The 68,999-nt window shown below is 57.4% G+C and overlaps 6 non-coding genes across 6 annotated transcripts; 5 read left to right on the top strand and 1 right to left on the bottom strand.

Moving 5' to 3' along the window:
* The first annotated feature begins 5,340 nt into the window (after positions 1–5,340).
* TRNAS-GCU (transfer RNA serine (anticodon GCU)) lies at positions 5,341–5,422 on the top strand. The gene has a single exon. It is a non-coding gene; the product is annotated as a tRNA-Ser (tRNA).
* An 11,290-nt stretch (positions 5,423–16,712) lies between these two features.
* TRNAS-GCU (transfer RNA serine (anticodon GCU)) lies at positions 16,713–16,794 on the top strand. Its single transcript has one exon. It is a non-coding gene; the product is annotated as a tRNA-Ser (tRNA).
* Positions 16,795–28,078: 11,284 nt separating this feature from the next.
* On the top strand, positions 28,079–28,160 carry TRNAS-GCU (transfer RNA serine (anticodon GCU)). Its single transcript has one exon. It is a non-coding gene; the product is annotated as a tRNA-Ser (tRNA).
* A 12,360-nt stretch (positions 28,161–40,520) lies between these two features.
* TRNAS-GCU (transfer RNA serine (anticodon GCU)) lies at positions 40,521–40,602 on the bottom strand. Its single transcript has one exon. It is a non-coding gene; the product is annotated as a tRNA-Ser (tRNA).
* Positions 40,603–50,777: 10,175 nt separating this feature from the next.
* On the top strand, positions 50,778–50,859 carry TRNAS-GCU (transfer RNA serine (anticodon GCU)). Its single transcript has one exon. It is a non-coding gene; the product is annotated as a tRNA-Ser (tRNA).
* An 11,257-nt stretch (positions 50,860–62,116) lies between these two features.
* On the top strand, positions 62,117–62,198 carry TRNAS-GCU (transfer RNA serine (anticodon GCU)). Its single transcript has one exon. It is a non-coding gene; the product is annotated as a tRNA-Ser (tRNA).
* Positions 62,199–68,999: the final 6,801 nt, after the last annotated feature.

Below are 68,999 nucleotides of genomic sequence, written 5' to 3'. Positions count from 1 at the left end.
GCCTTTGAGCTCCCCCCCAGACCTTTCCAGACCGGCACAGTCTCCTCTATGTCTCGCAGGGTAGCAGGGAGCACCTTCTGGTGCCACTCAGTGGCTGCAGCCTCAGCCCAGTGGTCTGTCACACCGGTCCGTCAAAAAAGCAGGCTCTCCAGGCCCTGGACGCATAGGGGCAGCGACTTTCCTCGATTTGGTCTGTGCTCCAGAAATGTCCGGGAGTGGGAATGTCAGGGCACATCCGTGCTGTCCTCCTTTGGCTGCTCTTTCACCAAGGAGCATGACCTGGATTTCAAGGAGTCACCAAGTGGTTGGGCAAGACGCTAACAGCCATGACAACACTGTACAAAAAGCTGCACTGCTGCAGGAATGCGGACATGAGGTTGCGCCTAGGGTCCCCTGCATGTTGGAATCCATTTCCCCCAGAGCCCCTGATGCCAGTGCATGGATGATTCGCACCGAGGTGGAGCTGCGGTCTCTCATAGTGCCTCAGCACTTTCTGGTGACTCACGGGTGACTCCGAGGTGGTCTGCTGGTGCTACCTTGCAATTAAAGGGCTCTGAATGTGCCAACTCGTCCCTGAGCCAGGGAAAACAAGCCAGACCCTCTGGGTCAGTGACCTGAACAAGCCACCCAGCAATGATGCAAAGGCGAGTGTTGTTTGGGAAGACTGCGCCGAAGCAAACAGGTCCACTTGGTGACGGCTCACTTTCAGGCATGAGTCAGCAGGCTCCTTCACCGCTCTCCAGGGCCACGTTGAGCCGTTGCTTCTCCTCAGGAGAGTAATGAGTAAAGTCCTGGCAGGCAAGGCAAGGGCTGTGCAGTCCCCAAAGAAAACACGCTGGCCTTTCCGGACCGAAGACAACAGCTGAACTGCTGGGCTCCCTTTGCGTGGCTGGAAAGTATGTGCCTCACCGAGGCCCGAGGGGAGCAGAGATCTGCCACCAAGTAGCCTGATCCACTCCAGCAATGGCCTCAGTGTCCCCATCCCTGCTCACAACGGGGTTTCTCTCCAGACCGCAGGAGGGCCTTGTTCGACCATCCCCTTCCAATCACCCCGGGGATCTGCGTCTCCTCCGTTCTCTGTCCCTCAGCGGAACAGCCATCCTGCAGAGGCTTGGCTGGGCTCTGAGCAACTCCATAGCCTGCAGGCACTGGTGTTGCTCAGGGTCGGCCTCAGCCCGTCAAAGAGAGACCCTTCTGAGTGGCCTTCAGGCGTGCTCCACAGGCAAAGTCCTACGTAAGCGGCGGCCATGTTCCCCAGGAAGGGCAGGACGCGCACACCGCCTGCTCATGGCCTGAATCTGCTGCAAGGCTTCACCAGCAACTGGAATGAGACCTCAAACGAGCATTGGTCTGGGGAAGAAACATAGTTGCTATCAACAAAATCACTTCAGTGCTACCCAGGATGAAAAGGGAGCCAAGCATTTCAGGCAAAGGAGGCATGTCTTTCATCTACCGGCAGAGCTTTGAGAAGCCAAAATTGCTGTTTCTCAACATGCTTCATGTTTGTGTCATTTTTCAGCTCCCCCGGGGCTCTGGGCCGCAGTATAAAAGCGTGCCCAACTCCCAGCTCCTCTATCCTCTCCTCGTGCCTTCCTCTGCTCTGTGAAGTTGGTAAGTCTCAGTTCATTTTGCCTCTTGTCTCCTCGGTTGGCAGGACAGTTTTTGTGGAGGGGGCTGCATGCATTTTGCCTCCCTTGTCCTCGGTGAATGGTCTAGGATGTGAAACAGGGCATTGGTTGGTTTCTTTGCCAGCCGTGGCTCTTTCCAAGGCTCGGGGCGTACGGCCAGCACCCTCTAACCAACGACCGGGCGCTTCCTCCACCATCCGCAGTTCAGCAATGCTCCTTTTGCATTAGTGGCATGACGAGGAGCTTGCCTCAGGAGAGCTAGTCCCACCATAGACGCCGCCTTCTGTAGTGGCTGCTGTCTTCAGAAGCCCTGTTGCGTTTTACTCAGCCATGGCCCCTCGTGAGAGAAGTGGGTGAGAGGAGCCTGACCTGACAAGACGAGGGCTCTTGAGGGCGGGGGGTGGGGGGGGAGAAGGAGACCCGTTTGGCTGAGCAAACAACTTGATGCTGGTGCAAGGGCTGATGATCAGGAAGTACACAGGCCGATGCCAAGAAGAGGGAGCCTCCTGGTCTGCAGGAGAAGATCTTTCCCTGACTAAGGCCACAGCATCAAGGCTATGCTCAACCCGTCTGAAAAACCTGGCATCCGTTTCCTCATACCGGGAGGGGGCTTACTGAGGACTCTCTCTGGGGTGCCTTTGCTACCAGATTTTCAACGGCAGCCTTCAAGGCTGAGCAGAAGGATTGTTGTGAAATATCCTCACAGCCTGCAGACGTACCCTTGGTAATGGAGCAACTGGAGGTAGCAGAGTGCCTCCGTGGGGCAGGCGTGCCTGGGAGTGGCAGGGCCGGCTGAGGTATAGGCTGCGAAGGAGCTTGATTTGGGCAGGGGGAGCTTCCTTGCGTTTGGGCGGACCCTCTCAGATCACCCTTCAATTACAAACAAATACCCACCGCAGGCCCACCAAAACGCCCAGAAACCCCCTCTCTGCAGACACTGGAGGTCCGTCTACTCTTGGGCCATGCCACTGCTTCCGCCTTGGAGAATGTTTACCAAGTGGGACCCTGCATTTCATGGGGGTGTTGCAAGTAACTCTGGCCGGGTTAGCCCAGGTCCCTGTGGGTGAGACATCCCAGGCGGGTGAGAGAAGAGGTCTTCAGATACGGCAGGGTGTGACCAGGCAGCGGGGAGGTTAAGGCGGCGGAGAGGAGGGTGCGTTGTGGTGTTCTGCCAAAAGCACAGCAGGGCACCGTTGCGGGCCCTCCTGCTGGACACGGCTTTCTTGACTTGTGCCCCATCCCAAATCTCTCTCTGCTGAGCCCCCAGGCACTGCCCGTTCTCAGAGGAGCCAAGCTGGGGGTCTGAAAGGGCCCGACAGCTAATGCCCTCTGCTCCCTCCCGGTCTTGCAGGGTCGCCTCCCTCCGCGAGACATGTCGTGCTACAGCCCGTGCCTGCCAGCCACCTGCGGCCCAACCCCGCTTGCCAACAGCTGCAACGAGCCGTGCGTCATCCGGTGCGCCGACTCCAGCGTTGCGATCCAGCCCTCGCCAGTCCTGGTGACGCTGCCGGGCCCAATCCTCAGCTCCTTCCCCCAGAGCACAGCCGTGGGATCCACCGCGTCGGCTGCCGTGGGGAGCTCTCTCAGCGCTGGCAGTGTGCCCATCGCTTCTGGGGGCTCCCTGGGGCTGGGGGGCTTTGGGTGGTCCGGTCTGGGCCGTGGGCTCTGGGGGCCTCTGGGGTGGGGCAATCTCTTATGCTGAAGCCCGCGGATTGCCTGCCCGTGGTTGAGCGCCAGGAGCCTCGAGGACAGACCTGGAGCCAAGCCCTGAGAGCGCGGCCACGGTCTGCAGAGGAGCCGGGCTCCCAGCGCTCCGCCTGGAGGAAGGGGCCTGCGCTGGCCTTCCCTCTCTTCCCAGGAAGCCTCTCTCTTTCCCCGTCTTGCTCTGCTTTACCTTATGCTCCCCATGAACTACCTCCTGCTTCCTTCCGTAGCAATGGGTCTAGGTGACTGACACAGGAGTGCCAGAGCCTTGAAGGGGAATTGGAAAAGAAGCATCCCTGGCGTGGAGGTTTTCCTTCAGATGGCAGCACTTCTCTGAGCTTTACTCAGCCTCCAAAATGCATCGCTTAAGCTCTCGTCTTTTCCATTTTCCTTTGATTTTCTCATTAAAGACATTGGGCATCAGCTTTGCGGGCGAGTCATGTTTCATTCTCCCCTCTTCTCCAATCCCAACCGGCTGAGTCTCCAAAAGAGTTCCTCCCTTGGTAAAACTACGGGTTTCTGCGTAGTTCCTGGGTTTGAGGGCGCCTCGTCTTTCGCCCCTGACATCCCATAGCAATGGAGACGAGGCCACTTTGGGGTGAGAGCTCTTGTGGAAGGAGCCCCATTACTCATCGGCATAGCTCAAAGGCACAAAACACAATGTGAAGGAAGCCTGAATTTTCTGTTGAATGTCTCTGTGCTGCACTGACTACAGCAGGGACTCAACAGACTGCTGGGTTAATGAGAGCCAATGATGGCCCCGGCTATTTTGTTAGGAATGTCTTTGTTAAGAACCCAGGAAGTGAATCCCAGGAATATTTCATATCCACAACGGGGAGTGCCGGCACTCTGGGGAAGGAGCTCGGCAGAGCATTGCGCTTCCCGGGCCAGGCCTCCCCCCTGCCGTGGGCTCCTGCCCCGGAGGCAATCCTGACTCTGCCAGTCCTCCTTGTTCACATGCCTCGGCAATTACAGGCCCGTGGGGTGGGCTGAGGCTGGAGAAACTGCTCGGAGTGACCAGGGTGCAAGTGGTTCTGGTCCCAGCCCCCAAAGCTGTGCACTGCTCCCCTTTGTCCAGGACAGGAATTAACCAGGCGGAGGAGAAAGAGAGGCTCCCGGGGCCCTGCCGTCGGTGTCCATCCCACAGCGTGCAATCTCCTAGCTGCCTTTCTGTTATCCAGCAGGGGCAGCAAGCCTGGCCTCTGCACCATTTCCCCCAGCTCAAGGTCTGACCTTCAAGGCACAGAGAGGTCTGGGCTCAGGCGACCAGTGCAGTGGTTTCAACTCTCTGCAGCGCTGGAGCTCTGGCAGGGAAAAAGAGGAGTCGTGTGCAGCGGGGCTGGTGCCCCTCAGCTCCCTCTTCATTCCTGACTGTTAGCTGTGCTGGGAGGGAAGCAGCCTGTGATGAGATCCTGGGTGAGTGCCAGGGGGAACAGCACAGAGACGCCACGGCCAAGCCTGAGGCACCTGCTCTGTCCTGGTGAGAAGTCCATCACTCAGGTGTGAGTGACTCCTGTCCATGTGAGCTGCTGGTATCCTTCCAGAATGTGAGGGGAACGTGGCTGGTGACAAATTCATCTCAAAGGCAGGCTCAAGTCCTTTGGAGGTGCTGAGCCACTCCGGGGTCACTCTCCTGTGTTCCTTCCTGGGACAGAGCGTGGGTCTCTGCTGTTCAGTCATTTTCTGATGTGAACGCTGAGACCTATTTCCCAAAGGTCCCTGGAGCTCATCCCAGCTGTCGGGAGAGTGGACCAGTCCCAAAAGGGAAAAACTGGAGGCTGGCTCCTTCTCTCCCATGTCAAAGAGTATAAAAAGTTGTAGGCGTCGGGAGCAGGAGCTGGAGCTGGAGCTGGAGCAGGAGCAGCAAGATCAGGAGCAGTGGCAGCGGCAGTGGCAGCAGTGGCAGGAGCAGGAGCAGGAGCAGGAGCAGGAGCAGGAGCAGCAGGAGCAGTGGCAGCAGCAGCGGCAGCGACAGCGACAGCAGTGGCAGGAGCAGCAGCAGCATGCTGACGAGGTGGCCGAGTGGTGAAGGCGATGGACTGCTAATCCATTGTGCTCTGCACGCGTGGGTTCGAATCCCATCCTCGTCGGTCAGCCCAACAATGGTCCCAAAAATGGGAGTTTCTGAGTGTGAGCAGCTCAATGCGTGCCCCCAAGTATGCCTTTGTTTTGAGATGAGAGTTGCCTGAAAAGAACTTGCAAGGTTTTGAAGTGGCTCAGGACACACCTCAACCTCTTCTGTCTCCACATAGGCAAGAGGAACAAGAAGGGAAAGAAGGAAGATCCAGGGAGCTCACAAGGACGGTCAGCCTCTCCTCAGTCCCTGGGAAGACGATAGAGCAAAACGTCCTGGAAGTCGTTTCCAAACAACGGTAGCTCAGGAATGTGGTTGGGAGTAGTAAGCATGGGTTTACGAAGGAGCAGTCATGCTTAACCAAGCTGGTAGCCTTCTACAGTGAGGTGACTAGCTTGGTGGAGAAGGGAAGAGCAGTGGATGTTGTTTACTTTGCCTTCAGTAAGGCTCAACCAGCCACGGGAACAAAAACCAAAAGACGCGTAAACCACTTTCTGTCACAGAACATTTCAAGCAAGATATTTTTTTATGGGAGACATTGCTCTTATCTGTTCACAGAATCCCAGAATCGCTGGGGTTGGAGGGGACCTCCTGAGATCCTTCAGTCCAAGCCAACTGCTCCAGCAGGGTCAACCTGAGCTGGTTGCCTAGGACATAGTCCAGTTGGGTTTTGAGTAGCTCCAACAACCTCCACAACCTCTCTGGGCAACCTGGTTCACTGTTTGACCCCCCTCACGGTAAGAAAGTGGTTTCTTGCCTTGAGATGGAATTTCGTGTGTTTTAATTCGTGCCCATTGCCTCTTGTGCTGCCAGTTGGTACTACCGAGAAGAGTCTGGCTCCCTCTTCATTCCCTTCCATCAGGTATGGGAAGAATCCCAGCTCTCACAGCCTCCCCTCATATTTCAGACACACCAAGCCCTTAACCAGTTTTGTGACAAAGCAGGGATCTGCAGGGAAGACCCGTGTGGAGGCAGGGGTAGCCAGCAGGCAGCCATGCCACCAAGGGATGTGCTGTCCCAGGTGGTCAGGAGCGCCTTGGCAGGGGTCAGAGGGACAGGGATGATCCAGCGTGGTTATGAAAGGCACAGAGGTGGCTGGAGCCTCTTCCTGCCCACACAACCTCCCCTCTCTTACACACGTTTGCACATTACAACCCATACACACGTGACCGACCACACCGATCAACCCAGGCAGCAACACTCAGCACTCAACAAAGGGCACCGAGGGCCTCGTCCAGGTCCCCTTTCTGGCTGATCACAGTGAAGGTCTGTGAGTGGGAAAACATTACACACATGTACAATGTGGATCCCTCCATCAGCCGGGCTGAGACACCCTGCTGCCCTGTATCTGGTGCCTGGCTCCAGTTGGCTGGACACCCTGGTCCTTCTGGTAGCCAGCTCCTCCAGTTCTCTCGCCCCTAGAGACTCGCACACAGACACAAACAGGCCCCACGGTGTCTCTGGCAGTTGGCCAGGACCCTCTGGTGCCTCCTGTAGCCAACTCCTTCTGTGACCCCACCCTCAGAGGCACACCCCCCTACGTGGCTCCCAAGCCGCTTTACCCACTCGCTCCATCATCTGGCTTGACGCTCGAGAGCAATCACACACTGACTGGCATACCCTCACACGCTCCACTCGCTGGCACGTTATTTCCACTCACCCTGGTCTGTCCAGGTGCCGGCACCCCAGACAAACAGTCCCAATGACCTCTGGTCCCACTCCAGTGACGGGCACCACCGAGACAGGAACCACGGCAACGTGTGGTTTGACTCCAGTTGCTGGCCCCTAGACTTCCATACACACACACACACACACACACACACAGAGAATAGAGAGCCCCTCGCTCGCCAGGGAAAATAGTTAGGAATAGAACTTAAGAAGAAGAAGAAGAAGAAGACAGGACAGGCTGCACTGATCAGAAGCAGGGCATGGCCGGGCAAGCATCCTGAACAGCAACCAATTCTTGAGTGACAGCCGTGTTATCCCATCTTCCCTCTACTTTTCTCACCTTCCTTCCTCCCAGTGCCACCCTGAACCCTCCCTTCCCCCACCTCTGGTTCCTCCCCCAAATCATCCCATACTGAGCCTCGTGCTGTCCTGTGATGCTTTTCCCCTGCACTCATCACAGTTTTCCAGTGCTTAAAGGCCGCTACAAAGAGGACGGAGACTCTCTCTTAACAAAGAGCCACGTGGAGAGGACAGGGAGCAACCGGGAGAGGTTTCACCTTGATATAAGAAAGACATTTTTTACAGTGAGAACAATCGTTCACTGCAACAACCTCCCCAGGGACGTGGTAGGGGCCTCATGACTGGAGGTTTTCAAGGTGCGATTGGACAGGGTGCTACATAATCTCATCTAGGCTCCCTTTCCCGCAAAAGGTTGGACCAGATGATCTTCTGAGGTCCCTTCCCGTCGGGGAGATTCAATGATTCTATGAATATTTGGGCTTCCTTCATTACTCTGTTTTGTGGCTTTCGAGGTGTGCCGATGAGTAATGGGGCTCCTTCCACAAGAGCTCTCACCCCAAAGTGGCCTCGTCTCCATTGCTATGGGATGTCAGGGGCGAAAGATGAGGCGCCCTCAAACCCAGGAACTACGCAGAAACCCGTAGTTTTACCAAGGGAGGAACTCTTTTGGAGACTCAGCCGGTTGGGATTGGAGAAGAGGGGAGAATGAAACATGACTCGCCCGCAAAGCTGATGCCCAATGTCTTTAATGAGAAAATCAAAGGAAAATGGAAAAGACGAGAGCTTAAGCGATGCATTTTGGAGGCTGAGTAAAGCTCAGAGAAGTGCTGCCATCTGAAGGAAAACCTCCACGCCAGGGATGCTTCTTTTCCAATTCCCCTTCAAGGCTCTGGCACTCCTGTGTCAGTCACCTAGACCCATTGCTACGGAAGGAAGCAGGAGGTAGTTCATGGGGAGCATAAGGTAAAGCAGAGCAAGACGGGGAAAGAGAGAGGCTTCCTGGGAAGAGAGGGAAGGCCAGCGCAGGCCCCTTCCTCCAGGCGGAGCGCTGGGAGCCCGGCTCCTCTGCAGACCGTGGCCGCGCTCTCAGGGCTTGGCTCCAGGTCTTTCCTCGAGGCTCCTGGCGCTCAACCACGGGCAGGCAATCCGCGGGCTTCAGCATAAGAGATTGCCCCGCCCCAGAGGCCCCCAGAGCCCACGGCCCAGACCAGACCACCCAAAGCCCCCCAGCCCCAGGGAGCCCCCAGAAGCGATGGGCACACTGCCAGCGCTGAGAGAGCTCCCCACGGCAGCCGACGCGGTGGATCCCACGGCTGTGCTCTGGGGGAAGGAGCTGAGGATTGGGCCCGGCAGCGTCACCAGGACTGGCGAGGGCTGGATCGCAACGCTGGAGTCGGCGCACCGGATGACGCACGGCTCGTTGCAGCTGTTGGCAAGCGGGGTTGGGCCGCAGGTGGCTGGCAGGCACGGGCTGTAGCACGACATGTCTCGCGGAGGGAGGCGACCCTGCAAGACCGGGAGGGAGCAGAGGGCATTAGCTGTCGGGCCCTTTCAGACCCCCAGCTTGGCTCCTCTGAGAACGGGCAGTGCCTGGGTAAGGCCAGATCTCCCTGGAAAGTTCCTTTCCGTGCCAAGGGTGACCAAGGCAGGTCGCTGCACTATGGATGGGGGACGAAGCACCAGGCGACCGGTTAGACAGCACTGGTCATCCAGCCTCAGACTTCAGCGGAGCCACTGCTACAAAAGAGCCCAACTGACTCCCTCTCGGAAGGGAACAAAGCCTTCCCTCTTCCCTCACCAACTCACCTCCCAGAAGAGGGAAGCGCAGTGTGTTTTCAAGCCTGGACCACGTCTCAGAAGGACCACGCACAGAAAGGAAGCGGTCCCCCTGACAGAAATCCTACCAGCAGGAAGAGAAGGAGTGAGTTCAGACTTACCAAGTTCACCGTGGAGAGCAAGGCAAGAGATGTGGATGGAAGGGTCTGGAGTGGCACAGGCTTTTTATATGGTGAGGCAGCGCCTCAGGAGACCTGGAACACACCTTCTTTGTGAAGCACGTTAACAAACAGCAATTTGAGGCTTGCAAAGCACAGCCAAGAGATGACGAACTTGTCTCTTTCATCTGAAAGGTCTGGCTTGCATTTCCCTATTGGGTGAGAGCACAGCGATGCATTAGATGCTGGCTCCTCAAAGCAACGGTCATTTGAGGTCCCACGCCAGTTCCCAGGAAAGGGTTTCAGTAGCTCCAGGCCCTGTGTGCGGGTTGTGCACATCCTTGCTGGGGAACGTGACTACCACTCTTAGTCAGGCCTTCGGCTGTGGAGCACTCGTGGTTAAGGCCACTCACGTGGGTCTCCTGTTGAAGGGCTGAGGCTGACCCTGAGAAACGCAAGGTCCCGCAGGGCCACGGAAGGCTTCAGCAATGAGCCAAGCCCCGTCTGGATGCCCGTCCGTCCGAGGGACGTGGAAAGGAGGGGACCTGGATCCCCAGAGGTGGTTGGAAGGTGAAGGCCAAAGACGGGCCCTCTGTGAGATGGAGGGAAGTGCCACTGTGTGAAGGGATGGGGGCACTGGGACCATTCCTAGAGGTGGCCAGGTAGCTCTGTGGCGCCCTCAAAACAAAGGAAAAAAGGGGAAAGGGAAAAAAAGAAAAAGGCCTCGTTCTATGGAAATCTGTCCGTTCTCATTCTCAGAATTCTCATTCTCAAAGTGGGTAGCCAGCCCCAAGGGTGCAAGGAGGCCCAAGTGGCTGAGGAGTAAACTCACAGGCATTTGACTGAGGGTGCTTTTCACTTTCGGTTGCCTTGCCAGCCCTGGGAAGGACATGTCCTCTTGTGGCTGCAGTTCAAAGCAGAAGGCATCTTGCGGAGCAAGGATGGGCCTGTGCTGTCCGCTTCCTGCCCTCAGGTGTTACCACACGCCTGCTGAGGCAGGTGGATGCATGTGCCCTCTCCCGCTGCCTCAGCTTTGCTCAGGCACAGCAAATGCCAGGCTCCCCATGCGGCAGAGGAATGCCTCCCCACCTTTCCCACATCCGGCAGCAGGGCAGGATGGCAGGCCAAGGAGGAGAGCAGCCCAGCGATGGTACTCACTGCCTGCTGTAGCGGAGCTGTGGCGGGCTGTGCCATGCTCCTGTCTGGTGGCAAAGGAGGCTACTTGAGGAGCAGTCTGTCCTGGCGTCTGCTCCTCTTTGCACAACCTCTCAATTGCCAGAAGGGAGAGCAGAGAGGGAGGAGCAGCAAGGCTGCACTCAACTTCTCTCCTTACCCACCGCGGCCTTTGGCATTTGCTGGTGCACAGCAGTAGTTTGAACGCTCACCTATTAGTGCACCGGCCGGGAACAGAGCAGCCATAGGGCAGGTCGTCCCATTCGGGGAGTTTCCCTCGGGGCTGGTTCCTGCTGGCAGCTTCCCCCGTGGAGACTGCTGAGGGCAACCCGTGCCCCTTCTGCGGGGCCAGGCCGCGTCTCAAAGGGCCGCATCTCGGGGCTTTGGGGGCTGGAAGAGATAGGCAGGCACTTCCCTGCCCTTCAGTTGAGGACACGCTGGGGGTCGAGTGCCTCGCAAGTTCCTCACGGAGCCTCAGAGCCTTTCAGGAGGGAGCATCACTGGCTGCTTTGACAGTGCACTTCCAGTTCCACCTGGAAAAGTGGCACGGGTGGCTGCCTCCCACCCTGGCGCCATACTGACTCCTGGGACCTGTTTCTGCCTGTACGGAGTGAGCACGTTTCTGCTGTGAGCTGTGGCACGGGGTCGACCGTCCCAGCAGGATGGCACAACAGCCCCGGAGCATGGCCCTGCTGGAAACGACGGCAGAAGTGAGACAGAGACATCAATCCTTTGCAGGAGAAGACAACGTTCCCCCTTCCAAGACCCTTCCCCCAGACGGCACAGCCGCCCGGGTGAGAGCGTGGCCCATCTTCCCAAGCAGCACGGGCAGTCAGAGCCTTTTTCCAGGCAGCTCTCAGGGCTGGCGACACGCGCCTGGCCTTTGAGCTCCCCCCCAGACCTTTCCAGACCGGCACAGTCTCCTCTATGTCTCGCAGGGTAGCAGGGAGCACCTTCTGGTGCCACTCAGTGGCTGCAGCCTCAGCCCAGTGGTCTGTCACACCGGTCCGTCAAAAAAGCAGGCTCCCCAGGCCCTGGACGCATAGGGGCAGCGACTTTCCTCGATTTGGTCTGTGCTCCAGAAACGTCCGGGAGTGGGAATGTCAGGGCACATCCGTGCTGTCCTCCTTTGGCTGCTCTTTCACCAAGGAGCATGACCTGGATTTCAAGGAGTCACCAAGTGGTTGGGCAAGACGCTAACAGCCATGACAACACTGTACAAAAAGCTGCACTGCTGCAGGAATGCGGACATGAGGTTGCGCCTAGGGTCCCCTGCATGTTGGAATCCATTTCCCCCAGAGCCCCTGATGCCAGTGCATGGATGATTCGCACCGAGGTGGAGCTGCGGTCTCTCATAGTGCCTCAGCACTTTCTGGTGACTCACGGGTGACTCCGAGGTGGTCTGCTGGTGCTACCTTGCAATTAAAGGGCTCTGAATGTGCCAACTCGTCCCTGAGCCAGGGAAAACAAGCCAGACCCTCTGGGTCAGTGACCTGAACAAGCCACCCAGCAATGATGCAAAGGCGAGTGTTGTTTGGGAAGACTGCGCCGAAGCAAACAGGTCCACTTGGTGACGGCTCACTTTCAGGCATGAGTCAGCAGGCTCCTTCACCGCTCTCCAGGGCCACGTTGAGCCGTTGCTTCTCCTCAGGAGAGTAATGAGTAAAGTCCTGGCAGGCAAGGCAAGGGCTGTGCAGTCCCCAAAGAAAACACGCTGGCCTTTCCGGACCGAAGACAACAGCTGAACTGCTGGGCTCCCTTTGCGTGGCTGGAAAGTATGTGCCTCACCGAGGCCCGAGGGGAGCAGAGATCTGCCACCGAGTAGCCTGATCCACTCCAGCAATGGCCTCAGTGTCCCCATCCCTGCTCACAACGGGGTTTCTCTCCAGACCGCAGGAGGGCCTTGTTCGACCATCCCCTTCCAATCACCCCGGGGATCTGCGTCTCCTCCGTTCTCTGTCCCTCAGCGGAACAGCCATCCTGCAGAGGCTTGGCTGGGCTCTGAGCAACTCCATAGCCTGCAGGCACTGGTGTTGCTCAGGGTCGGCCTCAGCCCGTCAAAGAGAGACCCTTCTGAGTGGCCTTCAGGCGTGCTCCACAGGCAAAGTCCTACGTAAGCGGCGGCCATGTTCCCCAGGAAGGGCAGGACGCGCACACCGCCTGCTCATGGCCTGAATCTGCTGCAAGGCTTCACCAGCAACTGGAATGAGACCTCAAACGAGCATTGGTCTGGGGAAGAAACATAGTTGCTATCAACAAAATCACTTCAGTGCTACCCAGGATGAAAAGGGAGCCAAGCATTTCAGGCAAAGGAGGCATGTCTTTCATCTACCGGCAGAGCTTTGAGAAGCCAAAATTGCTGTTTCTCAACATGCTTCATGTTTGTGTCATTTTTCAGCTCCCCCGGGGCTCTAGGCCGCAGTATAAAAGCGTGCCCAACTCCCAGCTCCTCTATCCTCTCCTCGTGCCTTCCTCTGCTCTGTGAAGTTGGTAAGTCTCAGTTCATTTTGCCTCTTGTCTCCTCGGTTGGCAGGACAGTTTTTGTGGAGGGGGCTGCATGCATTTTGCCTCCCTTGTCCTCGGTGAATGGTCTAGGATGTGAAACAGGGCATTGGTTGGTTTCTTTGCCAGCCGTGGCTCTTTCCAAGGCTCGGGGCGTACGGCCAGCACCCTCTAACCAACGACCGGGCGCTTCCTCCACCATCCGCAGTTCAGCAATGCTCCTTTTGCATTAGTGGCATGACGAGGAGCTTGCCTCAGGAGAGCTAGTCCCACCATAGACGCCGCCTTCTGTAGTGGCTGCTGTCTTCAGAAGCCCTGTTGCGTTTTACTCAGCCATGGCCCCTCGTGAGAGAAGTGGGTGAGAGGAGCCTGACCTGACAAGACGAGGGCTCTTGAGGGCGGGGGGTGGGGGGGGAGAAGGAGACCCGTTTGGCTGAGCAAACAACTTGATGCTGGTGCAAGGGCTGATGATCAGGAAGTACACAGGCCGATGCCAAGAAGAGGGAGCCTCCTGGTCTGCAGGAGAAGATCTTTCCCTGACTAAGGCCACAGCATCAAGGCTATGCTCAACCCGTCTGAAAAACCTGGCATCCGTTTCCTCATACCGGGAGGGGGCTTACTGAGGACTCTCTCTGGGGTGCCTTTGCTACCAGATTTTCAACGGCAGCCTTCAAGGCTGAGCAGAAGGATTGTTGTGAAATATCCTCGCAGCCTGCAGACGTACCCTTGGTAATGGAGCAACTGGAGGTAGCAGAGTGCCTCCGTGGGGCAGGCGTGCCTGGGAGTGGCAGGGCCGGCTGAGGTATAGGCTGCGAAGGAGCTTGATTTGGGCAGGGGGAGCTTCCTTGCGTTTGGGCGGACCCTCTCAGATCACCCTTCAATTACAAACAAATACCCACCGCAGGCCCACCAAAACGCCCAGAAACCCCCTCTCTGCAGACACTGGAGGTCCGTCTACTCTTGGGCCATGCCACTGCTTCCGCCTTGGAGAATGTTTACCAAGTGGGACCCTGCATTTCATGGGGGTGTTGCAAGTAACTCTGGCCGGGTTAGCCCAGGTCCCTGTGGGTGAGACATCCCAGGCGGGTGAGAGAAGAGGTCTTCAGATACGGCAGGGTGTGACCAGGCAGCGGGGAGGTTAAGGCGGCGGAGAGGAGGGTGCGTTGTGGTGTTCTGCCAAAAGCACAGCAGGGCACCGTTGCGGGCCCTCCTGCTGGACACGGCTTTCTTGACTTGTGCCCCATCCCAAATCTCTCTCTGCTGAGCCCCCAGGCACTGCCCGTTCTCAGAGGAGCCAAGCTGGGGGTCTGAAAGGGCCCGACAGCTAATGCCCTCTGCTCCCTCCCGGTCTTGCAGGGTCGCCTCCCTCCGCGAGACATGTCGTGCTACAGCCCGTGCCTGCCAGCCACCTGCGGCCCAACCCCGCTTGCCAACAGCTGCAACGAGCCGTGCGTCATCCGGTGCGCCGACTCCAGCGTTGCGATCCAGCCCTCGCCAGTCCTGGTGACGCTGCCGGGCCCAATCCTCAGCTCCTTCCCCCAGAGCACAGCCGTGGGATCCACCGCGTCGGCTGCCGTGGGGAGCTCTCTCAGCGCTGGCAGTGTGCCCATCGCTTCTGGGGGCTCCCTGGGGCTGGGGGGCTTTGGGTGGTCCGGTCTGGGCCGTGGGCTCTGGGGGCCTCTGGGGCGGGGCAATCTCTTATGCTGAAGCCCGCGGATTGCCTGCCCGTGGTTGAGCGCCAGGAGCCTCGAGGACAGACCTGGAGCCAAGCCCTGAGAGCGCGGCCACGGTCTGCAGAGGAGCCGGGCTCCCAGCGCTCCGCCTGGAGGAAGGGGCCTGCGCTGGCCTTCCCTCTCTTCCCAGGAAGCCTCTCTCTTTCCCCGTCTTGCTCTGCTTTACCTTATGCTCCCCATGAACTACCTCCTGCTTCCTTCCGTAGCAATGGGTCTAGGTGACTGACACAGGAGTGCCAGAGCCTTGAAGGGGAATTGGAAAAGAAGCATCCCTGGCGTGGAGGTTTTCCTTCAGATGGCAGCACTTCTCTGAGCTTTACTCAGCCTCCAAAATGCATCGCTTAAGCTCTCGTCTTTTCCATTTTCCTTTGATTTTCTCATTAAAGACATTGGGCATCAGCTTTGCGGGCGAGTCATGTTTCATTCTCCCCTCTTCTCCAATCCCAACCGGCTGAGTCTCCAAAAGAGTTCCTCCCTTGGTAAAACTACGGGTTTCTGCGTAGTTCCTGGGTTTGAGGGCGCCTCGTCTTTCGCCCCTGACATCCCATAGCAATGGAGACGAGGCCACTTTGGGGTGAGAGCTCTTGTGGAAGGAGCCCCATTACTCATCGGCATAGCTCAAAGGCACAAAACACAATGTGAAGGAAGCCTGAATTTTCTGTTGAATGTCTCTGTGCTGCACTGACTACAGCAGGGACTCAACAGACTGCTGGGTTAATGAGAGCCAATGATGGCCCCGGCTATTTTGTTAGGAATGTCTTTGTTAAGAACCCAGGAAGTGAATCCCAGGAATATTTCATATCCACAACGGGGAGTGCCGGCACTCTGGGGAAGGAGCTCGGCAGAGCATTGCGCTTCCCGGGCCAGGCCTCCCCCCTGCCGTGGGCTCCTGCCCCGGAGGCAATCCTGACTCTGCCAGTCCTCCTTGTTCACATGCCTTGGCAATTACAGGCCCGTGGGGTGGGCTGAGGCTGGAGAAACTGCTCGGAGTGACCAGGGTGCAGGTGGTTCTGGTCCCAGCCCCCAAAGCTGTGCACTGCTCCCCTTTGTCCAGGACAGGAATTAACCAGGCGGAGGAGAAAGAGAGGCTCCCGGGGCCCTGCCGTCGGTGTCCATCCCACAGCGTGCAATCTCCTAGCTGCCTTTCTGTTATCCAGCAGGGGCAGCAAGCCTGGCCTCTGCACCATTTCCCCCAGCTCAAGGTCTGACCTTCAAGGCACAGAGAGGTCTGGGCTCAGGCGACCAGTGCAGTGGTTTCAACTCTCTGCAGCGCTGGAGCTCTGGCAGGGAAAAAGAGGAGTCGTGTGCAGCGGGGCTGGTGCCCCTCAGCTCCCTCTTCATTCCTGACTGTTAGCTGTGCTGGGAGGGAAGCAGCCTGTGATGAGATCCTGGGTGAGTGCCAGGGGGAACAGCACAGAGACGCCACGGCCAAGCCTGAGGCACCTGCTCTGTCCTGGTGAGAAGTCCATCACTCAGGTGTGAGTGACTCCTGTCCATGTGAGCTGCTGGTATCCTTCCAGAATGTGAGGGGAACGTGGCTGGTGACAAATTCATCTCAAAGGCAGGCTCAAGTCCTTTGGAGGTGCTGAGCCACTCCGGGGTCACTCTCCTGTGTTCCTTCCTGGGACAGAGCGTGGGTCTCTGCTGTTCAGTCATTTTCTGATGTGAACGCTGAGACCTATTTCCCAAAGGTCCCCGGAGCTCATCCCAGCTGTCGGGAGAGTGGACCAGTCCCAAAAGGGAAAAACTGGAGGCTGGCTCCTTCTCTCCCATGTCAAAGAGTATAAAAAGTTGTAGGCGTCGGGAGCAGGAGCTGGAGCTGGAGCTGGAGCAGGAGCAGCAAGATCAGGAGCAGTGGCAGCGGCAGTGGCAGCAGTGGCAGGAGCAGGAGCAGGAGCAGGAGCAGGAGCAGGAGCAGGAGCAGGAGCAGGAGCAACAGCAGCAGTGGCAGTGGCAGCGGCAGTGACAGCAGTGTCAGGAGCAGCAGCAGCATGCTGACGAGGTGGCCGAGTGGTGAAGGCGATGGACTGCTAATCCATTGTGCTCTGCACGCGTGGGTTCGAATCCCATCCTCGTCGGTCAGCCCAACAATGGTCCCAAAAATGGGAGTTTCTGAGTGTGAGCAGCTCAATGCGTGCCCCCAAGTATGCCTTTGTTTTGAGATGAGAGTTGCCTGAAAAGAACTTGCAAGGTTTTGAAGTGGCTCAGGACACACCTCAACCTCTTCTGTCTCCACATAGGCAAGAGGAACAAGAAGGGAAAGAAGGAAGATCCAGGGAGCTCACAAGGACGGTCAGCCTCTCCTCAGTCCCTGGGAAGACGATAGAGCAAAACGTCCTGGAAGTCGTTTCCAAACAACGGTAGCTCAGGAATGTGGTTGGGAGTAGTAAGCATGGGTTTACGAAGGAGCAGTCATGCTTAACCAAGCTGGTAGCCTTCTACAGTGAGGTGACTAGCTTGGTGGAGAAGGGAAGAGCAGTGGATGTTGTTTACTTTGCCTTCAGTAAGGCTCAACCAGCCACGGGAACAAAAACCAAAAGACGCGTAAACCACTTTCTGTCACAGAACATTTCAAGCAAGATATTTTTTTATGGGAGACATTGCTCTTATCTGTTCACAGAATCCCAGAATCGCTGGGGTTGGAGGGGACCTCCTGAGATCCTTCAGTCCAAGCCAACTGCTCCAGCAGGGTCAACCTGAGCTGGTTGCCTAGGACATAGTCCAGTTGGGTTTTGAGTAGCTCCAACAACCTCCACAACCTCTCTGGGCAACCTGGTTCACTGTTTGACCCCCCTCACGGTAAGAAAGTGGTTTCTTGCCTTGAGATGGAATTTCGTGTGTTTTAATTCGTGCCCATTGCCTCTTGTGCTGCCAGTTGGTACTACCGAGAAGAGTCTGGCTCCCTCTTCATTCCCTTCCATCAGGTATGGGAAGAATCCCAGCTCTCACAGCCTCCCCTCATATTTCAGACACACCAAGCCCTTAACCAGTTTTGTGACAAAGCAGGGATCTGCAGGGAAGACCCGTGTGGAGGCAGGGGTAGCCAGCAGGCAGCCATGCCACCAAGGGATGTGCTGTCCCAGGTGGTCAGGAGCGCCTTGGCAGGGGTCAGAGGGACAGGGATGATCCAGCGTGGTTATGAAAGGCACAGAGGTGGCTGGAGCCTCTTCCTGCCCACACAACCTCCCCTCTCTTACACACGTTTGCACATTACAACCCATACACACGTGACCGACCACACCGATCAACCCAGGCAGCAACACTCAGCACTCAACAAAGGGCACCGAGGGCCTCGTCCAGGTCCCCTTTCTGGCTGATCACAGTGAAGGTCTGTGAGTGGGAAAACATTACACACATGTACAATGTGGATCCCTCCATCAGCCGGGCTGAGACACCCTGCTGCCCTGTATCTGGTGCCTGGCTCCAGTTGGCTGGACACCCTGGTCCTTCTGGTAGCCAGCTCCTCCAGTTCTCTCGCCCCTAGAGACTCGCACACAGACACAAACAGGCCCCACGGTGTCTCTGGCAGTTGGCCAGGACCCTCTGGTGCCTCCTGTAGCCAACTCCTTCTGTGACCCCACCCTCAGAGGCACACCCCCCTACGTGGCTCCCAAGCCGCTTTACCCACTCGCTCCATCATCTGGCTTGACGCTCGAGAGCAATCACACACTGACTGGCATACCCTCACACGCTCCACTCGCTGGCACGTTATTTCCACTCACCCTGGTCTGTCCAGGTGCCGGCACCCCAGACAAACAGTCCCAATGACCTCTGGTCCCACTCCAGTGACGGGCACCACCGAGACAGGAACCACGGCAACGTGTGGTTTGACTCCAGTTGCTGGCCCCTAGACTTCCATACACACACACACACACACACACACACAGAGAATAGAGAGCCCCTCGCTCGCCAGGGAAAATAGTTAGGAATAGAACTTAAGAAGAAGAAGAAGAAGAAGACAGGACAGGCTGCACTGATCAGAAGCAGGGCATGGCCGGGCAAGCATCCTGAACAGCAACCAATTCTTGAGTGACAGCCGTGTTATCCCATCTTCCCTCTACTTTTCTCACCTTCCTTCCTCCCAGTGCCACCCTGAACCCTCCCTTCCCCCACCTCTGGTTCCTCCCCCAAATCATCCCATACTGAGCCTCGTGCTGTCCTGTGATGCTTTTCCCCTGCACTCATCACAGTTTTCCAGTGCTTAAAGGCCGCTACAAAGAGGACGGAGACTCTCTCTTAACAAAGAGCCACGTGGAGAGGACAGGGAGCAACCGGGAGAGGTTTCACCTTGATATAAGAAAGACATTTTTTACAGTGAGAACAATCGTTCACTGCAACAACCTCCCCAGGGACGTGGTAGGGGCCTCATGACTGGAGGTTTTCAAGGTGCGATTGGACAGGGTGCTACATAATCTCATCTAGGCTCCCTTTCCCGCAAAAGGTTGGACCAGATGATCTTCTGAGGTCCCTTCCCGTCGGGGAGATTCAATGATTCTATGAATATTTGGGCTTCCTTCATTACTCTGTTTTGTGGCTTTCGAGGTGTGCCGATGAGTAATGGGGCTCCTTCCACAAGAGCTCTCACCCCAAAGTGGCCTCGTCTCCATTGCTATGGGATGTCAGGGGCGAAAGATGAGGCGCCCTCAAACCCAGGAACTACGCAGAAACCCGTAGTTTTACCAAGGGAGGAACTCTTTTGGAGACTCAGCCGGTTGGGATTGGAGAAGAGGGGAGAATGAAACATGACTCGCCCGCAAAGCTGATGCCCAATGTCTTTAATGAGAAAATCAAAGGAAAATGGAAAAGACGAGAGCTTAAGCGATGCATTTTGGAGGCTGAGTAAAGCTCAGAGAAGTGCTGCCATCTGAAGGAAAACCTCCACGCCAGGGATGCTTCTTTTCCAATTCCCCTTCAAGGCTCTGGCACTCCTGTGTCAGTCACCTAGACCCATTGCTACGGAAGGAAGCAGGAGGTAGTTCATGGGGAGCATAAGGTAAAGCAGAGCAAGACGGGGAAAGAGAGAGGCTTCCTGGGAAGAGAGGGAAGGCCAGCGCAGGCCCCTTCCTCCAGGCGGAGCGCTGGGAGCCCGGCTCCTCTGCAGACCATGGCCGCGCTCTCAGGGCTTGGCTCCAGGTCTTTCCTCAAGGCTCCTGGCGCTCAACCACGGGCAGGCAATCCGCGGGCTTCAGCATAAGAGATTGCCCCGCCCCAGAGGCCCCCAGAGCCCACGGCCCAGACCGGACCACCCAAAGCCCCCCAGCCCCAGGGAGCCCCCAGAAGCGATGGGCACACTGCCAGCGCTGAGAGAGCTCCCCACGGCAGCCGACGCGGTGGATCCCACGGCTGTGCTCTGGGGGAAGGAGCTGAGGATTGGGCCCGGCAGCGTCACCAGGACTGGCGAGGGCTGGATCGCAACGCTGGAGTCGGCGCACCGGATGACGCACGGCTCGTTGCAGCTGTTGGCAAGCGGGGTTGGGCCGCAGGTGGCTGGCAGGCACGGGCTGTAGCACGACATGTCTCGCGGAGGGAGGCAACCCTGCAAGACCGGGAGGGAGCAGAGGGCATTAGCTGTCGGGCCCTTTCAGACCCCCAGCTTGGCTCCTCTGAGAACGGGCAGTGCCTGGGTAAGGCCAGATCTCCCTGGAAAGTTCCTTTCCGTGCCAAGGGTGACCAAGGCAGGTCGCTGCACTATGGATGGGGGACGAAGCACCAGGCGACCGGTTAGACAGCACTGGTCATCCAGCCTCAGACTTCAGCGGAGCCACTGCTACAAAAGAGCCCAACTGACTCCCTCTCGGAAGGGAACAAAGCCTTCCCTCTTCCCTCACCAACTCACCTCCCAGAAGAGGGAAGCGCAGTGTGTTTTCAAGCCTGGACCACGTCTCAGAAGGACCACGCACAGAAAGGAAGCAGTCCCCCTGACAGAAATCCTACCAGCAGGAAGAGAAGGAGTGAGTTCAGACTTACCAAGTTCACCGTGGAGAGCAAGGCAAGAGATGTGGATGGAAGGGTCTGGAGTGGCACAGGCTTTTTATATGGTGAGGCAGCGCCTCAGGAGACCTGGAACACACCTTCTTTGTGAAGCACGTTAACAAACAGCAATTTGAGGCTTGCAAAGCACAGCCAAGAGATGACGAACTTGTCTCTTTCATCTGAAAGGTCTGGCTTGCATTTCCCTATTGGGTGAGAGCACAGCGATGCATTAGATGCTGGCTCCTCAAAGCAACGGTCATTTGAGGTCCCACGCCAGTTCCCAGGAAAGGGTTTCAGTAGCTCCAGGCCCTGTGTGCGGGTTGTGCACATCCTTGCTGGGGAACGTGACTACCACTCTTAGTCAGGCCTTCGGCTGTGGAGCACTCGTGGTTAAGGCCACTCACGTGGGTCTCCTGTTGAAGGGCTGAGGCTGACCCTGAGAAACGCAAGGTCCCGCAGGGCCACGGAAGGCTTCAGCAATGAGCCAAGCCCCGTCTGGATGCCCGTCCGTCCGAGGGACGTGGAAAGGAGGGGACCTGGATCCCCAGAGGTGGTTGGAAGGTGAAGGCCAAAGACGGGCCCTCTGTGAGATGGAGGGAAGTGCCACTGTGTGAAGGGATGGGGGCACTGGGACCATTCCTAGAGGTGGCCAGGTAGCTCTGTGGCGCCCTCAAAACAAAGGAAAAAAGGGGAAAGGGAAAAAAAGAAAAAGGCCTCGTTCTATGGAAATCTGTCCGTTCTCATTCTCAGAATTCTCATTCTCAAAGTGGGTAGCCAGCCCCAAGGGTGCAAGGAGGCCCAAGTGGCTGAGGAGTAAACTCACAGGCATTTGACTGAGGGTGCTTTTCACTTTCGGTTGCCTTGCCAGCCCTGGGAAGGACATGTCCTCTTGTGGCTGCAGTTCAAAGCAGAAGGCATCTTGCGGAGCAAGGATGGGCCTGTGCTGTCCGCTTCCTGCCCTCAGGTGTTACCACACGCCTGCTGAGGCAGGTGGATGCATGTGCCCTCTCCCGCTGCCTCAGCTTTGCTCAGGCACAGCAAATGCCAGGCTCCCCATGCGGCAGAGGAATGCCTCCCCACCTTTCCCACATCCGGCAGCAGGGCAGGATGGCAGGCCAAGGAGGAGAGCAGCCCAGCGATGGTACTCACTGCCTGCTGTAGCGGAGCTGTGGCGGGCTGTGCCATGCTCCTGTCTGGTGGCAAAGGAGGCTACGTGAGGAGCAGTCTGTCCTGGCGTCTGCTCCTCTTTGCACAACCTCTCAATTGCCAGAAGGGAGAGCAGAGAGGGAGGAGCAGCAAGGCTGCACTCAACTTCTCTCCTTACCCACCGCGGCCTTTGGCATTTGCTGGTGCACAGCAGTAGTTTGAACGCTCACCTATTAGTGCACCGGCCGGGAACAGAGCAGCCATAGGGCAGGTCGTCCCATTCGGGGAGTTTCCCTCGGGGCTGGTTCCTGCTGGCAGCTTCCCCCGTGGAGACTGCTGAGGGCAACCCGTGCCCCTTCTGCGGGGCCAGGCCGCGTCTCAAAGGGCCGCATCTCGGGGCTTTGGGGGCTGGAAGAGATAGGCAGGCACTTCCCTGCCCTTCAGTTGAGGACACGCTGGGGGTCGAGTGCCTCGCAAGTTCCTCACGGAGCCTCAGAGCCTTTCAGGAGGGAGCATCACTGGCTGCTTTGACAGTGCACTTCCAGTTCCACCTGGAAAAGTGGCACGGGTGGCTGCCTCCCACCCTGGCGCCATACTGACTCCTGGGACCTGTTTCTGCCTGTACGGAGTGAGCACGTTTCTGCTGTGAGCTGTGGCACGGGGTCGACCGTCCCAGCAGGATGGCACAACAGCCCCGGAGCATGGCCCTGCTGGAAACGACGGCAGAAGTGAGACAGAGACATCAATCCTTTGCAGGAGAAGACAACGTTCCCCCTTCCAAGACCCTTCCCCCAGACGGCACAGCCGCCCGGGTGAGAGCGTGGCCCATCTTCCCAAGCAGCACGGGCAGTCAGAGCCTTTTTCCAGGCAGCTCTCAGGGCTGGCGACACGCGCCTGGCCTTTGAGCTCCCCCCCAGACCTTTCCAGACCGGCACAGTCTCCTCTATGTCTCGCAGGGTAGCAGGGAGCACCTTCTGGTGCCACTCAGTGGCTGCAGCCTCAGCCCAGTGGTCTGTCACACCGGTCCGTCAAAAAAGCAGGCTCCCCAGGCCCTGGACGCATAGGGGCAGCGACTTTCCTCGATTTGGTCTGTGCTCCAGAAACGTCCGGGAGTGGGAATGTCAGGGCACATCCGTGCTGTCCTCCTTTGGCTGCTCTTTCACCAAGGAGCATGACCTGGATTTCAAGGAGTCACCAAGTGGTTGGGCAAGACACTAACAGCCATGACAACACTGTACAAAAAGCTGCACTGCTGCAGGAATGCGGACATGAGGTTGCGCCTAGGGTCCCCTGCATGTTGGAATCCATTTCCCCCAGAGCCCCTGATGCCAGTGCATGGATGATTCGCACCGAGGTGGAGCTGCGGTCTCTCATAGTGCCTCAGCACTTTCTGGTGACTCACGGGTGACTCCGAGGTGGTCTGCTGGTGCTACCTTGCAATTAAAGGGCTCTGAATGTGCCAACTCGTCCCTGAGCCAGGGAAAACAAGCCAGACCCTCTGGGTCAGTGACCTGAACAAGCCACCCAGCAATGATGCAAAGGCGAGTGTTGTTTGGGAAGACTGCGCCGAAGCAAACAGGTCCACTTGGTGACGGCTCACTTTCAGGCATGAGTCAGCAGGCTCCTTCACCGCTCTCCAGGGCCACGTTGAGCCGTTGCTTCTCCTCAGGAGAGTAATGAGTAAAGTCCTGGCAGGCAAGGCAAGGGCTGTGCAGTCCCCAAAGAAAACACGCTGGCCTTTCCGGACCGAAGACAACAGCTGAACTGCTGGGCTCCCTTTGCGTGGCTGGAAAGTATGTGCCTCACCGAGGCCCGAGGGGAGCAGAGATCTGCCACCGAGTAGCCTGATCCACTCCAGCAATGGCCTCAGTGTCCCCATCCCTGCTCACAACGGGGTTTCTCTCCAGACCGCAGGAGGGCCTTGTTCGACCATCCCCTTCCAATCACCCCGGGGATCTGCGTCTCCTCCGTTCTCTGTCCCTCAGCGGAACAGCCATCCTGCAGAGGCTTGGCTGGGCTCTGAGCAACTCCATAGCCTGCAGGCACTGGTGTTGCTCAGGGTCGGCCTCAGCCCGTCAAAGAGAGACCCTTCTGAGTGGCCTTCAGGCGTGCTCCACAGGCAAAGTCCTACGTAAGCGGCGGCCATGTTCCCCAGGAAGGGCAGGACGCGCACACCGCCTGCTCATGGCCTGAATCTGCTGCAAGGCTTCACCAGCAACTGGAATGAGACCTCAAACGAGCATTGGTCTGGGGAAGAAACATAGTTGCTATCAACAAAATCACTTCAGTGCTACCCAGGATGAAAAGGGAGCCAAGCATTTCAGGCAAAGGAGGCATGTCTTTCATCTACCGGCAGAGCTTTGAGAAGCCAAAATTGCTGTTTCTCAACATGCTTCATGTTTGTGTCATTTTTCAGCTCCCCCGGGGCTCTGGGCCGCAGTATAAAAGCGTGCCCAACTCCCAGCTCCTCTATCCTCTCCTTGTGCCTTCCTCTGCTCTGTGAAGTTGGTAAGTCTCAGTTCATTTTGCCTCTTGTCTCCTCGGTTGGCAGGACAGTTTTTGTGGAGGGGGCTGCATGCATTTTGCCTCCCTTGTCCTCGGTGAATGGTCTAGGATGTGAAACAGGGCATTGGTTGGTTTCTTTGCCAGCCGTGGCTCTTTCCAAGGCTCGGGGCGTACGGCCAGCACCCTCTAACCAACGACCGGGCGCTTCCTCCACCATCCGCAGTTCAGCAATGCTCCTTTTGCATTAGTGGCATGACGAGGAGCTTGCCTCAGGAGAGCTAGTCCCACCATAGACGCCGCCTTCTGTAGTGGCTGCTGTCTTCAGAAGCCCTGTTGCGTTTTACTCAGCCATGGCCCCTCGTGAGAGAAGTGGGTGAGAGGAGCCTGACCTGACAAGACGAGGGCTCTTGAGGGCGGGGGGTGGGGGGGGAGAAGGAGACCCGTTTGGCTGAGCAAACAACTTGATGCTGGTGCAAGGGCTGATGATCAGGAAGTACACAGGCCGATGCCAAGAAGAGGGAGCCTCCTGGTCTGCAGGAGAAGATCTTTCCCTGACTAAGGCCACAGCATCAAGGCTATGCTCAACCCGTCTGAAAAACCTGGCATCCGTTTCCTCATACCGGGAGGGGGCTTACTGAGGACTCTCTCTGGGGTGCCTTTGCTACCAGATTTTCAACGGCAGCCTTCAAGGCTGAGCAGAAGGATTGTTGTGAAATATCCTCACAGCCTGCAGACGTACCCTTGGTAATGGAGCAACTGGAGGTAGCAGAGTGCCTCCGTGGGGCAGGCGTGCCTGGGAGTGGCAGGGCCGGCTGAGGTATAGGCTGCGAAGGAGCTTGATTTGGGCAGGGGGAGCTTCCTTGCGTTTGGGCGGACCCTCTCAGATCACCCTTCAATTACAAACAAATACCCACCGCAGGCCCACCAAAACGCCCAGAAACCCCCTCTCTGCAGACACTGGAGGTCCGTCTACTCTTGGGCCATGCCACTGCTTCCGCCTTGGAGAATGTTTACCAAGTGGGACCCTGCATTTCATGGGGGTGTTGCAAGTAACTCTGGCCGGGTTAGCCCAGGTCCCTGTGGGTGAGACATCCCAGGCGGGTGAGAGAAGAGGTCTTCAGATACGGCAGGGTGTGACCAGGCAGCGGGGAGGTTAAGGCGGCGGAGAGGAGGGTGCGTTGTGGTGTTCTGCCAAAAGCACAGCAGGGCACCGTTGCGGGCCCTCCTGCTGGACACGGCTTTCTTGACTTGTGCCCCATCCCAAATCTCTCTCTGCTGAGCCCCCAGGCACTGCCCGTTCTCAGAGGAGCCAAGCTGGGGGTCTGAAAGGGCCCGACAGCTAATGCCCTCTGCTCCCTCCCGGTCTTGCAGGGTCGCCTCCCTCCGCGAGACATGTCGTGCTACAGCCCGTGCCTGCCAGCCACCTGCGGCCCAACCCCGCTTGCCAACAGCTGCAACGAGCCGTGCGTCATCCGGTGCGCCGACTCCAGCGTTGCGATCCAGCCCTCGCCAGTCCTGGTGACGCTGCCGGGCCCAATCCTCAGCTCCTTCCCCCAGAGCACAGCCGTGGGATCCACCGCGTCGGCTGCCGTGGGGAGCTCTCTCAGCGCTGGCAGTGTGCCCATCGCTTCTGGGGGCTCCCTGGGGCTGGGGGGCTTTGGGTGGTCCGGTCTGGGCCGTGGGCTCTGGGGGCCTCTGGGGCGGGGCAATCTCTTATGCTGAAGCCCGCGGATTGCCTGCCCGTGGTTGAGCGCCAGGAGCCTCGAGGACAGACCTGGAGCCAAGCCCTGAGAGCGCGGCCACGGTCTGCAGAGGAGCCGGGCTCCCAGCGCTCCGCCTGGAGGAAGGGGCCTGCGCTGGCCTTCCCTCTCTTCCCAGGAAGCCTCTCTCTTTCCCCGTCTTGCTCTGCTTTACCTTATGCTCCCCATGAACTACCTCCTGCTTCCTTCCGTAGCAATGGGTCTAGGTGACTGACACAGGAGTGCCAGAGCCTTGAAGGGGAATTGGAAAAGAAGCATCCCTGGCGTGGAGGTTTTCCTTCAGATGGCAGCACTTCTCTGAGCTTTACTCAGCCTCCAAAACGCATCGCTTAAGCTCTCGTCTTTTCCATTTTCCTTTGATTTTCTCATTAAAGACATTGGGCATCAGCTTTGCGGGCGAGTCATGTTTCATTCTCCCCTCTTCTCCAATCCCAACCGGCTGAGTCTCCAAAAGAGTTCCTCCCTTGGTAAAACTATGGGTTTCTGCGTAGTTCCTGGGTTTGAGGGCGCCTCGTCTTTCGCCCCTGACATCCCATAGCAATGGAGACGAGGCCACTTTGGGGTGAGAGCTCTTGTGGAAGGAGCCCCATTACTCATCGGCATAGCTCAAAGGCACAAAACACAATGTGAAGGAAGCCTGAATTTTCTGTTGAATGTCTCTGTGCTGCACTGACTACAGCAGGGACTCAACAGACTGCTGGGTTAATGAGAGCCAATGATGGCCCCGGCTATTTTGTTAGGAATGTCTTTGTTAAGAACCCAGGAAGTGAATCCCAGGAATATTTCATATCCACAACGGGGAGTGCCGGCACTCTGGGGAAGGAGCTCGGCAGAGCATTGCGCTTCCCGGGCCAGGCCTCCCCCCTGCCGTGGGCTCCTGCCCCGGAGGCAATCCTGACTCTGCCAGTCCTCCTTGTTCACATGCCTCGGCAATTACAGGCCCGTGGGGTGGGCTGAGGCTGGAGAAACTGCTCGGAGTGACCAGGGTGCAAGTGGTTCTGGTCCCAGCCCCCAAAGCTGTGCACTGCTCCCCTTTGTCCAGGACAGGAATTAACCAGGCAGAGGAGAAAGAGAGGCTCCTGGGGCCCTGCCGTCGGTGTCCATCCCACAGCGTGCAATCTCCTAGCTGCCTTTCTGTTATCCAGCAGGGGCAGCAAGCCTGGCCTCTGCACCATTTCCCCCAGCTCAAGGTCTGACCTTCAAGGCACAGAGAGGTCTGGGCTCAGGCGACCAGTGCAGTGGTTTCAACTCTCTGCAGCGCTGGAGCTCTGGCAGGGAAAAAGAGGAGTCGTGTGCAGCGGGGCTGGTGCCCCTCAGCTCCCTCTTCATTCCTGACTGTTAGCTGTGCTGGGAGGGAAGCAGCCTGTGATGAGATCCTGGGTGAGTGCCAGGGGGAACAGCACAGAGACGCCACGGCCAAGCCTGAGGCACCTGCTCTGTCCTGGTGAGAAGTCCATCACTCAGGTGTGAGTGACTCCTGTCCATGTGAGCTGCTGGTATCCTTCCAGAATGTGAGGGGAACGTGGCTGGTGACAAATTCATCTCAAAGGCAGGCTCAAGTCCTTTGGAGGTGCTGAGCCACTCCGGGGTCACTCTCCTGTGTTCCTTCCTGGGACAGAGCGTGGGTCTCTGCTGTTCAGTCATTTTCTGATGTGAACGCTGAGACCTATTTCCCAAAGGTCCCTGGAGCTCATCCCAGCTGTCGGGAGAGTGGACCAGTCCCAAAAGGGAAAAACTGGAGGCTGGCTCCTTCTCTCCCATGTCAAAGAGTATAAAAAGTTGTAGGCGTCGGGAGCAGGAGCTGGAGCTGGAGCTGGAGCAGGAGCAGCAAGATCAGGAGCAGTGGCAGCGGCAGTGGCAGCAGTGGCAGGAGCAGGAGCAGGAGCAGGAGCAGGAGCAGGAGCAGGAGCAGGAGCAACAGCAGCAGTGGCAGTGGCAGCGGCAGTGACAGCAGTGGCAGGAGCAGCAGCAGCATGCTGACGAGGTGGCCGAGTGGTGAAGGCGATGGACTGCTAATCCATTGTGCTCTGCACGCGTGGGTTCGAATCCCATCCTCGTCGGTCAGCCCAACAATGGTCCCAAAAATGGGAGTTTCTGAGTGTGAGCAGCTCAATGCGTGCCCCCAAGTATGCCTTTGTTTTGAGATGAGAGTTGCCTGAAAAGAACTTGCAAGGTTTTGAAGTGGCTCAGGACACACCTCAACCTCTTCTGTCTCCACATAGGCAAGAGGAACAAGAAGGGAAAGAAGGAAGATCCAGGGAGCTCACAAGGACGGTCAGCCTCTCCTCAGTCCCTGGGAAGACGATAGAGCAAAACGTCCTGGAAGTCGTTTCCAAACAACGGTAGCTCAGGAATGTGGTTGGGAGTAGTAAGCATGGGTTTACGAAGGAGCAGTCATGCTTAACCAAGCTGGTAGCCTTCTACAGTGAGGTGACTAGCTTGGTGGAGAAGGGAAGAGCAGTGGATGTTGTTTACTTTGCCTTCAGTAAGGCTCAACCAGCCACGGGAACAAAAACCAAAAGACGCGTAAACCACTTTCTGTCACAGAACATTTCAAGCAAGATATTTTTTTATGGGAGACATTGCTCTTATCTGTTCACAGAATCCCAGAATCGCTGGGGTTGGAGGGGACCTCCTGAGATCCTTCAGTCCAAGCCAACTGCTCCAGCAGGGTCAACCTGAGCTGGTTGCCTAGGACATAGTCCAGTTGGGTTTTGAGTAGCTCCAACAACCTCCACAACCTCTCTGGGCAACCTGGTTCACTGTTTGACCCCCCTCACGGTAAGAAAGTGGTTTCTTGCCTTGAGATGGAATTTCGTGTGTTTTAATTCGTGCCCATTGCCTCTTGTGCTGCCAGTTGGTACTACCGAGAAGAGTCTGGCTCCCTCTTCATTCCCTTCCATCAGGTATGGGAAGAATCCCAGCTCTCACAGCCTCCCCTCATATTTCAGACACACCAAGCCCTTAACCAGTTTTGTGACAAAGCAGGGATCTGCAGGGAAGACCCGTGTGGAGGCAGGGGTAGCCAGCAGGCAGCCATGCCACCAAGGGATGTGCTGTCCCAGGTGGTCAGGAGCGCCTTGGCAGGGGTCAGAGGGACAGGGATGATCCAGCGTGGTTATGAAAGGCACAGAGGTGGCTGGAGCCTCTTCCTGCCCACACAACCTCCCCTCTCTTACACACGTTTGCACATTACAACCCATACACACGTGACCGACCACACCGATCAACCCAGGCAGCAACACTCAGCACTCAACAAAGGGCACCGAGGGCCTCGTCCAGGTCCCCTTTCTGGCTGATCACAGTGAAGGTCTGTGAGTGGGAAAACATTACACACATGTACAATGTGGATCCCTCCATCAGCCGGGCTGAGACACCCTGCTGCCCTGTATCTGGTGCCTGGCTCCAGCTGGCTGGACACCCTGGTCCTTCTGGTAGCCAGCTCCTCCAGTTCTCTCGCCCCTAGAGACTCGCACACAGACACAAACAGGCCCCACGGTGTCTCTGGCAGTTGGCCAGGACCCTCTGGTGCCTCCTGTAGCCAACTCCTTCTGTGACCCCACCCTCAGAGGCACACCCCCCTACGTGGCTCCCAAGCCGCTTTACCCACTCGCTCCATCATCTGGCTTGACGCTCGAGAGCAATCACACACTGACTGGCATACCCTCACACGCTCCACTCGCTGGCACGTTATTTCCACTCACCCTGGTCTGTCCAGGTGCCGGCACCCCAGACAAACAGTCCCAATGACCTCTGGTCCCACTCCAGTGACGGGCACCACCAAGACAGGAACCACGGCAACGTGTGGTTTGACTCCAGTTGCTGGCCCCTAGACTTCCATACACACACACACACACACAGAGAATAGAGAGCCCCTCGCTCGCCAGGGAAAATAGTTAGGAATAGAACTTAAGAAGAAGAAGAAGAAGAAGACAGGACAGGCTGCACTGATCAGAAGCAGGGCATGGCCGGGCAAGCATCCTGAACAGCAACCAATTCTTGAGTGACAGCCGTGTTATCCCATCTTCCCTCTACTTTTCTCACCTTCCTTCCTCCCAGTGCCACCCTGAACCCTCCCTTCCCCCACCTCTGGTTCCTCCCCCAAATCATCCCATACTGAGCCTCGTGCTGTCCTGTGATGCTTTTCCCCTGCACTCATCACAGTTTTCCAGTGCTTAAAGGCCACTACAAAGAGGACGGAGACTCTCTCTTAACAAAGAGCCACGTGGAGAGGACAGGGAGCAACCGGGAGAGGTTTCACCTTGATATAAGAAAGACATTTTTTACAGTGAGAACAATCGTTCACTGCAACAACCTCCCCAGGGACGTGGTAGGGGCCTCATGACTGGAGGTTTTCAAGGTGCGATTGGACAGGGTGCTACATAATCTCATCTAGGCTCCCTTTCCCGCAAAAGGTTGGACCAGATGATCTTCTGAGGTCCCTTCCCGTTGGGGAGATTCAATGATTCTATGAATATTTGGGCTTCCTTCATTACTCTGTTTTGTGGCTTTCGAGGTGTGCCGATGAGTAATGGGGCTCCTTCCACAAGAGCTCTCACCCCAAAGTGGCCTCGTCTCCATTGCTATGGGATGTCAGGGGCGAAAGACGAGGCGCCCTCAAACCCAGGAACTACGCAGAAACCCGTAGTTTTACCAAGGGAGGAACTCTTTTGGAGACTCAGCCGGTTGGGATTGGAGAAGAGGGGAGAATGAAACATGACTCGCCCGCAAAGCTGATGCCCAATGTCTTTAATGAGAAAATCAAAGGAAAATGGAAAAGACGAGAGCTTAAGCGATGCATTTTGGAGGCTGAGTAAAGCTCAGAGAAGTGCTGCCATCTGAAGGAAAACCTCCACGCCAGGGATGCTTCTTTTCCAATTCCCCTTCAAGGCTCTGGCACTCCTGTGTCAGTCACCTAGACCCATTGCTACGGAAGGAAGCAGGAGGTAGTTCATGGGGAGCATAAGGTAAAGCAGAGCAAGACGGGGAAAGAGAGAGGCTTCCTGGGAAGAGAGGGAAGGCCAGCGCAGGCCCCTTCCTCCAGGCGGAGCGCTGGGAGCCCGGCTCCTCTGCAGACCGTGGCCGCGCTCTCAGGGCTTGGCTCCAGGTCTGTCCTCGAGGCTCCTGGCGCTCAACCACGGGCAGGCAATCCACGGGCTTCAGCATAAGAGATTGCCCCGCCCCAGAGGCCCCCAGAGCCCACGGCCCAGACCGGACCACCCAAAGCCCCCCAGCCCCAGGGAGCCCCCAGAAGCGATGGGCACACTGCCAGCGCTGAGAGAGCTCCCCACGGCAGCCGACGCGGTGGATCCCACGGCTGTGCTCTGGGGGAAGGAGCTGAGGATTGGGCCCGGCAGCGTCACCAGGACTGGCGAGGGCTGGATCGCAACGCTGGAGTCGGCGCACCGGATGACGCACGGCTCGTTGCAGCTGTTGGCAAGCGGGGTTGGGCCGCAGGTGGCTGGCAGGCACGGGCTGTAGCACGACATGTCTCGCGGAGGGAGGCGACCCTGCAAGACCGGGAGGGAGCAGAGGGCATTAGCTGTCGGGCCCTTTCAGACCCCCAGCTTGGCTCCTCTGAGAACGGGCAGTGCCTGGGGGCTCAGCAGAGAGAGATTTGGGATGGGGCACAAGTCAAGAAAGCCGTGTCCAGCAGGAGGGCCCGCAACGGTGCCCTGCTGTGCTTTTGGCAGAACACCACAACGCACCCTCCTCTCCGCCGCCTTAACCTCCCTGCTGCCTGGTCACACCCTGCCGTATCTGAAGACCTCTTCTCTCACCCGCCTGGGATGTCTCACCCACAGGGACCTGGGCTAACCCGGCCAGAGTTACTTGCAACACCCCCATGAAATGCAGGGTCCCACTTGGTAAACATTCTCCAAGGCGGAAGCAGTGGCATGGCCCAAGAGTAGACGGACCTCCAGTGTCTGCAGAGAGGGGGTTTCTGGGCGTTTTGGTGGGCCTGCGGTGGGTATTTGTTTGTAATTGAAGGGTGATCTGAGAGGGTCCGCCCAAACGCAAGGAAGCTCCCCCTGCCCAAATCAAGCTCCTTCGCAGCCTATACCTCAGCCGGCCCTGCCACTCCCAGGCACGCCTGCCCCACGGAGGCACTCTGCTACCTCCAGTTGCTCCATTACCAAGGGTACGTCTGCAGGCTGTGAGGATATTTCACAACAATCCTTCTGCTCAGCCTTGAAGGCTGCCGTTGAAAATCTGGTAGCAAAGGCACCCCAGAGAGAGTCCTCAGTAAGCCCCCTCCCGGTATGAGGAAACGGATGCCAGGTTTTTCAGACGGGTTGAGCATAGCCTTGATGCTGTGGCCTTAGTCAGGGAAAGATCTTCTCCTGCAGACCAGGAGGCTCCCTCTTCTTGGCATCGGCCTGTGTACTTCCTGATCATCAGCCCTTGCACCAGCATCAAGTTGTTTGCTCAGCCAAACGGGTCTCCTTCTCCCCCCCCACCCCCCGCCCTCAAGAGCCCTCGTCTTGTCAGGTCAGGCTCCTCTCACCCACTTCTCTCACGAGGGGCCATGGCTGAGTAAAACGCAACAGGGCTTCTGAAGACAGCAGCCACTACAGAAGGCGGCGTCTATGGTGGGACTAGCTCTCCTGAGGCAAGCTCCTCGTCATGCCACTAATGCAAAAGGAGCATTGCTGAACTGCGGATGGTGGAGGAAGCGCCCGGTCGTTGGTTAGAGGGTGCTGGCCGTACGCCCCGAGCCTTGGAAAGAGCCACGGCTGGCAAAGAAACCAACCAATGCCCTGTTTCACATCCTAGACCATTCACCGAGGACAAGGGAGGCAAAATGCATGCAGCCCCCTCCACAAAAACTGTCCTGCCAACCGAGGAGACAAGAGGCAAAATGAACTGAGACTTACCAACTTCACAGAGCAGAGGAAGGCACGAGGAGAGGATAGAGGAGCTGGGAGTTGGGCACGCTTTTATACTGCGGCCTAGAGCCCCGGGGGAGCTGAAAAATGACACAAACATGAAGCATGTTGAGAAACAGCAATTTTGGCTTCTCAAAGCTCTGCCGGTAGATGAAAGACATGCCTCCTTTGCCTGAAATGCTTGGCTCCCTTTTCATCCTGGGTAGCACTGAAGTGATTTTGTTGATAGCAACTATGTTTCTTCCCCAGACCAATGCTCGTTTGAGGTCTCATTCCAGTTGCTGGTGAAGCCTTGCAGCAGATTCAGGCCATGAGCAGGCGGTGTGCGCGTCCTGCCCTTCCTGGGGAACATGGCCGCCGCTTACGTAGGACTTTGCCTGTGGAGCACGCCTGAAGGCCACTCAGAAGGGTCTCTCTTTGACGGGCTGAGGCCGACCCTGAGCAACACCAGTGCCTGCAGGCTATGGAGTTGCTCAGAGCCCAGCCAAGCCTCTGCAGGATGGCTGTTCCGCTGAGGGACAGAGAACGGAGGAGACGCAGATCCCCGGGGTGATTGGAAGGGGATGGTCGAACAAGGCCCTCCTGCGGTCTGGAGAGAAACCCCGTTGTGAGCAGGGATGGGGACACTGAGGCCATTGCTGGAGTGGATCAGGCTACTTGGTGGCAGATCTCTGCTCCCCTCGGGCCTCGGTGAGGCACATACTTTCCAGCCACGCAAAGGGAGCCCAGCAGTTCAGCTGTTGTCTTCGGTCCGGAAAGGCCAGCGTGTTTTCTTTGGGGACTGCACAGCCCTTGCCTTGCCTGCCAGGACTTTACTCATTACTCTCCTGAGGAGAAGCAACGGCTCAACGTGGCCCTGGAGAGCGGTGAAGGAGCCTGCTGACTCATGCCTGAAAGTGAGCCGTCACCAAGTGGACCTGTTTGCTTCGGCGCAGTCTTCCCAAACAACACTCGCCTTTGCATCATTGCTGGGTGGCTTGTTCAGGTCACTGACCCAGAGGGTCTGGCTTGTTTTCCCTGGCTCAGGGACGAGTTGGCACATTCAGAGCCCTTTAATTGCAAGGTAGCACCAGCAGACCACCTCGGAGTCACCCGTGAGTCACCAGAAAGTGCTGAGGCACTATGAGAGACCGCAGCTCCACCTCGGTGCGAATCATCCATGCACTGGCATCAGGGGCTCTGGGGGAAATGGATTCCAACATGCAGGGGACCCTAGGCGCAACCTCATGTCCGCATTCCTGCAGCAGTGCAGCTTTTTGTACAGTGTTGTCATGGCTGTTAGCGTCTTGCCCAACCACTTGGTGACTCCTTGAAATCCAGGTCATGCTCCTTGGTGAAAGAGCAGCCAAAGGAGGACAGCACGGATGTGCCCTGACATTCCCACTCCCGGACGTTTCTGGAGCACAGACCAAATCGAGGAAAGTCGCTGCCCCTATGCGTCCAGGGCCTGGGGAGCCTGCTTTTTTGACGGACCGGTGTGACAGACCACTGGGCTGAGGCTGCAGCCACTGAGTGGCACCAGAAGGTGCTCCCTGCTACCCTGCGAGACATAGAGGAGACTGTGCCGGTCTGGAAAGGTCTGGGGGGGAGCTCAAAGGCCAGGCGCGTGTCGCCAGCCCTGAGAGCTGCCTGGAAAAAGGCTCTGACTGCCCGTGCTGCTTGGGAAGATGGGCCACGCTCTCACCCAGGCGGCTGTGCTGTCTGGGGGAAGGGTCTTGGAAGGGGGAACGTTGTCTTCTCCTGCAAAGGATTGATGTCTCTGTCTCACTTCTGCCGTCGTTTCCAGCAGGGCCATGCTCCGGGGCTGTTGTGCCATCCTGCTGGGACGGTCGACCCCGTGCCACAGCTCACAGCAGAAACGTGCTCACTCCGTACAGGCAGAAACAGGTCCCAGGAGTCAGTATGGCGCCAGGGTGGGAGGCAGCCACCCGTGCCACTTTTCCAGGTGGAACTGGAAGTGCACTGTCAAAGCAGCCAGTGATGCTCCCTCCTGAAAGGCTCTGAGGCTCCGTGAGGAACTTGCGAGGCACTCGACCCCCAGCGTGTCCTCAACTGAAGGGCAGGGAAGTGCCTGCCTATCTCTTCCAGCCCCCAAAGCCCCGAGATGCGGCCCTTTGAGACGCGGCCTGGCCCCGCAGAAGGGGCACGGGTTGCCCTCAGCAGTCTCCACGGGGGAAGCTGCCAGCAGGAACCAGCCCCGAGGGAAACTCCCCGAATGGGACGACCTGCCCTATGGCTGCTCTGTTCCCGGCCGGTGCACTAATAGGTGAGCGTTCAAACTACTGCTGTGCACCAGCAAATGCCAAAGGCCGCGGTGGGTAAGGAGAGAAGTTGAGTGCAGCCTTGCTGCTCCTCCCTCTCTGCTCTCCCTTCTGGCAATTGAGAGGTTGTGCAAAGAGGAGCAGACGCCAGGACAGACTGCTCCTCACGTAGCCTCCTTTGCCACCAGACAGGAGCATGGCACAGCCCGCCACAGCTCCGCTACAGCAGGCAGTGAGTACCATCGCTGGGCTGCTCTCCTCCTTGGCCTGCCATCCTGCCCTGCTGCCGGATGTGGGAAAGGTGGGGAGGCATTCCTCTGCCGCATGGGGAGCCTGGCATTTGCTGTGCCTGAGCAAAGCTGAGGCAGCGGGAGAGGGCACATGCATCCACCTGCCTCAGCAGGCGTGTGGTAACACCTGAGGGCAGGAAGCGGACAGCACAGGCCCATCCTTGCTCCGCAAGATGCCTTCTGCTTTGAACTGCAGCCACAAGAGGACATGTCCTTCCCAGGGCTGGCAAGGCAACCGAAAGTGAAAAGCACCCTCAGTCAAATGCCTGTGAGTTTACTCCTCAGCCACTTGGGCCTCCTTGCACCCTTGGGGCTGGCTACCCACTTTGAGAATGAGAATTCTGAGAATGAGAACGGACAGATTTCCATAGAACGAGGCCTTTTTCTTTTTTTCCCTTTCCCCTTTTTTCCTTTGTTTTGAGGGCGCCACAGAGCTACCTGGCCACCTCTAGGAATGGTCCCAGTGCCCCCATCCCTTCACACAGTGGCACTTCCCTCCATCTCACAGAGGGCCCGTCTTTGGCCTTCACCTTCCAACCACCTCTGGGGATCCAGGTCCCCTCCTTTCCACGTCCCTCGGACGGACGGGCATCCAGACGGGGCTTGGCTCATTGCTGAAGCCTTCCGTGGCCCTGCGGGACCTTGCGTTTCTCAGGGTCAGCCTCAGCCCTTCAACAGGAGACCCACGTGAGTGGCCTTAACCACGAGTGCTCCACAGCCGAAGGCCTGACTAAGAGTGGTAGTCACGTTCCCCAGCAAGGATGTGCACAACCCGCACACAGGGCCTGGAGCTACTGAAACCCTTTCCTGGGAACTGGCGTGGGACCTCAAATGACCGTTGCTTTGAGGAGCCAGCATCTAATGCATCGCTGTGCTCTCACCCAATAGGGAAATGCAAGCCAGACCTTTCAGATGAAAGAGACAAGTTCGTCATCTCTTGGCTGTGCTTTGCAAGCCTCAAATTGCTGTTTGTTAACGTGCTTCACAAAGAAGGTGTGTTCCAGGTCTCCTGAGGCGCTGCCTCACCATATAAAAAGCCTGTGCCACTCCAGACCCTTCCATCCACATCTCTTGCCTTGCTCTCCACGGTGAACTTGGTAAGTCTGAACTCACTCCTTCTCTTCCTGCTGGTAGGATTTCTGTCAGGGGGACCGCTTCCTTTCTGTGCGTGGTCCTTCTGAGACGTGGTCCAGGCTTGAAAACACACTGCGCTTCCCTCTTCTGGGAGGTGAGTTGGTGAGGGAAGAGGGAAGGCTTTGTTCCCTTCCGAGAGGGAGTCAGTTGGGCTCTTTTGTAGCAGTGGCTCCGCTGAAGTCTGAGGCTGGATGACCAGTGCTGTCTAACCGGTCGCCTGGTGCTTCGTCCCCCATCCATAGTGCAGCGACCTGCCTTGGTCACCCTTGGCACGGAAAGGAACTTTCCAGGGAGATCTGGCCTTACCCAGGCACTGCCCGTTCTCAGAGGAGCCAAGCTGGGGGTCTGAAAGGGCCCGACAGCTAATGCCCTCTGCTCCCTCCCGGTCTTGCAGGGTCGCCTCCCTCCGCGAGACATGTCGTGCTACAGCCCGTGCCTGCCAGCCACCTGCGGCCCAACCCCGCTTGCCAACAGCTGCAACGAGCCGTGCGTCATCCGGTGCGCCGACTCCAGCGTTGCGATCCAGCCCTCGCCAGTCCTGGTGACGCTGCCGGGCCCAATCCTCAGCTCCTTCCCCCAGAGCACAGCCGTGGGATCCACCGCGTCGGCTGCCGTGGGGAGCTCTCTCAGCGCTGGCAGTGTGCCCATCGCTTCTGGGGGCTCCCTGGGGCTGGGGGGCTTTGGGTGGTCCGGTCTGGGCCGTGGGCTCTGGGGGCCTCTGGGGCGGGGCAATCTCTTATGCTGAAGCCCGCGGATTGCCTGCCCGTGGTTGAGCGCCAGGAGCCTCGAGGACAGACCTGGAGCCAAGCCCTGAGAGCGCGGCCACGGTCTGCAGAGGAGCCGGGCTCCCAGCGCTCCGCCTGGAGGAAGGGGCCTGCGCTGGCCTTCCCTCTCTTCCCAGGAAGCCTCTCTCTTTCCCCGTCTTGCTCTGCTTTACCTTATGCTCCCCATGAACTACCTCCTGCTTCCTTCCGTAGCAATGGGTCTAGGTGACTGACACAGGAGTGCCAGAGCCTTGAAGGGGAATTGGAAACGAAGCATCCCTGGCGTGGAGGTTTTCCTTCAGATGGCAGCACTTCTCTGAGCTTTACTCAGCCTCCAAAATGCATCGCTTAAGCTCTCGTCTTTTCCATTTTCCTTTGATTTTCTCATTAAAGACATTGGGCATCAGCTTTGCGGGCGAGTCATGTTTCATTCTCCCCTCTTCTCCAATCCCAACCGGCTGAGTCTCCAAAAGAGTTCCTCCCTTGGTAAAACTACGGGTTTCTGCGTAGTTCCTGGGTTTGAGGGCGCCTCGTCTTTCGCCCCTGACATCCCATAGCAATGGAGACGAGGCCACTTTGGGGTGAGAGCTCTTGTGGAAGGAGCCCCATTACTCATCGGCACACCTCGAAAGCCACAAAACAGAGTAATGAAGGAAGCCCGAATATTCATAGAATCATTGAATCTCCCCGACGGGAAGGGACCTCAGAAGATCATCTGGTCCAACCTTTTGCGGGAAAGGGAGCCTAGATGAGATTATGTAGCACCCTGTCCAATCGCACCTTGAAAACCTCCAGTCATGAGGCCCCTACCACGTCCCTGGGGAGGTTGTTGCAGTGAACGATTGTTCTCACTGTAAAAAATGTCTTTCTTATATCAAGGTGAAACCTCTCCTGGTTGCTCCCTGTCCTCTCCACGTGGCTCTTTGTTAAGAGAGAGTCTCCGTCCTCTTTGTAGCGGCCTTTAAGCACTGGAAAACTGTGATGAGTGCAGGGGAAAAGCATCACAGGACAGCACGAGGCTCAGTATGGGATGATTTGGGGGAGGAACCAGAGGTGGGGGAAGGGAGGGTTCAGGGTGGCACTGGGAGGAAGGAAGGTGAGAAAAGTAGAGGGAAGATGGGATAACACGGCTGTCACTCAAGAATTGGTTGCTGTTCAGGATGCTTGCCCGGCCATGCCCTGCTTCTGATCAGTGCAGCCTGTCCTGTCTTCTTCTTCTTCTTCTTCTTAAGTTCTATTCCTAACTATTTTCCCTGGCGAGCGAGGGGCTCTCTATTCTCTGTGTGTGTGTGTGTGTGTGTGTGTGTATGGAAGTCTAGGGGCCAGCAACTGGAGTCAAACCACACGTTGCCGTGGTTCCTGTCTCGGTGGTGCCCGTCACTGGAGTGGGACCAGAGGTCATTGGGACTGTTTGTCTGGGGTGCCGGCACCTGGACAGACCAGGGTGAGTGGAAATAACGTGCCAGCGAGTGGAGCGTGTGAGGGTATGCCAGTCAGTGTGTGATTGCTCTCGAGCGTCAAGCCAGATGATGGAGCGAGTGGGTAAAGCGGCTTGGGAGCCACGTAGGGGGGTGTGCCTCTGAGGGTGGGGTCACAGAAGGAGTTGGCTACAGGAGGCACCAGAGGGTCCTGGCCAACTGCCAGAGACACCGTGGGGCCTGTTTGTGTCTGTGTGCGAGTCTCTAGGGGCGAGAGAACTGGAGGAGCTGGCTACCAGAAGGACCAGGGTGTCCAGCCAACTGGAGCCAGGCACCAGATACAGGGCAGCAGGGTGTCTCAGCCCGGCTGATGGAGGGATCCACATTGTACATGTGTGTAATGTTTTCCCACTCACAGACCTTCACTGTGAGAAAGGGGACCTGGACGAGGCCCTCGGTGCCCTTTGTTGAGTGCTGAGTGTTGCTGCCTGGGTTGATCGGTGTGGTCGGTCACGTGTGTATGGGTTGTAATGTGCAAACGTGTGTAAGAGAGGGGAGGTTGTGTGGGCAGGAAGAGGCTCCAGCCACCTCTGTGCCTTTCATAACCACGCTGGATCATCCCTGTCCCTCTGACCCCTGCCAAGGCGCTCCTGACCACCTGGGACAGCACATCCCTTGGTGGCATGGCTGCCTGCTGGCTACCCCTGCCTCCACACGGGTCTTCCCTGCAGATCCCTGCTTTGTCACAAAACTGGTTAAGGGCTTGGTGTGTCTGAAATATGAGGGGAGGCTGTGAGAGCTGGGATTCTTCCCATACCTGATGGAAGGGAATGAAGAGGGAGCCAGACTCTTCTCGGTAGTACCAACTGGCAGCACAAGAGGCAATGGGCACGAATTAAAACACACGAAATTCCATCTCAAGGCAAGAAACCACTTTCTTACCGTGAGGGGGGTCAAACAGTGAACCAGGTTGCCCAGAGAGGTTGTGGAGGTTGTTGGAGCTACTCAAAACCCAACTGGACTATGTCCTAGGCAACCAGCTCAGGTTGACCCTGCTGGAGCAGTTGGCTTGGACTGAAGGATCTCAGGAGGTCCCCTCCAACCCCAGCGATTCTGGGATTCTGTGAACAGATAAGAGCAATGTCTCCCATAAAAAAATATCTTGCTTGAAATGTTCTGTGACAGAAAGTGGTTTACGCGTCTTTTGGTTTTTGTTCCCGTGGCTGGTTGAGCCTTACTGAAGGCAAAGTAAACAACATCCACTGCTCTTCCCTTCTCCACCAAGCTAGTCACCTCACTGTAGAAGGCTACCAGCTTGGTTAAGCATGACTGCTCCTTCGTAAACCCATGCTTACTACTCCCAACCACATTCCTGAGCTACCGTTGTTTGGAAACGACTTCCAGGACGTTTTGCTCTATCGTCTTCCCAGGGACTGAGGAGAGGCTGACCGTCCTTGTGAGCTCCCTGGATCTTCCTTCTTTCCCTTCTTGTTCCTCTTGCCTATGTGGAGACAGAAGAGGTTGAGGTGTGTCCTGAGCCACTTCAAAACCTTGCAAGTTCTTTTCAGGCAACTCTCATCTCAAAACAAAGGCATACTTGGGGGCACGCATTGAGCTGCTCACACTCAGAAACTCCCATTTTTGGGACCATTGTTGGGCTGACCGACGAGGATGGGATTCGAACCCACGCGTGCAGAGCACAATGGATTAGCAGTCCATCGCCTTCACCACTCGGCCACCTCGTCAGCATGCTGCTGCTGCTCCTGACACTGCTGTCACTGCCGCTGCCACTGCCACTGCTGCTGTTGCTCCTGCTCCTGCTCCTGCTCCTGCTCCTGCTCCTGCTCCTGCCACTGCTGCCACTGCCGCTGCCACTGCTCCTGATCTTGCTGCTCCTGCTCCAGCTCCAGCTCCAGCTCCTGCTCCCGACGCCTACAACTTTTTATACTCTTTGACATGGGAGAGAAGGAGCCAGCCTCCAGTTTTTCCCTTTTGGGACTGGTCCACTCTCCCGACAGCTGGGATGAGCTCCGGGGACCTTTGGGAAATAGGTCTCAGCGTTCACATCAGAAAATGACCGAACAGCAGAGACCCACGCTCTGTCCCAGGAAGGAACACAGGAGAGTGACCCCGGAGTGGCTCAGCACCTCCAAAGGACTTGAGCCTGCCTTTGAGATGAATTTGTCACCAGCCACGTTCCCCTCACATTCTGGAAGGATACCAGCAGCTCACATGGACAGGAGTCACTCACACCTGAGTGATGGACTTCTCACCAGGACAGAGCAGGTGCCTCAGGCTTGGCCGTGGCGTCTCTGTGCTGTTCCCCCTGGCACTCACCCAGGATCTCATCACAGGCTGCTTCCCTCCCAGCACAGCTAACAGTCAGGAATGAAGAGGGAGCTGAGGGGCACCAGCCCCGCTGCACACGACTCCTCTTTTTCCCTGCCAGAGCTCCAGCGCTGCAGAGAGTTGAAACCACTGCACTGGTCGCCTGAGCCCAGACCTCTCTGTGCCTTGAAGGTCAGACCTTGAGCTGGGGGAAATGGTGCAGAGGCCAGGCTTGCTGCCCCTGCTGGATAACAGAAAGGCAGCTAGGAGATTGCACGCTGTGGGATGGACACCGACGGCAGGGCCCCGGGAGCCTCTCTTTCTCCTCCGCCTGGTTAATTCCTGTCCTGGACAAAGGGGAGCAGTGCACAGCTTTGGGGGCTGGGACCAGAACCACCTGCACCCTGGTCACTCCGAGCAGTTTCTCCAGCCTCAGCCCACCCCACGGGCCTGTAATTGCCGAGGCATGTGAACAAGGAGGACTGGCAGAGTCAGGATTGCCTCCGGGGCAGGAGCCCACGGCAGGGGGGAGGCCTGGCCCGGGAAGCGCAATGCTCTGCCGAGCTCCTTCCCCAGAGTGCCGGCACTCCCCGTTGTGGATATGAAATATTCCTGGGATTCACTTCCTGGGTTCTTAACAAAGACATTCCTAACAAAATAGCCGGGGCCATCATTGGCTCTCATTAACCCAGCAGTCTGTTGAGTCCCTGCTGTAGTCAGTGCAGCACAGAGACATTCAACAGAAAATTCAGGCTTCCTTCACATTGTGTTTTGTGCCTTTGAGCTATGCCGATGAGTAATGGGGCTCCTTCCACAAGAGCTCTCACCCCAAAGTGGCCTCGTCTCCATTGCTATGGGATGTCAGGGGCGAAAGACGAGGCGCCCTCAAACCCAGGAACTACGCAGAAACCCGTAGTTTTACCAAGGGAGGAACTCTTTTGGAGACTCAGCCGGTTGGGATTGGAGAAGAGGGGAGAATGAAACATGACTCGCCCGCAAAGCTGATGCCCAATGTCTTTAATGAGAAAATCAAAGGAAAATGGAAAAGACGAGAGCTTAAGCGATGCATTTTGGAGGCTGAGTAAAGCTCAGAGAAGTGCTGCCATCTGAAGGAAAACCTCCACGCCAGGGATGCTTCTTTTCCAATTCCCCTTCAAGGCTCTGGCACTCCTGTGTCAGTCACCTAGACCCATTGCTACGGAAGGAAGCAGGAGGTAGTTCATGGGGAGCATAAGGTAAAGCAGAGCAAGACGGGGAAAGAGAGAGGCTTCCTGGGAAGAGAGGGAAGGCCAGCGCAGGCCCCTTCCTCCAGGCGGAGCGCTGGGAGCCCGGCTCCTCTGCAGACCGTGGCCGCGCTCTCAGGGCTTGGCTCCAGGTCTGTCCTCGAGGCTCCTGGCGCTCAACCACGGGCAGGCAATCCGCGGGCTTCAGCATAAGAGATTGCCCCGCCCCAGAGGCCCCCAGAGCCCACGGCCCAGACCGGACCACCCAAAGCCCCCCAGCCCCAGGGAGCCCCCAGAAGCGATGGGCACACTGCCAGCGCTGAGAGAGCTCCCCACGGCAGCCGACGCGGTGGATCCCACGGCTGTGCTCTGGGGGAAGGAGCTGAGGATTGGGCCCGGCAGCGTCACCAGGACTGGCGAGGGCTGGATCGCAACGCTGGAGTCGGCGCACCGGATGACGCACGGCTCGTTGCAGCTGTTGGCAAGCGGGGTTGGGCCGCAGGTGGCTGGCAGGCACGGGCTGTAGCACGACATGTCTCGCGGAGGGAGGCGACCCTGCAAGACCGGGAGGGAGCAGAGGGCATTAGCTGTCGGGCCCTTTCAGACCCCCAGCTTGGCTCCTCTGAGAACGGGCAGTGCCTGGGGGCTCAGCAGAGAGAGATTTGGGATGGGGCACAAGTCAAGAAAGCCGTGTCCAGCAGGAGGGCCCGCAACGGTGCCCTGCTGTGCTTTTGGCAGAACACCACAACGCACCCTCCTCTCCGCCGCCTTAACCTCCCCGCTGCCTGGTCACACCCTGCCGTATCTGAAGACCTCTTCTCTCACCCGCCTGGGATGTCTCACCCACAGGGACCTGGGCTAACCCGGCCAGAGTTACTTGCAACACCCCCATGAAATGCAGGGTCCCACTTGGTAAACATTCTCCAAGGCGGAAGCAGTGGCATGGCCCAAGAGTAGACGGACCTCCAGTGTCTGCAGAGAGGGGGTTTCTGGGCGTTTTGGTGGGCCTGCGGTGGGTATTTGTTTGTAATTGAAGGGTGATCTGAGAGGGTCCGCCCAAACGCAAGGAAGCTCCCCCTGCCCAAATCAAGCTCCTTCGCAGCCTATACCTCAGCCGGCCCTGCCACTCCCAGGCACGCCTGCCCCACGGAGGCACTCTGCTACCTCCAGTTGCTCCATTACCAAGGGTACGTCTGCAGGCTGCGAGGATATTTCACAACAATCCTTCTGCTCAGCCTTGAAGGCTGCCGTTGAAAATCTGGTAGCAAAGGCACCCCAGAGAGAGTCCTCAGTAAGCCCCCTCCCGGTATGAGGAAACGGATGCCAGGTTTTTCAGACGGGTTGAGCATAGCCTTGATGCTGTGGCCTTAGTCAGGGAAAGATCTTCTCCTGCAGACCAGGAGGCTCCCTCTTCTTGGCATCGGCCTGTGTACTTCCTGATCATCAGCCCTTGCACCAGCATCAAGTTGTTTGCTCAGCCAAACGGGTCTCCTTCTCCCCCCCCACCCCCCGCCCTCAAGAGCCCTCGTCTTGTCAGGTCAGGCTCCTCTCACCCACTTCTCTCACGAGGGGCCATGGCTGAGTAAAACGCAACAGGGCTTCTGAAGACAGCAGCCACTACAGAAGGCGGCGTCTATGGTGGGACTAGCTCTCCTGAGGCAAGCTCCTCGTCATGCCACTAATGCAAAAGGAGCATTGCTGAACTGCGGATGGTGGAGGAAGCACCCGGTCGTTGGTTAGAGGGTGCTGGCCGTACGCCCCGAGCCTTGGAAAGAGCCACGGCTGGCAAAGAAACCAACCAATGCCCTGTTTCACATCCTAGACCATTCACCGAGGACAAGGGAGGCAAAATGCATGCAGCCCCCTCCACAAAAACTGTCCTGCCAACCGAGGAGACAAGAGGCAAAATGAACTGAGACTTACCAACTTCACAGAGCAGAGGAAGGCACGAGGAGAGGATAGAGGAGCTGGGAGTTGGGCACGCTTTTATACTGCGGCCCAGAGCCCCGGGGGAGCTGAAAAATGACACAAACATGAAGCATGTTGAGAAACAGCAATTTTGGCTTCTCAAAGCTCTGCCGGTAGATGAAAGACATGCCTCCTTTGCCTGAAATGCTTGGCTCCCTTTTCATCCTGGGTAGCACTGAAGTGATTTTGTTGATAGCAACTATGTTTCTTCCCCAGACCAATGCTCGTTTGAGGTCTCATTCCAGTTGCTGGTGAAGCCTTGCAGCAGATTCAGGCCATGAGCAGGCGGTGTGCGCGTCCTGCCCTTCCTGGGGAACATGGCCGCCGCTTACGTAGGACTTTGCCTGTGGAGCACGCCTGAAGGCCACTCAGAAGGGTCTCTCTTTGACGGGCTGAGGCCGACCCTGAGCAACACCAGTGCCTGCAGGCTATGGAGTTGCTCAGAGCCCAGCCAAGCCTCTGCAGGATGGCTGTTCCGCTGAGGGACAGAGAACGGAGGAGACGCAGATCCCCGGGGTGATTGGAAGGGGATGGTCGAACAAGGCCCTCCTGCGGTCTGGAGAGAAACCCCGTTGTGAGCAGGGATGGGGACACTGAGGCCATTGCTGGAGTGGATCAGGCTACTCGGTGGCAGATCTCTGCTCCCCTCGGGCCTCGGTGAGGCACATACTTTCCAGCCACGCAAAGGGAGCCCAGCAGTTCAGCTGTTGTCTTCGGTCCGGAAAGGCCAGCGTGTTTTCTTTGGGGACTGCACAGCCCTTGCCTTGCCTGCCAGGACTTTACTCATTACTCTCCTGAGGAGAAGCAACGGCTCAACGTGGCCCTGGAGAGCGGTGAAGGAGCCTGCTGACTCATGCCTGAAAGTGAGCCGTCACCAAGTGGACCTGTTTGCTTCGGCGCAGTCTTCCCAAACAACACTCGCCTTTGCATCATTGCTGGGTGGCTTGTTCAGGTCACTGACCCAGAGGGTCTGGCTTGTTTTCCCTGGCTCAGGGACGAGTTGGCACATTCAGAGCCCTTTAATTGCAAGGTAGCACCAGCAGACCACCTCGGAGTCACCCGTGAGTCACCAGAAAGTGCTGAGGCACTATGAGAGACCGCAGCTCCACCTCGGTGCGAATCATCCATGCACTGGCATCAGGGGCTCTGGGGAAAATGGATTCCAACATGCAGGGGACCCTAGGCGCAACCTCATGTCCGCATTCCTGCAGCAGTGCAGCTTTTTGTACAGTGTTGTCATGGCTGTTAGCGTCTTGCCCAACCACTTGGTGACTCCTTGAAATCCAGGTCATGCTCCTTGGTGAAAGAGCAGCCAAAGGAGGACAGCACGGATGTGCCCTGACATTCCCACTCCCGGACGTTTCTGGAGCACAGACCAAATCGAGGAAAGTCGCTGCCCCTATGCGTCCAGGGCCTGGGGAGCCTGCTTTTTTGACGGACCGGTGTGACAGACCACTGGGCTGAGGCTGCAGCCACTGAGTGGCACCAGAAGGTGCTCCCTGCTACCCTGCGAGACATAGAGGAGACTGTGCCGGTCTGGAAAGGTCTGGGGGGGAGCTCAAAGGCCAGGCGCGTGTCGCCAGCCCTGAGAGCTGCCTGGAAAAAGGCTCTGACTGCCCGTGCTGCTTGGGAAGATGGGCCACGCTCTCACCCGGGCGGCTGTGCCGTCTGGGGGAAGGGTCTTGGAAGGGGGAACGTTGTCTTCTCCTGCAAAGGATTGATGTCTCTGTCTCACTTCTGCCGTCGTTTCCAGCAGGGCCATGCTCCGGGGCTGTTGTGCCATCCTGCTGGGACGGTCGACCCCGTGCCACAGCTCACAGCAGAAACGTGCTCACTCCGTACAGGCAGAAACAGGTCCCAGGAGTCAGTATGGCGCCAGGGTGGGAGGCAGCCACCCGTGCCACTTTTCCAGGTGGAACTGGAAGTGCACTGTCAAAGCAGCCAGTGATGCTCCCTCCTGAAAGGCTCTGAGGCTCCGTGAGGAACTTGCGAGGCACTCGACCCCCAGCGTGTCCTCAACTGAAGGGCAGGGAAGTGCCTGCCTATCTCTTCCAGCCCCCAAAGCCCCGAGATGCGGCCCTTTGAGACGCGGCCTGGCCCCGCAGAAGGGGCACGGGTTGCCCTCAGCAGTCTCCACGGGGGAAGCTGCCAGCAGGAACCAGCCCCGAGGGAAACTCCCCGAATGGGACGACCTGCCCTATGGCTGCTCTGTTCCCGGCCGGTGCACTAATAGGTGAGCGTTCAAACTACTGCTGTGCACCAGCAAATGCCAAAGGCCGCGGTGGGTAAGGAGAGAAGTTGAGTGCAGCCTTGCTGCTCCTCCCTCTCTGCTCTCCCTTCTGGCAATTGAGAGGTTGTGCAAAGAGGAGCAGACGCCAGGACAGACTGCTCCTCACGTAGCCTCCTTTGCCACCAGACAGGAGCATGGCACAGCCCGCCACAGCTCCGCTACAGCAGGCAGTGAGTACCATCGCTGGGCTGCTCTCCTCCTTGGCCTGCCATCCTGCCCTGCTGCCGGATGTGGGAAAGGTGGGGAGGCATTCCTCTGCCGCATGGGGAGCCTGGCATTTGCTGTGCCTGAGCAAAGCTGAGGCAGCGGGAGAGGGCACATGCATCCACCTGCCTCAGCAGGCGTGTGGTAACACCTGAGGGCAGGAAGCGGACAGCACAGGCCCATCCTTGCTCCGCAAGATGCCTTCTGCTTTGAACTGCAGCCACAAGAGGACATGTCCTTCCCAGGGCTGGCAAGGCAACCGAAAGTGAAAAGCACCCTCAGTCAAATGCCTGTGAGTTTACTCCTCAGCCACTTGGGCCTCCTTGCACCCTTGGGGCTGGCTACCCACTTTGAGAATGAGAATTCTGAGAATGAGAACGGACAGATTTCCATAGAACGAGGCCTTTTTCTTTTTTTCCCTTTCCCCTTTTTTCCTTTGTTTTGAGGGCGCCACAGAGCTACCTGGCCACCTCTAGGAATGGTCCCAGTGCCCCCATCCCTTCACACAGTGGCACTTCCCTCCATCTCACAGAGGGCCCGTCTTTGGCCTTCACCTTCCAACCACCTCTGGGGATCCAAGTCCCCTCCTTTCCACGTCCCTCGGACGGACGGGCATCCAGACGGGGCTTGGCTCATTGCTGAAGCCTTCCGTGGCCCTGCGGGACCTTGCGTTTCTCAGGGTCAGCCTCAGCCCTTCAACAGGAGACCCACGTGAGTGGCCTTAACCACGAGTGCTCCACAGCCGAAGGCCTGACTAAGAGTGGTAGTCACGTTCCCCAGCAAGGATGTGCACAACCCGCACACAGGGCCTGGAGCTACTGAAACCCTTTCCTGGGAACTGGCGTGGGACCTCAAATGACCGTTGCTTTGAGGAGCCAGCATCTAATGCATCGCTGTGCTCTCACCCAATAGGGAAATGCAAGCCAGACCTTTCAGATGAAAGAGACAAGTTCGTCATCTCTTGGCTGTGCTTTGCAAGCCTCAAATTGCTGTTTGTTAACGTGCTTCACAAAGAAGGTGTGTTCCAGGTCTCCTGAGGCGCTGCCTCACCATATAAAAAGCCTGTGCCACTCCAGACCCTTCCATCCACATCTCTTGCCTTGCTCTCCACGGTGAACTTGGTAAGTCTGAACTCGCTCCTTCTCTTCCTGCTGGTAGGATTTCTGTCAGGGGGACCGCTTCCTTTCTGTGCGTGGTCCTTCTGAGACGTGGTCCAGGCTTGAAAACACACTGCGCTTCCCTCTTCTGGGAGGTGAGTTGGTGAGGGAAGAGGGAAGGCTTTGTTCCCTTCCGAGAGGGAGTCAGTTGGGCTCTTTTGTAGCAGTGGCTCCGCTGAAGTCTGAGGCTGGATGACCAGTGCTGTCTAACCGGTCACCTGGTGCTTCGTCCCCCATCCATAGTGCAGCGACCTGCCTTGGTCACCCTTGGCACGGAAAGGAACTTTCCAGGGAGATCTGGCCTTACCCAGGCACTGCCCGTTCTCAGAGGAGCCAAGCTGGGGGTCTGAAAGGGCCCGACAGCTAATGCCCTCTGCTCCCTCCCGGTCTTGCAGGGTCGCCTCCCTCCGCGAGACATGTCGTGCTACAGCCCGTGCCTGCCAGCCACCTGCGGCCCAACCCCGCTTGCCAACAGCTGCAACGAGCCGTGCGTCATCCGGTGCGCCGACTCCAGCGTTGCGATCCAGCCCTCGCCAGTCCTGGTGACGCTGCCGGGCCCAATCCTCAGCTCCTTCCCCCAGAGCACAGCCGTGGGATCCACCGCGTCGGCTGCCGTGGGGAGCTCTCTCAGCGCTGGCAGTGTGCCCATCGCTTCTGGGGGCTCCCTGGGGCTGGGGGGCTTTGGGTGGTCCGGTCTGGGCCGTGGGCTCTGGGGGCCTCTGGGGCGGGGCAATCTCTTATGCTGAAGCCCGCGGATTGCCTGCCCGTGGTTGAGCGCCAGGAGCCTCGAGGGCAGACCTGGAGCCAAGCCCTGAGAGCGCGGCCACGGTCTGCAGAGGCGCCGGGCTCCCAGCGCTCCGCCTGGAGGAAGGGGCCTGCGCTGGCCTTCCCTCTCTTCCCAGGAAGCCTCTCTCTTTCCCCGTCTTGCTCTGCTTTACCTTATGCTCCCCATGAACTACCTCCTGCTTCCTTCCGTAGCAATGGGTCTAGGTGACTGACACAGGAGTGCCAGAGCCTTGAAGGGGAATTGGAAAAGAAGCATCCCTGGCGTGGAGGTTTTCCTTCAGATGGCAGCACTTCTCTGAGCTTTACTCAGCCTCCAAAATGCATCGCTTAAGCTCTCGTCTTTTCCATTTTCCTTTGATTTTCTCATTAAAGACATTGGGCATCAGCTTTGCGGGCGAGTCATGTTTCATTCTCCCCTCTTCTCCAATCCCAACCGGCTGAGTCTCCAAAAGAGTTCCTCCCTTGGTAAAACTACGGGTTTCTGCGTAGTTCCTGGGTTTGAGGGCGCCTCGTCTTTCGCCCCTGACATCCCATAGCAATGGAGACGAGGCCACTTTGGGGTGAGAGCTCTTGTGGAAGGAGCCCCATTACTCATCGGCATAGCTCAAAGGCACAAAACACAATGTGAAGGAAGCCTGAATTTTCTGTTGAATGTCTCTGTGCTGCACTGACTACAGCAGGGACTCAACAGACTGCTGGGTTAATGAGAGCCAATGATGGCCCCGGCTATTTTGTTAGGAATGTCTTTGTTAAGAACCCAGGAAGTGAATCCCAGGAATATTTCATATCCACAACGGGGAGTGCCGGCACTCTGGGGAAGGAGCTCGGCAGAGCATTGCGCTTCCCGGGCCAGGCCTCCCCCCTGCCGTGGGCTCCTGCCCCGGAGGCAATCCTGACTCTGCCAGTCCTCCTTGTTCACATGCCTCGGCAATTACAGGCCCGTGGGGTGGGCTGAGGCTGGAGAAACTGCTCGGAGTGACCAGGGTGCAAGTGGTTCTGGTCCCAGCCCCCAAAGCTGTGCACTGCTCCCCTTTGTCCAGGACAGGAATTAACCAGGCGGAGGAGAAAGAGAGGCTCCCGGGGCCCTGCCGTCGGTGTCCATCCCACAGCGTGCAATCTCCTAGCTGCCTTTCTGTTATCCAGCAGGGGCAGCAAGCCTGGCCTCTGCACCATTTCCCCCAGCTCAAGGTCTGACCTTCAAGGCACAGAGAGGTCTGGGCTCAGGCGACCAGTGCAGTGGTTTCAACTCTCTGCAGTGCTGGAGCTCTGGCAGGGAAAAAGAGGAGTCGTGTGCAGCGGGGCTGGTGCCCCTCAGCTCCCTCTTCATTCCTGACTGTTAGCTGTGCTGGGAGGGAAGCAGCCTGTGATGAGATCCTGGGTGAGTGCCAGGGGGAACAGCACAGAGACGCCACGGCCAAGCCTGAGGCACCTGCTCTGTCCTGGTGAGAAGTCCATCACTCAGGTGTGAGTGACTCCTGTCCATGTGAGCTGCTGGTATCCTTCCAGAATGTGAGGGGAACGTGGCTGGTGACAAATTCATCTCAAAGGCAGGCTCAAGTCCTTTGGAGGTGCTGAGCCACTCCGGGGTCACTCTCCTGTGTTCCTTCCTGGGACAGAGCGTGGGTCTCTGCTGTTCGGTCATTTTCTGATGTGAACGCTGAGACCTATTTCCCAAAGGTCCCCGGAGCTCATCCCAGCTGTCGGGAGAGTGGACCAGTCCCAAAAGGGAAAAACTGGAGGCTGGCTCCTTCTCTCCCATGTCAAAGAGTATAAAAAGTTGTAGGCGTCGGGAGCAGGAGCTGGAGCTGGAGCAGGAGCAGGAGCAGCAAGATCAGGAGCAGTGGCAGCGGCAGTGGCAGCAGTGGCAGGAGCAGGAGCAGGAGCAGGAGCAGGAGCAGGAGCAACAGCAGCAGTGGCAGTGGCAGCGGCAGTGACAGCAGTGGCAGGAGCAGCAGCAGCATGCTGACGAGGTGGCCGAGTGGTGAAGGCGATGGACTGCTAATCCATTGTGCTCTGCACGCGTGGGTTCGAATCCCATCCTCGTCGGTCAGCCCAACAATGGTCCCAAAAATGGGAGTTTCTGAGTGTGAGCAGCTCAATGCGTGCCCCCAAGTATGCCTTTGTTTTGAGATGAGAGTTGCCTGAAAAGAACTTGCAAGGTTTTGAAGTGGCTCAGGACACACCTCAACCTCTTCTGTCTCCACATAGGCAAGAGGAACAAGAAGGGAAAGAAGGAAGATCCAGGGAGCTCACAAGGACGGTCAGCCTCTCCTCGGTCCCTGGGAAGACGATAGATCAAAACGTCCTGGAAGTCGTTTCCAAACAACGGTAGCTCAGGAATGTGGTTGGGAGTAGTAAGCATGGGTTTACGAAGGAGCAGTCATGCTTAACCAAGCTGGTAGCCTTCTACAGTGAGGTGACTAGCTTGGTGGAGAAGGGAAGAGCAGTGGATGTTGTTTACTTTGCCTTCAGTAAGGCTCAACCAGCCACGGGAACAAAAACCAAAAGACGCGTAAACCACTTTCTGTCACAGAACATTTCAAGCAAGATATTTTTTTATGGGAGACATTGCTCTTATCTGTTCACAGAATCCCAGAATCGCTGGGGTTGGAGGGGACCTCCTGAGATCCTTCAGTCCAAGCCAACTGCTCCAGCAGGGTCAACCTGAGCTGGTTGCCTAGGACATAGTCCAGTTGGGTTTTGAGTAGCTCCAACAACCTCCACAACCTCTCTGGGCAACCTGGTTCACTGTTTGACCCCCCTCACGGTAAGAAAGTGGTTTCTTGCCTTGAGATGGAATTTCGTGTGTTTTAATTCGTGCCCATTGCCTCTTGTGCTGCCAGTTGGTACTACCGAGAAGAGTCTGGCTCCCTCTTCATTCCCTTCCATCAGGTATGGGAAGAATCCCAGCTCTCACAGCCTCCCCTCATATTTCAGACACACCAAGCCCTTAACCAGTTTTGTGACAAAGCAGGGATCTGCAGGGAAGACCCGTGTGGAGGCAGGGGTAGCCAGCAGGCAGCCATGCCACCAAGGGATGTGCTGTCCCAGGTGGTCAGGAGCGCCTTGGCAGGGGTCAGAGGGACAGGGATGATCCAGCGTGGTTATGAAAGGCACAGAGGTGGCTGGAGCCTCTTCCTGCCCACACAACCTCCCCTCTCTTACACACGTTTGCACATTACAACCCATACACACGTGACCGACCACACCGATCAACCCAGGCAGCAACACTCAGCACTCAACAAAGGGCACCGAGGGCCTCGTCCAGGTCCCCTTTCTCACAGTGAAGGTCTGTGAGTGGGAAAACATTACACACATGTACAATGTGGATCCCTCCATCAGCCGGGCTGAGACACCCTGCTGCCCTGTATCTGGTGCCTGGCTCCAGTTGGCTGGACACCCTGGTCCTTCTGGTAGCCAGCTCCTCCAGTTCTCTCGCCCCTAGAGACTCGCACACAGACACAAACAGGCCCCACGGTGTCTCTGGCAGTTGGCCAGGACCCTCTGGTGCCTCCTGTAGCCAACTCCTTCTGTGACCCCACCCTCAGAGGCACACCCCCCTACGTGGCTCCCAAGCCGCTTTACCCACTCGCTCCATCATCTGGCTTGACGCTCGAGAGCAATCACACACTGACTGGCATACCCTCACACGCTCCACTCGCTGGCACGTTATTTCCACTCACCCTGGTCTGTCCAGGTGCCGGCACCCCAGACAAACAGTCCCAATGACCTCTGGTCCCACTCCAGTGACGGGCACCACCGAGACAGGAACCACGGCAACGTGTGGTTTGACTCCAGTTGCTGGCCCCTAGACTTCCATACACACACACACACACACAGAGAATAGAGAGCCCCTCGCTCGCCAGGGAAAATAGTTAGGAATAGAACTTAAGAAGAAGAAGAAGAAGAAGACAGGACAGGCTGCACTGATCAGAAGCAGGGCATGGCCGGGCAAGCATCCTGAACAGCAACCAATTCTTGAGTGACAGCCGTGTTATCCCATCTTCCCTCTACTTTTCTCACCTTCCTTCCTCCCAGTGCCACCCTGAACCCTCCCTTCCCCCACCTCTGGTTCCTCCCCCAAATCATCCCATACTGAGCCTCGTGCTGTCCTGTGATGCTTTTCCCCTGCACTCATCACAGTTTTCCAGTGCTTAAAGGCCACTACAAAGAGGACGGAGACTCTCTCTTAACAAAGAGCCACGTGGAGAGGACAGGGAGCAACCGGGAGAGGTTTCACCTTGATATAAGAAAGACATTTTTTACAGTGAGAACAATCGTTCACTGCAACAACCTCCCCAGGGACGTGGTAGGGGCCTCATGACTGGAGGTTTTCAAGGTGCGATTGGACAGGGTGCTACATAATCTCATCTAGGCTCCCTTTCCCGCAAAAGGTTGGACCAGATGATCTTCTGAGGTCCCTTCCCGTCGGGGAGATTCAATGATTCTATGAATATTTGGGCTTCCTTCATTACTCTGTTTTGTGGCTTTCGAGGTGTGCCGATGAGTAATGGGGCTCCTTCCACAAGAGCTCTCACCCCAAAGTGGCCTCGTCTCCATTGCTATGGGATGTCAGGGGCGAAAGACGAGGCGCCCTCAAACCCAGGAACTACACAGAAACCCGTAGTTTTACCAAGGGAGGAACTCTTTTGGAGACTCAGCCGGTTGGGATTGGAGAAGAGGGGAGAATGAAACATGACTCGCCCGCAAAGCTGATGCCCAATGTCTTTAATGAGAAAATCAAAGGAAAATGGAAAAGACGAGAGCTTAAGCGATGCATTTTGGAGGCTGAGTAAAGATCAGAGAAGTGCTGCCATCTGAAGGAAAACCTCCACGCCAGGGATGCTTCTTTTCCAATTCCCCTTCAAGGCTCTGGCACTCCTGTGTCAGTCACCTAGACCCATTGCTACGGAAGGAAGCAGGAGGTAGTTCATGGGGAGCATAAGGTAAAGCAGAGCAAGACGGGGAAAGAGAGAGGCTTCCTGGGAAGAGAGGGAAGGCCAGCGCAGGCCCCTTCCTCCAGGCGGAGCGCTGGGAGCCCGGCTCCTCTGCAGACCATGGCCGCGCTCTCAGGGCTTGGCTCCAGGTCTTTCCTCAAGGCTCCTGGCGCTCAACCACGGGCAGGCAATCCGCGGGCTTCAGCATAAGAGATTGCCCCGCCCCAGAGGCCCCCAGAGCCCACGGCCCAGACCGGACCACCCAAAGCCCCCCAGCCCCAGGGAGCCCCCAGAAGCGATGGGCACACTGCCAGCGCTGAGAGAGCTCCCCACGGCAGCCGACGCGGTGGATCCCACGGCTGTGCTCTGGGGGAAGGAGCTGAGGATTGGGCCCGGCAGCGTCACCAGGACTGGCGAGGGCTGGATCGCAACGCTGGAGTCGGCGCACCGGATGACGCACGGCTCGTTGCAGCTGTTGGCAAGCGGGGTTGGGCCGCAGGTGGCTGGCAGGCACGGGCTGTAGCACGACATGTCTCGCGGAGGGAGGCGACCCTGCAAGACCGGGAGGGAGCAGAGGGCATTAGCTGTCGGGCCCTTTCAGACCCCCAGCTTGGCTCCTCTGAGAACGGGCAGTGCCTGGGGGCTCAGCAGAGAGAGATTTGGGATGGGGCACAAGTCAAGAAAGCCGTGTCCAGCAGGAGGGCCCGCAACGGTGCCCTGCTGTGCTTTTGGCAGAACACCACAACGCACCCTCCTCTCCGCCGCCTTAACCTCCCCGCTGCCTGGTCACACCCTGCCGTATCTGAAGACCTCTTCTCTCACCCGCCTGGGATGTCTCACCCACAGGGACCTGGGCTAACCCGGCCAGAGTTACTTGCAACACCCCCATGAAATGCAGGGTCCCACTTGGTAAACATTCTCCAAGGCGGAAGCAGTGGCATGGCCCAAGAGTAGACGGACCTCCAGTGTCTGCAGAGAGGGGGTTTCTGGGCGTTTTGGTGGGCCTGCGGTGGGTATTTGTTTGTAATTGAAGGGTGATCTGAGAGGGTCCGCCCAAACGCAAGGAAGCTCCCCCTGCCCAAATCAAGCTCCTTCGCAGCCTATACCTCAGCCGGCCCTGCCACTCCCAGGCACGCCTGCCCCACGGAGGCACTCTGCTACCTCCAGTTGCTCCATTACCAAGGGTACGTCTGCAGGCTGTGAGGATATTTCACAACAATCCTTCTGCTCAGCCTTGAAGGCTGCCGTTGAAAATCTGGTAGCAAAGGCACCCCAGAGAGAGTCCTCAGTAAGCCCCCTCCCGGTATGAGGAAACGGATGCCAGGTTTTTCAGACGGGTTGAGCATAGCCTTGATGCTGTGGCCTTAGTCAGGGAAAGATCTTCTCCTGCAGACCAGGAGGCTCCCTCTTCTTGGCATCGGCCTGTGTACTTCCTGATCATCAGCCCTTGCACCAGCATCAAGTTGTTTGCTCAGCCAAACGGGTCTCCTTCTCCCCCCCCACCCCCCGCCCTCAAGAGCCCTCGTCTTGTCAGGTCAGGCTCCTCTCACCCACTTCTCTCACGAGGGGCCATGGCTGAGTAAAACGCAACAGGGCTTCTGAAGACAGCAGCCACTACAGAAGGCGGCGTCTATGGTGGGACTAGCTCTCCTGAGGCAAGCTCCTCGTCATGCCACTAATGCAAAAGGAGCATTGCTGAACTGCGGATGGTGGAGGAAGCGCCCGGTCGTTGGTTAGAGGGTGCTGGCCGTACGCCCCGAGCCTTGGAAAGAGCCACGGCTGGCAAAGAAACCAACCAATGCCCTGTTTCACATCCTAGACCATTCACCGAGGACAAGGGAGGCAAAATGCATGCAGCCCCCTCCACAAAAACTGTCCTGCCAACCGAGGAGACAAGAGGCAAAATGAACTGAGACTTACCAACTTCACAGAGCAGAGGAAGGCACGAGGAGAGGATAGAGGAGCTGGGAGTTGGGCACGCTTTTATACTGCGGCCCAGAGCCCCGGGGGAGCTGAAAAATGACACAAACATGAAGCATGTTGAGAAACAGCAATTTTGGCTTCTCAAAGCTCTGCCGGTAGATGAAAGACATGCCTCCTTTGCCTGAAATGCTTGGCTCCCTTTTCATCCTGGGTAGCACTGAAGTGATTTTGTTGATAGCAACTATGTTTCTTCCCCAGACCAATGCTCGTTTGAGGTCTCATTCCAGTTGCTGGTGAAGCCTTGCAGCAGATTCAGGCCATGAGCAGGCGGTGTGCGCGTCCTGCCCTTCCTGGGGAACATGGCCGCCGCTTACGTAGGACTTTGCCTGTGGAGCACGCCTGAAGGCCACTCAGAAGGGTCTCTCTTTGACGGGCTGAGGCCGACCCTGAGCAACACCAGTGCCTGCAGGCTATGGAGTTGCTCAGAGCCCAGCCAAGCCTCTGCAGGATGGCTGTTCCGCTGAGGGACAGAGAACGGAGGAGACGCAGATCCCCGGGGTGATTGGAAGGGGATGGTCGAACAAGGCCCTCCTGCGGTCTGGAGAGAAACCCCGTTGTGAGCAGGGATGGGGACACTGAGGCCATTGCTGGAGTGGATCAGGCTACTCGGTGGCAGATCTCTGCTCCCCTCGGGCCTCGGTGAGGCACATACTTTCCAGCCACGCAAAGGGAGCCCAGCAGTTCAGCTGTTGTCTTCGGTCCGGAAAGGCCAGCGTGTTTTCTTTGGGGACTGCACAGCCCTTGCCTTGCCTGCCAGGACTTTACTCATTACTCTCCTGAGGAGAAGCAACGGCTCAACGTGGCCCTGGAGAGCGGTGAAGGAGCCTGCTGACTCATGCCTGAAAGTGAGCCGTCACCAAGTGGACCTGTTTGCTTCGGCGCAGTCTTCCCAAACAACACTCGCCTTTGCATCATTGCTGGGTGGCTTGTTCAGGTCACTGACCCAGAGGGTCTGGCTTGTTTTCCCTGGCTCAGGGACGAGTTGGCACATTCAGAGCCCTTTAATTGCAAGGTAGCACCAGCAGACCACCTCGGAGTCACCCGTGAGTCACCAGAAAGTGCTGAGGCACTATGAGAGACCGCAGCTCCACCTCGGTGCGAATCATCCATGCACTGGCATCAGGGGCTCTGGGGGAAATGGATTCCAACATGCAGGGGACCCTAGGCGCAACCTCATGTCCGCATTCCTGCAGCAGTGCAGCTTTTTGTACAGTGTTGTCATGGCTGTTAGTGTCTTGCCCAACCACTTGGTGACTCCTTGAAATCCAGGTCATGCTCCTTGGTGAAAGAGCAGCCAAAGGAGGACAGCACGGATGTGCCCTGACATTCCCACTCCCGGACGTTTCTGGAGCACAGACCAAATCGAGGAAAGTCGCTGCCCCTATGCGTCCAGGGCCTGGGGAGCCTGCTTTTTTGACGGACCGGTGTGACAGACCACTGGGCTGAGGCTGCAGCCACTGAGTGGCACCAGAAGGTGCTCCCTGCTACCCTGCGAGACATAGAGGAGACTGTGCCGGTCTGGAAAGGTCTGGGGGGGAGCTCAAAGGCCAGGCGCGTGTCGCCAGCCCTGAGAGCTGCCTGGAAAAAGGCTCTGACTGCCCGTGCTGCTTGGGAAGATGGGCCACGCTCTCACCCGGGCGGCTGTGCCGTCTGGGGGAAGGGTCTTGGAAGGGGGAACGTTGTCTTCTCCTGCAAAGGATTGATGTCTCTGTCTCACTTCTGCCGTCGTTTCCAGCAGGGCCATGCTCCGGGGCTGTTGTGCCATCCTGCTGGGACGGTCGACCCCGTGCCACAGCTCACAGCAGAAACGTGCTCACTCCGTACAGGCAGAAACAGGTCCCAGGAGTCAGTATGGCGCCAGGGTGGGAGGCAGCCACCCGTGCCACTTTTCCAGGTGGAACTGGAAGTGCACTGTCAAAGCAGCCAGTGATGCTCCCTCCTGAAAGGCTCTGAGGCTCCGTGAGGAACTTGCGAGGCACTCGACCCCCAGCGTGTCCTCAACTGAAGGGCAGGGAAGTGCCTGCCTATCTCTTCCAGCCCCCAAAGCCCCGAGATGCGGCCCTTTGAGACGCGGCCTGGCCCCGCAGAAGGGGCACGGGTTGCCCTCAGCAGTCTCCACGGGGGAAGCTGCCAGCAGGAACCAGCCCCGAGGGAAACTCCCCGAATGGGACGACCTGCCCTATGGCTGCTCTGTTCCCGGCCGGTGCACTAATAGGTGAGCGTTCAAACTACTGCTGTGCACCAGCAAATGCCAAAGGCCGCGGTGGGTAAGGAGAGAAGTTGAGTGCAGCCTTGCTGCTCCTCCCTCTCTGCTCTCCCTTCTGGCAATTGAGAGGTTGTGCAAAGAGGAGCAGACGCCAGGACAGACTGCTCCTCACGTAGCCTCCTTTGCCACCAGACAGGAGCATGGCACAGCCCGCCACAGCTCCGCTACAGCAGGCAGTGAGTACCATCGCTGGGCTGCTCTCCTCCTTGGCCTGCCATCCTGCCCTGCTGCCGGATGTGGGAAAGGTGGGGAGGCATTCCTCTGCCGCATGGGGAGCCTGGCATTTGCTGTGCCTGAGCAAAGCTGAGGCAGCGGGAGAGGGCACATGCATCCACCTGCCTCAGCAGGCGTGTGGTAACACCTGAGGGCAGGAAGCGGACAGCACAGGCCCATCCTTGCTCCGCAAGATGCCTTCTGCTTTGAACTGCAGCCACAAGAGGACATGTCCTTCCCAGGGCTGGCAAGGCAACCGAAAGTGAAAAGCACCCTCAGTCAAATGCCTGTGAGTTTACTCCTCAGCCACTTGGGCCTCCTTGCACCCTTGGGGCTGGCTACCCACTTTGAGAATGAGAATTCTGAGAATGAGAACGGACAGATTTCCATAGAACGAGGCCTTTTTCTTTTTTTCCCTTTCCCCTTTTTTCCTTTGTTTTGAGGGCGCCACAGAGCTACCTGGCCACCTCTAGGAATGGTCCCAGTGCCCCCATCCCTTCACACAGTGGCACTTCCCTCCATCTCACAGAGGGCCCGTCTTTGGCCTTCACCTTCCAACCACCTCTGGGGATCCAGGTCCCCTCCTTTCCACGTCCCTCGGACGGACGGGCATCCAGACGGGGCTTGGCTCATTGCTGAAGCCTTCCGTGGCCCTGCGGGACCTTGCGTTTCTCAGGGTCAGCCTCAGCCCTTCAACAGGAGACCCACGTGAGTGGCCTTAACCACGAGTGCTCCACAGCCGAAGGCCTGACTAAGAGTGGTAGTCACGTTCCCCAGCAAGGATGTGCACAACCCGCACACAGGGCCTGGAGCTACTGAAACCCTTTCCTGGGAACTGGCGTGGGACCTCAAATGACCGTTGCTTTGAGGAGCCAGCATCTAATGCATCGCTGTGCTCTCACCCAATAGGGAAATGCAAGCCAGACCTTTCAGATGAAAGAGACAAGTTCGTCATCTCTTGGCTGTGCTTTGCAAGCCTCAAATTGCTGTTTGTTAACGTGCTTCACAAAGAAGGTGTGTTCCAGGTCTCCTGAGGCGCTGCCTCACCATATAAAAAGCCTGTGCCACTCCAGACCCTTCCATCCACATCTCTTGCCTTGCTCTCCACGGTGAACTTGGTAAGTCTGAACTCACTCCTTCTCTTCCTGCTGGTAGGATTTCTGTCAGGGGGACCGCTTCCTTTCTGTGCGTGGTCCTTCTGAGACGTGGTCCAGGCTTGAAAACACACTGCGCTTCCCTCTTCTGGGAGGTGAGTTGGTGAGGGAAGAGGGAAGGCTTTGTTCCCTTCCGAGAGGGAGTCAGTTGGGCTCTTTTGTAGCAGTGGCTCCGCTGAAGTCTGAGGCTGGATGACCAGTGCTGTCTAACCGGTCGCCTGGTGCTTCGTCCCCCATCCATAGTGCAGCGACCTGCCTTGGTCACCCTTGGCATGGAAAGGAACTTTCCAGGGAGATCTGGCCTTACCCAGGCACTGCCCGTTCTCAGAGGAGCCAAGCTGGGGGTCTGAAAGGGCCCGACAGCTAATGCCCTCTGCTCCCTCCCGGTCTTGCAGGGTCGCCTCCCTCCGCGAGACATGTCGTGCTACAGCCCGTGCCTGCCAGCCACCTGCGGCCCAACCCCGCTTGCCAACAGCTGCAACGAGCCGTGCGTCATCCGGTGCGCCGACTCCAGCGTTGTGATCCAGCCCTCGCCAGTCCTGGTGACGCTGCCGGGCCCAATCCTCAGCTCCTTCCCCCAGAGCACAGCCGTGGGATCCACCGCGTCGGCTGCCGTGGGGAGCTCTCTCAGCGCTGGCAGTGTGCCCATCGCTTCTGGGGGCTCCCTGGGGCTGGGGGGCTTTGGGTGGTCCGGTCTGGGCCGTGGGCTCTGGGGGCCTCTGGGGCGGGGCAATCTCTTATGCTGAAGCCCGCGGATTGCCTGCCCGTGGTTGAGCGCCAGGAGCCTCGAGGACAGACCTGGAGCCAAGCCCTGAGAGCGCGGCCACGGTCTGCAGAGGAGCCGGGCTCCCAGCGCTCCGCCTGGAGGAAGGGGCCTGCGCTGGCCTTCCCTCTCTTCCCAGGAAGCCTCTCTCTTTCCCCGTCTTGCTCTGCTTTACCTTATGCTCCCCATGAACTACCTCCTGCTTCCTTCCGTAGCAATGGGTCTAGGTGACTGACACAGGAGTGCCAGAGCCTTGAAGGGGAATTGGAAAAGAAGCATCCCTGGCGTGGAGGTTTTCCTTCAGATGGCAGCACTTCTCTGAGCTTTACTCAGCCTCCAAAATGCATCGCTTAAGCTCTCGTCTTTTCCATTTTCCTTTGATTTTCTCATTAAAGACATTGGGCATCAGCTTTGCGGGCGAGTCATGTTTCATTCTCCCCTCTTCTCCAATCCCAACCGGCTGAGTCTCCAAAAGAGTTCCTCCCTTGGTAAAACTACGGGTTTCTGCGTAGTTCCTGGGTTTGAGGGCGCCTCATCTTTCGCCCCTGACATCCCATAGCAATGGAGACGAGGCCACTTTGGGGTGAGAGCTCTTGTGGAAGGAGCCCCATTACTCATCGGCATAGCTCAAAGGCACAAAACACAATGTGAAGGAAGCCTGAATTTTCTGTTGAATGTCTCTGTGCTGCACTGACTACAGCAGGGACTCAACAGACTGCTGGGTTAATGAGAGCCAATGATGGCCCCGGCTATTTTGTTAGGAATGTCTTTGTTAAGAACCCAGGAAGTGAATCCCAGGAATATTTCATATCCACAACGGGGAGTGCCGGCACTCTGGGGAAGGAGCTCGGCAGAGCATTGCGCTTCCCGGGCCAGGCCTCCCCCCTGCCGTGGGCTCCTGCCCCGGAGGCAATCCTGACTCTGCCAGTCCTCCTTGTTCACATGCCTCGGCAATTACAGGCCCGTGGGGTGGGCTGAGGCTGGAGAAACTGCTCGGAGTGACCAGGGTGCAGGTGGTTCTGGTCCCAGCCCCCAAAGCTGTGCACTGCTCCCCTTTGTCCAGGACAGGAATTAACCAGGCGGAGGAGAAAGAGAGGCTCCCGGGGCCCTGCCGTCGGTGTCCATCCCACAGCGTGCAATCTCCTAGCTGCCTTTCTGTTATCCAGCAGGGGCAGCAAGCCTGGCCTCTGCACCATTTCCCCCAGCTCAAGGTCTGACCTTCAAGGCACAGAGAGGTCTGGGCTCAGGCGACCAGTGCAGTGGTTTCAACTCTCTGCAGCGCTGGAGCTCTGGCAGGGAAAAAGAGGAGTCGTGTGCAGCGGGGCTGGTGCCCCTCAGCTCCCTCTTCATTCCTGACTGTTAGCTGTGCTGGGAGGGAAGCAGCCTGTGATGAGATCCTGGGTGAGTGCCAGGGGGAACAGCACAGAGACGCCACGGCCAAGCCTGAGGCACCTGCTCTGTCCTGGTGAGAAGTCCATCACTCAGGTGTGAGTGACTCCTGTCCATGTGAGCTGCTGGTATCCTTCCAGAATGTGAGGGGAACGTGGCTGGTGACAAATTCATCTCAAAGGCAGGCTCAAGTCCTTTGGAGGTGCTGAGCCACTCCGGGGTCACTCTCCTGTGTTCCTTCCTGGGACAGAGCGTGGGTCTCTGCTGTTCGGTCATTTTCTGATGTGAACGCTGAGACCTATTTCCCAAAGGTCCCCGGAGCTCATCCCAGCTGTCGGGAGAGTGGACCAGTCCCAAAAGGGAAAAACTGGAGGCTGGCTCCTTCTCTCCCATGTCAAAGAGTATAAAAAGTTGTAGGCGTCGGGAGCAGGAGCTGGAGCTGGAGCTGGAGCAGGAGCAGCAAGATCAGGAGCAGTGGCAGCGGCAGTGGCAGCAGTGGCAGGAGCAGGAGCAGGAGCAGGAGCAGGAGCAGGAGCAACAGCAGCAGTGGCAGTGGCAGCGGCAGTGACAGCAGTGGCAGGAGCAGCAGCAGCATGCTGACGAGGTGGCCGAGTGGTGAAGGCGATGGACTGCTAATCCATTGTGCTCTGCACGCGTGGGTTCGAATCCCATCCTCGTCGGTCAGCCCAACAATGGTCCCAAAAATGGGAGTTTCTGAGTGTGAGCAGCTCAATGCGTGCCCCCAAGTATGCCTTTGTTTTGAGATGAGAGTTGCCTGAAAAGAACTTGCAAGGTTTTGAAGTGGCTCAGGACACACCTCAACCTCTTCTGTCTCCACATAGGCAAGAGGAACAAGAAGGGAAAGAAGGAAGATCCAGGGAGCTCACAAGGACGGTCAGCCTCTCCTCGGTCCCTGGGAAGACGATAGATCAAAACGTCCTGGAAGTCGTTTCCAAACAACGGTAGCTCAGGAATGTGGTTGGGAGTAGTAAGCATGGGTTTACGAAGGAGCAGTCATGCTTAACCAAGCTGGTAGCCTTCTACAGTGAGGTGACTAGCTTGGTGGAGAAGGGAAGAGCAGTGGATGTTGTTTACTTTGCCTTCAGTAAGGCTCAACCAGCCACGGGAACAAAAACCAAAAGACGCGTAAACCACTTTCTGTCACAGAACATTTCAAGCAAGATATTTTTTTATGGGAGACATTGCTCTTATCTGTTCACAGAATCCCAGAATCGCTGGGGTTGGAGGGGACCTCCTGAGATCCTTCAGTCCAAGCCAACTGCTCCAGCAGGGTCAACCTGAGCTGGTTGCCTAGGACATAGTCCAGTTGGGTTTTGAGTAGCTCCAACAACCTCCACAACCTCTCTGGGCAACCTGGTTCACTGTTTGACCCCCCTCACGGTAAGAAAGTGGTTTCTTGCCTTGAGATGGAATTTCGTGTGTTTTAATTCGTGCCCATTGCCTCTTGTGCTGCCAGTTGGTACTACCGAGAAGAGTCTGGCTCCCTCTTCATTCCCTTCCATCAGGTATGGGAAGAATCCCAGCTCTCACAGCCTCCCCTCATATTTCAGACACACCAAGCCCTTAACCAGTTTTGTGACAAAGCAGGGATCTGCAGGGAAGACCCGTGTGGAGGCAGGGGTAGCCAGCAGGCAGCCATGCCACCAAGGGATGTGCTGTCCCAGGTGGTCAGGAGCGCCTTGGCAGGGGTCAGAGGGACAGGGATGATCCAGTGTGGTTATGAAAGGCACAGAGGTGGCTGGAGCCTCTTCCTGCCCACACAACCTCCCCTCTCTTACACACGTTTGCACATTACAACCCATACACACGTGACCGACCACACCGATCAACCCAGGCAGCAACACTCAGCACTCAACAAAGGGCACCGAGGGCCTCGTCCAGGTCCCCTTTCTGGCTGATCACAGTGAAGGTCTGTGAGTGGGAAAACATTACACACATGTACAATGTGGATCCCTCCATCAGCCGGGCTGAGACACCCTGCTGCCCTGTATCTGGTGCCTGGCTCCAGTTGGCTGGACACCCTGGTCCTTCTGGTAGCCAGCTCCTCCAGTTCTCTCGCCCCTAGAGACTCGCACACAGACACAAACAGGCCCCACGGTGTCTCTGGCAGTTGGCCAGGACCCTCTGGTGCCTCCTGTAGCCAACTCCTTCTGTGACCCCACCCTCAGAGGCACACCCCCCTACGTGGCTCCCAAGCCGCTTTACCCACTCGCTCCATCATCTGGCTTGACGCTCGAGAGCAATCACACACTGACTGGCATACCCTCACACGCTCCACTCGCTGGCACGTTATTTCCACTCACCCTGGTCTGTCCAGGTGCCGGCACCCCAGACAAACAGTCCCAATGACCTCTGGTCCCACTCCAGTGACGGGCACCACCGAGACAGGAACCACGGCAACGTGTGGTTTGACTCCAGTTGCTGGCCCCTAGACTTCCATACACACACACACACACACAGAGAATAGAGAGCCCCTCGCTCGCCAGGGAAAATAGTTAGGAATAGAACTTAAGAAGAAGAAGAAGAAGAAGACAGGACAGGCTGCACTGATCAGAAGCAGGGCATGGCCGGGCAAGCATCCTGAACAGCAACCAATTCTTGAGTGACAGCCGTGTTATCCCATCTTCCCTCTACTTTTCTCACCTTCCTTCCTCCCAGTGCCACCCTGAACCCTCCCTTCCCCCACCTCTGGTTCCTCCCCCAAATCATCCCATACTGAGCCTCGTGCTGTCCTGTGATGCTTTTCCCCTGCACTCATCACAGTTTTCCAGTGCTTAAAGGCCGCTACAAAGAGGACGGAGACTCTCTCTTAACAAAGAGCCACGTGGAGAGGACAGGGAGCAACCGGGAGAGGTTTCACCTTGATATAAGAAAGACATTTTTTACAGTGAGAACAATCGTTCACTGCAACAACCTCCCCAGGGACGTGGTAGGGGCCTCATGACTGGAGGTTTTCAAGGTGCGATTGGACAGGGTGCTACATAATCTCATCTAGGCTCCCTTTCCCGCAAAAGGTTGGACCAGATGATCTTCTGAGGTCCCTTCCCGTCGGGGAGATTCGATGATTCTATGAATATTCGGGCTTCCTTCATTACTCTGTTTTGTGGCTTTCGAGGTGTGCCGATGAGTAATGGGGCTCCTTCCACAAGAGCTCTCACCCCAAAGTGGCCTCGTCTCCATTGCTATGGGATGTCAGGGGCGAAAGACGAGGCGCCCTCAAACCCAGGAACTACGCAGAAACCCGTAGTTTTACCAAGGGAGGAACTCTTTTGGAGACTCAGCCGGTTGGGATTGGAGAAGAGGGGAGAATGAAACATGACTCGCCCGCAAAGCTGATGCCCAATGTCTTTAATGAGAAAATCAAAGGAAAATGGAAAAGACGAGAGCTTAAGCGATGCATTTTGGAGGCTGAGTAAAGCTCAGAGAAGTGCTGCCATCTGAAGGAAAACCTCCACGCCAGGGATGCTTCGTTTCCAATTCCCCTTCAAGGCTCTGGCACTCCTGTGTCAGTCACCTAGACCCATTGCTACGGAAGGAAGCAGGAGGTAGTTCATGGGGAGCATAAGGTAAAGCAGAGCAAGACGGGGAAAGAGAGAGGCTTCCTGGGAAGAGAGGGAAGGCCAGCGCAGGCCCCTTCCTCCAGGCGGAGCGCTGGGAGCCCGGCTCCTCTGCAGACCGTGGCCGCGCTCTCAGGGCTTGGCTCCAGGTCTGTCCTCGAGGCTCCTGGCGCTCAACCACGGGCAGGCAATCCGCGGGCTTCAGCATAAGAGATTGCCCCGCCCCAGAGGCCCCCAGAGCCCACGGCCCAGACCGGACCACCCAAAGCCCCCCAGCCCCAGGGAGCCCCCAGAAGCGATGGGCACACTGCCAGCGCTGAGAGAGCTCCCCACGGCAGCCGACGCGGTGGATCCCACGGCTGTGCTCTGGGGGAAGGAGCTGAGGATTGGGCCCGGCAGCGTCACCAGGACTGGCGAGGGCTGGATCGCAACGCTGGAGTCGGCGCACCGGATGACGCACGGCTCGTTGCAGCTGTTGGCAAGCGGGGTTGGGCCGCAGGTGGCTGGCAGGCACGGGCTGTAGCACGACATGTCTCGCGGAGGGAGGCGACCCTGCAAGACCGGGAGGGAGCAGAGGGCATTAGCTGTCGGGCCCTTTCAGACCCCCAGCTTGGCTCCTCTGAGAACGGGCAGTGCCTGGGGGCTCAGCAGAGAGAGATTTGGGATGGGGCACAAGTCAAGAAAGCCGTGTCCAGCAGGAGGGCCCGCAACGGTGCCCTGCTGTGCTTTTGGCAGAACACCACAACGCACCCTCCTCTCCGCCGCCTTAACCTCCCCGCTGCCTGGTCACACCCTGCCGTATCTGAAGACCTCTTCTCTCACCCGCCTGGGATGTCTCACCCACAGGGACCTGGGCTAACCCGGCCAGAGTTACTTGCAACACCCCCATGAAATGCAGGGTCCCACTTGGTAAACATTCTCCAAGGCGGAAGCAGTGGCATGGCCCAAGAGTAGACGGACCTCCAGTGTCTGCAGAGAGGGGGTTTCTGGGCGTTTTGGTGGGCCTGCGGTGGGTATTTGTTTGTAATTGAAGGGTGATCTGAGAGGGTCCGCCCAAACGCAAGGAAGCTCCCCCTGCCCAAATCAAGCTCCTTCGCAGCCTATACCTCAGCCGGCCCTGCCACTCCCAGGCACGCCTGCCCCACGGAGGCACTCTGCTACCTCCAGTTGCTCCATTACCAAGGGTACGTCTGCAGGCTGTGAGGATATTTCACAACAATCCTTCTGCTCAGCCTTGAAGGCTGCCGTTGAAAATCTGGTAGCAAAGGCACCCCAGAGAGAGTCCTCAGTAAGCCCCCTCCCGGTATGAGGAAACGGATGCCAGGTTTTTCAGACGGGTTGAGCATAGCCTTGATGCTGTGGCCTTAGTCAGGGAAAGATCTTCTCCTGCAGACCAGGAGGCTCCCTCTTCTTGGCATCGGCCTGTGTACTTCCTGATCATCAGCCCTTGCACCAGCATCAAGTTGTTTGCTCAGCCAAACGGGTCTCCTTCTCCCCCCCCACCCCCCGCCCTCAAGAGCCCTCGTCTTGTCAGGTCAGGCTCCTCTCACCCACTTCTCTCACGAGGGGCCATGGCTGAGTAAAACGCAACAGGGCTTCTGAAGACAGCAGCCACTACAGAAGGCGGCGTCTATGGTGGGACTAGCTCTCCTGAGGCAAGCTCCTCGTCATGCCACTAATGCAAAAGGAGCATTGCTGAACTGCGGATGGTGGAGGAAGCGCCCGGTCGTTGGTTAGAGGGTGCTGGCCGTACGCCCCGAGCCTTGGAAAGAGCCACGGCTGGCAAAGAAACCAACCAATGCCCTGTTTCACATCCTAGACCATTCACCGAGGACAAGGGAGGCAAAATGCATGCAGCCCCCTCCACAAAAACTGTCCTGCCAACCGAGGAGACAAGAGGCAAAATGAACTGAGACTTACCAACTTCACAGAGCAGAGGAAGGCACGAGGAGAGGATAGAGGAGCTGGGAGTTGGGCACGCTTTTATACTGCGGCCCAGAGCCCCGGGGGAGCTGAAAAATGACACAAACATGAAGCATGTTGAGAAACAGCAATTTTGGCTTCTCAAAGCTCTGCCGGTAGATGAAAGACATGCCTCCTTTGCCTGAAATGCTTGGCTCCCTTTTCATCCTGGGTAGCACTGAAGTGATTTTGTTGATAGCAACTATGTTTCTTCCCCAGACCAATGCTCGTTTGAGGTCTCATTCCAGTTGCTGGTGAAGCCTTGCAGCAGATTCAGGCCATGAGCAGGCGGTGTGCGCGTCCTGCCCTTCCTGGGGAACATGGCCGCCGCTTACGTAGGACTTTGCCTGTGGAGCACGCCTGAAGGCCACTCAGAAGGGTCTCTCTTTGACGGGCTGAGGCCGACCCTGAGCAACACCAGTGCCTGCAGGCTATGGAGTTGCTCAGAGCCCAGCCAAGCCTCTGCAGGATGGCTGTTCCGCTGAGGGACAGAGAACGGAGGAGACGCAGATCCCCGGGGTGATTGGAAGGGGATGGTCGAACAAGGCCCTCCTGCGGTCTGGAGAGAAACCCCGTTGTGAGCAGGGATGGGGACACTGAGGCCATTGCTGGAGTGGATCAGGCTACTTGGTGGCAGATCTCTGCTCCCCTCGGGCCTCGGTGAGGCACATACTTTCCAGCCACGCAAAGGGAGCCCAGCAGTTCAGCTGTTGTCTTCGGTCCGGAAAGGCCAGCGTGTTTTCTTTGGGGACTGCACAGCCCTTGCCTTGCCTGCCAGGACTTTACTCATTACTCTCCTGAGGAGAAGCAACGGCTCAACGTGGCCCTGGAGAGCGGTGAAGGAGCCTGCTGACTCATGCCTGAAAGTGAGCCGTCACCAAGTGGACCTGTTTGCTTCGGCGCAGTCTTCCCAAACAACACTCGCCTTTGCATCATTGCTGGGTGGCTTGTTCAGGTCACTGACCCAGAGGGTCTGGCTTGTTTTCCCTGGCTCAGGGACGAGTTGGCACATTCAGAGCCCTTTAATTGCAAGGTAGCACCAGCAGACCACCTCGGAGTCACCCGTGAGTCACCAGAAAGTGCTGAGGCACTATGAGAGACCGCAGCTCCACCTCGGTGCGAATCATCCATGCACTGGCATCAGGGGCTCTGGGGGAAATGGATTCCAACATGCAGGGGACCCTAGGCGCAACCTCATGTCCGCATTCCTGCAGCAGTGCAGCTTTTTGTACAGTGTTGTCATGGCTGTTAGCGTCTTGCCCAACCACTTGGTGACTCCTTGAAATCCAGGTCATGCTCCTTGGTGAAAGAGCAGCCAAAGGAGGACAGCACGGATGTGCCCTGACATTCCCACTCCCGGACGTTTCTGGAGCACAGACCAAATCGAGGAAAGTCGCTGCCCCTATGCGTCCAGGGCCTGGGGAGCCTGCTTTTTTGACGGACCGGTGTGACAGACCACTGGGCTGAGGCTGCAGCCACTGAGTGGCACCAGAAGGTGCTCCCTGCTACCCTGCGAGACATAGAGGAGACTGTGCCGGTCTGGAAAGGTCTGGGGGGGAGCTCAAAGGCCAGGCGCGTGTCGCCAGCCCTGAGAGCTGCCTGGAAAAAGGCTCTGACTGCCCGTGCTGCTTGGGAAGATGGGCCACGCTCTCACCCGGGCGGCTGTGCCGTCTGGGGGAAGGGTCTTGGAAGGGGGAACGTTGTCTTCTCCTGCAAAGGATTGATGTCTCTGTCTCACTTCTGCCGTCGTTTCCAGCAGGGCCATGCTCCGGGGCTGTTGTGCCATCCTGCTGGGACGGTCGACCCCGTGCCACAGCTCACAGCAGAAACGTGCTCACTCCGTACAGGCAGAAACAGGTCCCAGGAGTCAGTATGGCGCCAGGGTGGGAGGCAGCCACCCGTGCCACTTTTCCAGGTGGAACTGGAAGTGCACTGTCAAAG

Source organism: Aptenodytes patagonicus, chromosome 16, assembly GCF_965638725.1.
Source record: "Aptenodytes patagonicus chromosome 16, bAptPat1.pri.cur, whole genome shotgun sequence".
NCBI classification, from domain to species: Eukaryota; Metazoa; Chordata; class Aves; order Sphenisciformes; family Spheniscidae; genus Aptenodytes; species Aptenodytes patagonicus.
Note: the sequence above shows the minus strand (reverse complement) of the source record. Positions and strands in the feature narration are given on the sequence as shown.